Source organism: Zingiber officinale, chromosome 8A (assembly GCF_018446385.1).
Source record: "Zingiber officinale cultivar Zhangliang chromosome 8A, Zo_v1.1, whole genome shotgun sequence".
In the NCBI taxonomy this organism is placed as follows: Eukaryota; Viridiplantae; Streptophyta; class Magnoliopsida; order Zingiberales; family Zingiberaceae; genus Zingiber; species Zingiber officinale.
In genome coordinates this window covers 63,686,689-63,757,856 of record NC_056000.1, presented here as the reverse complement: position 1 = coordinate 63,757,856, position 71,168 = coordinate 63,686,689, and the positions used below count along the sequence as shown (strand labels likewise).

Sequence of the window (71,168 nt, the reverse complement as noted above, 5' to 3'; positions counted from 1 at the left end):
ATTCACTGACTACAACTGCTGGCACATAGCATGTCCTGTTAATGAGAATGTAAATAATTAAGAGGATTCTACAAAGCATGTGTTCAAGCACATGCAACTACTGGCATATTCATCTAGCAATCAAATGTGAAGCATTGTATTAGAAATTAATTAAATAAAAAAAATAGGTGGCCTCTTAACTCATAATGAAAAGAGCATATATGTATTCTTGTGCTCTTGTTTATGAGCAAACTTATTCAATTCAAGCTTCCAACAAATCATCTAGCAGTAGAAACCTTAAAATGTGAAGCACATGCAACTAAGATAGATATGAAGTCATCACAAATGCTTATGCAAAGTAATAATAGTTTGGCTTCCTCCACCTGAAACTATATCAAAAATTCAAAACATTGGCCTATGGAATCATTTTAGAAGTTCCTCTTACAAAACAAAAATGAAATATTCAATATCGTGCCTTCAGGGAAACTGGTCCGATTTTAGTACATGAAGTATTCCAATTTAGGACAGTAGCCCCAAACTGTGGATTCAATGAAGAAAATGTTGTAAGACTTGACACCAGATGGCAATAGGTTAGGAACAAGAGAAAGCACAAAAAGATGCTACATTATATATTAAGTTTTATATAATTTTCATGGTTGAGGCTACTAGCTACAAAGCATGTTAAGTAACAAAGTAGCAAATAATATATTTACATTACTATCACATTAGATTTTCAAATACTATTGAGAACATTCATCGAATTTACACCAATCATGGAACAATAACTTTTAAACAATGATGAAGATGAAGAAAATCTTTTCAACTTACAATCAACTTGCTGCATAAAAGTACACCAACTTCAAAATCAGTGAAAAACTGGTTGTATTAGATAACTACACCATAAATTTACACTTGCCTGAAAGTTTTGCCCATACAAGTTCACCAGGTTCAAGACCTTGACAATCATGAAAGTTAAGTGCCAAAGCCAGCAATTCATTGTAAATGATTCCTTTCTTCTCTATGTTAGGAAGACCACATTTCAAACTCAAATTCTCCATTTCTTCACAAGACAAATGAAACTTTATCTTTTCATTCAAGAGAATCAAATGCTCGACATCATCATCCATATATTTAACCTGCACTAAGTGGAGTTTGTTTAATTAAGTTAAAAGAGAAGGTATAATGTGCATGGACAAATGATCTATGAATACATTGGGAAATGCATATAAAGCATGAAGGGATCACTTTCAGCAATTTATCATGATCAGATTAAGAAGACAAATATATCATAACTGCAAGCAGATAAGCCCCCAAACTTCCAACAGGTATTGAAACACATCACAGGTTACTTATTTCACATGGAAAATGCCACAGAAAGAATTAAACACGAGATATGATGTACAACATGCAAAGATGAAGGTTCCAGACTGACTGTTTTGGGATAAGTTAGGAGGAGAATGGAAATTTCTACAGATAAAATTCAATACGTACTCTATGTTGCTTGCTGTCTGAATTGTACTCTGTAATGGAACCCTTATACCAATCATCGTCTATAGGCCAGAAAACCTGAAAAGGCCCAGTTAAAAGCTGAGATCCACAGAAAATCATTTGGTCGGCTACTCGGAGTCATGGGAATCACTTGCCTTGCATTCCAAACCAATCAATACGTGCGGGTCTACACCTTCAAGTTCCAACCTTCACAAGCAGCGGAATATCCCAAATACTTAGTGGCAATCAAAATCCAAACACCAATTCAAGTATTATAAAACACAATTCAGTATAAAACACAAATCAATAACTCACTCGATCCATTTTTTCACTTTGCTCAAGGCAGAAGAATCCTTCTGAGGACCACGAACGATCTTTCTTGCCACCGATAAATTGACTCGTTTATGGTCTTCATTTGATCGCAATCGCAACCCAGAGTTCTCGCTCATAGAACTGGAGCCCGAACCCAACCTAAGCAATTCGTACTTCATACTCGTCCTGGTCTTAACAATCTTCACCTCCCCCAGAGAATCAGCCACACTGTCAGGACTCCCCTTATCAACTCCCTCGCACAACTGCTCCGAGGCCGATTCCACCCGGGGCCTCTTCGCCCTCCTCTGGTAGACCAGCAACGGCTTCGCCGCGTCGCCATTGCACATTCCCACGGCTCTGGCATCCAAGGGTTTATCATTCCAGCCCGCCTCCTCGTCCCCCTCCTCTGCATCACCGATCTTTCGGGCCTTCACCTTCTTGGACACAAGTGTGGAGGCTCCGCTAGGACTGACGCATGCGGCGGAGTACACGCGGCCAAGCGGCAGATATCGCAGCGGGCGCTCGTCCTCCTCCTCCTCGTTGACGAACTCCTCCATGGCGAGCGCCATCCGCGACGGGCGCGAGGTAGAGCCGTAAGACGCCTAGGGTTTCCCCAGGAGCGAGCAACAGAGAGAGAGAGAGAGAGAGAGAGAGAGGCAGGTTGCTAATTTCGCCTTCGGGCGTCCCAAATTCTCCCAGTTCCCGCCGCGACTGTAATTGGGGGCATAAAGTCGTTTGAGTCCCGGCCTCCCGGGGTATTTATACACCGTCCCAAATTCTTTGCGCTGAAGGTTCGCAACCAATTCTTCAGCAAAACAAGAAATATCTATTAAAAAAAATAAATTAATTGTTCATAAATTTTATTTATTTCTTCAATTCTATCAGTAGATATTGATGGTTTTAAAAGGTTTAAAAAAAAACTCAATTATGGATACCGACAAATGCAGTTGCTCATTTGAATTAGGTGTTGGAATTCGTCTTTTTACAAGTGTGGAACAGAAAATATTGTCTGTGTCAGATGACAAGGGCGAAACGTATTGTTTAGCTTATCGGTTGGAGTTAAAATCACGAAAAGGGCATCCCTTTTGCCCAGTTAAAGACAACATTGCAGACTGATTCATGGAATAGTCGAGAGCTTTGTGCTTTGAACTTTGTCGATCGATCTTTGCACAAGAAGTGAAACATGAGTCTATACCTATTATTCATTGGGGGCACTTCCATTTTGAGTTTCTACGATGGCGCTTAGCAACTCCAGCACTTCATCAGTATCTTCGATGTAGTACTTGGCACTGCTTGGCTTTTGGCCTACTGTGCAGGCAAAGACCTCAGGGGGTGCGGCAAGCGATGGCCTTGCCACTGCATCATTAAGGCTCCGGAACATGTTTTTGTCGGACCGATCATCACCAATGCAGATAATAAGGTCTAGAAGTTTTCCATTTGCAGACAGTTGCTTCAGAATTTTTTCCACAGCCATCCCTTTGGCAACTCCCTGCAATGCGAGTCACGAGAAGGTTACGACTTACGATAGCATCCAGTTATGATCTAAACACTTTCACTTAACATAAAATTGAATTACTTGTTATGTTGTAAACACGATTTGTTTTGATAATGACGATGATGATGAGTACTTGTTATATGCTACACAATTAGGCTGCCAACTATAAAAGCTTAAGCGAAAGAGAACATATTGTCATATCTGGTCGGGTAAACATATTTATCGAGTGGATTCAAGAAAAGGAACATGTAAAACTTTGCAATTGTAAGACATACCTGAGGCTTAACCTCAACAATGTTTTGGCCCCTATGAACTAATACAGGAGCATCGATAAGGAGACTTTGCAGATGGTTGGAAAGCTCTTTAGCTTGACAGGAGCCAAACTCGACGTCAGCATACTGATGATTCCACACCAGTGCACTCTCCTTTGATTCAATATAGGCACCATCTGTGGCCTCAGTGTATGATTTCATCACAAGCTCTACGGTATTTTTCCACTTGAAGTTAATACCAAAAGGCGGAGAAGATTCCCAACTAGAATCTCTAGTCCATCTATGATTTGAAAGAAGAAACAATCAGAAAATTGTAGAATGACCAAAAAGTGCTTCAGATATTACATATCGACGAACCTGATGAAGTAACCATGCTCAGAAACAATTCCTAGATTTGTACAAGAACAAAACCACTCATCAAGAGTAGTCCTTCCTCTTCCACTGATGATGAATACTGTATTTCCAGGATTGGCACAGAGATCATTAAGAATGGAAACCAGTGCTGTGGATGGGACCTTACTTGCTGAAGAGACAGGAATTATGGTTCCATCATAATCCAAGAATATTGCTCGGTTGGTGGTTCTTTTGTAGATTGAGACCACTTCACTTATAGATAGTTTTCTGAAATTTGGAGAAAGAGAAACAACTCTGAAACTTAGACTGATACCAAGGCGATAGTATATTTGATTGGCATTGACTTTGCATGCTCTTTCTAGTTCCTTTGAGAAGCCTCGAGTCCAAAAAGTCACATCATGAGAGCTAATATATCGATAGTGTTTTTGGTGGTGTAGCTGTCTCTCATGTGAAGACATCCAACTTGCACGAGACAAGCCATCTGCAACATCCTGAATGCTCCAAGGATTGACCCTTATAGCTCCACTCAAAGAAGGAGAACAACCGATAAATTCAGAGAGAATCAGTGTGCTTGTGCGTTTGGGCACCTCATGAATGAGACAGTGCCTATCCATCTCCTCTGTCCCTTGCCTACAAACGACATATTCATAAGGTACTAAGTTCATACCATCCCTGAGAGCATTTATGATGCAGCAATCTGCCATCTCATAGTATGCAATCTTCTCGTGAGGGGAGATAGAATAATCTATAAAGACCACAGGCGTGTAGCCTGGACTACCATAGACATCGTTTATGCCCTTGACGAGTGAGATTACCTCCATTTTTGTTTCCATAACATTCTTCCCCATTGTCCTCGGAGGATTAGCAATTTGAATCAGGACTAAGCCTATCGTTCCTCTGCAACAGAACCTCAAAAGCTAAAAGCTTCATACTGATACCTTTGAAGATATCCATATCATCAACACCGAGGAATATTGTCTTCCCCTTAAATCCTTGTTCAATCTCTTGAATCTTGGCAAGGGTTGATGGGCAATTCAGAATTCTTTCAAGTCGACTAATGTGAATGCCAACAGGGGCAATATTAATAGTCACAATTCGGCCAAGATAATCGATTACTATATAACCCTGCTTGAATCTATAATCTAGGCCTAGGAGCCTGTTGCAACAAGAAAGAAAATGGCGCGCATATTCGAAAGTCTGAAAACCAATTAAATCTGCATTCAATAAGCCTTTGAGGAGTTGGTCTCTAACTGGAAGAACTTTATAGATTTCTGAGGATGGAAATGAGCTATGAAGAAAAAACCCGAGCTTGATATGTGTCAGTCGCTTCCTTAGGAGGGTTGGTAGAAGCATGAGATGATAGTCATGGATCCACACGTAGTCTTCATCTGAATTCATTGCCTCCATTACCTTATCTGCAAATATTCTGTTCGCAGAAATGTAGGCTCTGAAAAGGGTTTGGTCAAAGATCTGGCTTTGCCCAGAAGAGATTGGCAACATATAATGCAAAAGTGGCCAAAGGTGTCTCTTACAGAAGCCATTGTAGAAGCTTCTCTGAAGATGAGAACACAGAAAAGTAGCTACGCACCTAAATTCTTCTAAAAGCATTTGCGAAAGTTCTTCTTGTTCTTCTACATTGATATCAACTTTCAGACTACCCACATAAATGATTTCAGTTTTTGAAGGAAATCCGTCTTTCATTTGCAGGAGTAATGAATCTTCATCCCACTCAAAGTGCCATTCTCCACGTGTGTGATTTCGAACAGCATGCAGAGGAAGGAAATTTGCAACTATTATTAGCCTTGCAGGGAGTGGAATTAACAAACCATCTGAATCTTCATTGTCAGATGTAACCCCAAGAGAGCTTGAATCTATGGCATTGAAACTCATAATGGTAGAAAATGAGAATTCAGAAACCTGTCATTGAGGAAGGTATGAACATGTTTGCAAATCCATATTTCATGTATATTGGTACTAAAATGGGATTTGAGTGCAGGGTTTTAACCTTTGCAATTCCTTTGTTAACTCTCTTCTTTGCAGGTTTCTATTTAACATACAAGGTGTATTTCAAGTATAGACTCGAAGAAGCAATTCTCACCTGTGAAATGGAGCAGAATTTCTGTTGAATGAAATCATACATGCTAGAGTAATATCTCTACAAGTAGTTAAAGTTTGTGATAGCATGATCTTTGAGTAAGAACATGGATATATATATCTCATGCACTTGAACAAAAACAGTTTCAATGTATAATGCCAAGTTTTGACACCCTAATTTAGTCCCACAAGGCGAGTTGTGGTTTATCGATGGGAGTATAATCTTACATCCTTAATTATACACATTACCATATCAGTAACCAAATGGTTAAGTATGAAATTTGACTACAGACGTCTTAGGATATGGCATACCAATCTTTAAGTTTGTCTGTGCTTCTTGTCCTTTTTAGCAATAAAATAGATAGAATAATGTGGAAAAAAGCAAATTTTGGATTACTTGAAGTACAGAGAATATGCTGCTAAAGTGAAAAGGAGAAAAACTTTGATGCTAATTCTTCTAGGTTCCCTTTTCAAGTATAACCAAATTGATGTACACGAATTGCAAGCAAGATTTGCGTTACTCAAACTTGATGTGTTGGTGACTTGGTGTCTGATTCAAAGTGTCACAGTTGCAGTCTCAAGTATCTGACAAGTGTACAAAGGATAAGATGAAGAGTCTCAATAGCTGAGAGAGATTATTTCAACATATTTTCCTTATTATTTGAAGACATTTGTTACTGTTATCCAATAGATGCCAATGTATTCTTATAATCAACTTGTAAAACCTTAAATTACCTAAACATTCGTCTACTTAAAAATTACCTTACGTATCATACACATTGTCACATAATGACAAGATAAAAGATTAAATGGATATATCAAATTTTTAGTCATTTCACTGCGTTAACAACAACAAATTGATAACATATTCTAATCACATAAAAGATCAACACTAAACCTTATGTCTTTACTCAGACATGACATATTATTACTAAACATGACTAAATTACTCATCGGTGACAATCTGATAACATGTATCAAGCCTATGTTACTAGACTCGAGTACTTGGATCAAGGAATGGATTTAAGTGTTTTACACTAGTTCCTGAAAATTTATACAAGTAACAAACAAGAGTGCTAGGTGTCTACTACAAGTGTGAATGGCTGAGAGGAGATAAATAAAGAGTCCAACTACTAGAGTAGGAAACTATAATTGTTGATATAATAGGACAGTGGTTCCCTATTCCTTCTCATTAAAACAACACAAACAAAAATAGCTAGTAAAACTTTGACATTTAACATAGAATGCCTACTCATTTACTTGATAATCACAAACCAATAACATGAACAAATCTAGCATTTTTTAACATCAGACCTTATGCATTTACTAGGTAACATAAACTAACACAAATGAATCTACATCACCTTCTTAGCCGCGTAGTTAATGAATAACGACAAAAGTAACAATCCATAAAAGAGTTAAGCAAACATCAATTATTAGGCCATGAGTGAACTAACAATGTTTGTACTGAGCATAAAACGTGATGCATGCCTAGGCATCAACCATGCTCGAATGAAACTACCATGGTTAATACTCCTCGTAACTTATTGAGAAATTATTACCAAAACTACAAGTAATATCTTGGAAATTTCCCAAGTGTTTTATTTAGCATTTAATAAAAGGAGAAGGAATGATGGAGCTAGATAAGAGTATAAGAAACATTGAGTGCCATAGGTGTGTATCAATTCAATCAATTCAATATAAATAGAGATAATAAAAGTATTACAAATTCACCAAACTACTTATTTACTAACTTATTCTCGCTTTGAGCCCATCATGCATTGACGGAAACATTTAAACAAAATAAATAAATTGCCTTCAGCAAGATAAGAAGGGAAAAAGATTGCTTTCCTGACCCCAGAAAAGGGATTGCTCTTAAAACAGCAAACCTCAAAGATATTTGTTGAAGATTTTGCTGTTTCTGAAACTATCACACCCTTTATCATCAGTTTCATGAATTATTATCAAGGTCAATCAAAACAAAGATATAGTGAATCGCCTAGAAGATTTAGTTCCAAATGCAATGAACTAACGATCACATTGAATCCACTAGCAAATCCATCTTCGCTACGGCACAGAAAAAGGGGGAAAAAGACGAAACGCAGGGACACTAACCGAATGCGGGGGTAAGGTCGCAAAGGTGCAACCTTTCTTCGTCCCCATCGCCTCCCTTCTCTATCCTCCTCCCTGGACGCCACCTTCCGCAGTTGCGGAGAGCGAAGCCACCGACTGGAGAAATGGCAAGGGGAGGAGTGGACTGAGGAGGGGCTGGAGGATGACCGCTTGCGAAGCCTGCTTGTCGGAGCTCTTTGAACATTTTTCCACCTCGATCGCCGTGCGTTGGAACTGCGAGCGCCTTTGTGCCCCCATTTTTGACCCTCCGACTTCATCATTTTGTCGTCGTCCGCTGTCCTCTCTCTCCACTCTCGAGCGTTGTCGAATCAACAGGAGCTTTTGGTAAATTAAAATTCTCTTTCAACCCCAACTTTTATTAATTTGAAAATAATGCCTTAGAATTTGCAGTCGCAGACACGAAGATGTAATAAATTATGTTAACTAAATTTAAAAATTATATAAACTTATAAAAGTTATTAATATTTTTTGGATAAAAATTAAATATATTATTTTTATATCATTGAAAATTATGAAAAGAATATTTTATTCTTAAATTTCTTCTATAATTGACCTTAAATTTTTTTATATCTACTATTACTATTTTTTTACAATATTTTAAATAAATTAATTCATTATTACAGTGTCTTCAAATAAAACTTTAGTGTTTTACTAAAATAGACTGTAAAAAATAAAGATGAATTAAATTTGGTACTTATAATATCGAATATTACAATATTTACTGCCGTGTATAAATTTTTAGATGAATAACGAAGAGCGTTGATGATATTTTGGAGAGAGACGAAGGGTTTGTTCGGTGAAAAAGTGTGTTTGAGGGGTGGAAATAGAAAATTAGTACGAGGGAAAAGCGCAGCTGGCCACTCGATTCTGCCGTTGTTGTTGTCTGAACGCGGCGACCCGGCGCGGGTGGAGCCGCAGCACGCGACTCGAACTCGGACATATTTTACGTTTTCATCCTCGAAGTTCTTTTATTCCTTTGCAGAATATTTTCAATTTTCAGTTCACTCCTATCCGTTGAGAAATATTTATTTGCTGCCCTCAATTTTGCAAATCACTTCAATTGACTAGGTATGATTATAATTAGTTGAAATTATAGGGTGGGTGTTGTATAATAGAGTTACTAAAAATATCATTAATATTTGGGCAAAAATTAGTAGGGTGACCTATTTTTTCAATTATGGAAAGTCATCTCAAAAGTGTATGATCCTACTATTTAATCTTAATAGTATATAATTATCCAACTATCCTTTAATATTATTCAGTACTATTTCTATTATCATTTTCCACTTAAATTTAAAATCGATCAGACACATTATCAACTACAAAATTATAACGGTTAGAACGTAAATACTATGTGAGTCGGTTGAATCTACATTATAACAACTATAAAATCATAACTGTTACAATATGAATGATAAAGTAAATAAAGTTGAATCTACATTATAGCAGGTGCAAAACTATAACTGTTATAATGTAAATATTTTTAAACAAAGTAAATATGAATTGTAACAACTATAAAATCATAATTATTAGAACAGATCCAACTAGTTTAAGATTTAGATCAAAGGTTTAGGCGGAAAAAAAATGCAAATAATACTCAAAAGAGTTAAAGAACAATCTAGTCGAGTGAGATGCATTTTAATTAAAATAAAAAAAAAATCAAAGTGAGGTATTTTTTATGATTTGAAAGAAGAAAAAATCTTTCAATTTTGCCATTAATATTTTGTAAAAAAACATGTATTTATTTATCATCAAAATATCATAATTCAAATATTAACTTTTGAGCATAGTTTATAAAATCATGATCATAGATTGTTGGATTATGTGATCCTATAATTTAGAAGTAGAAATTGATTTTGAATTATACAAAATCAATTTTTACAGTGAAATTGTAGTAGGATCGGAACAGAATTAATAAAAGTTTTAAGAGACTATAATTTTTAATTCGGATTAAATCACAAAACCTATAAATATATCAAATTAAAGTTCATTTAGAGATATATAGTTAATAACAAGGTTTACTCTTAATTGTCCCATTTTAGATCAAAAAATATCTTTTAAATATTTTTGGAGGCTTGAAAGATTTTATTCTTTTATTATTACCTCTTTATTTTATTTTTTTATGGGTTAGAATTTTAAGATTATTTAAATATCTGTTTAATTATTTCTAAATTAATTTTTATCAATAATATTCTACTTTTCTTTTCCCCAAGTGACAACTTGAAGACTTTTTGAATGTTTACTGTTTAATATTCTATGAATTAATTGATCTTTATAAAATTATTTTCGGTATTTATATTTGAATCAAAGAATGCATAACTTTCTCTATATTATTTATTTTACCGACTTTTAAATTTGATTATCTCGTAAGTCAAGGAACACTCTTAAAGTTAACAATAATAATAATAATAATAATAATAATAATAATAATAAATTATTATTATTAAAAATTTATATTTTTTCACTGTGATATGAAAATATAAATATTATTAGAGTTCGGATCCTCTGTCTTGAATTCATGTGTCCTCAAGTTCTCTTGTCGATCGGACGGTTGTGACACCCTTAAGATGTGTGCAACATCCTTGTATTGTGCACGATATCCTTGAGATATGATGTAGCCCATCCGATCGACGAGCGAAATAAAAGGGACATGGAAGTTTAGAATAGAAGATCTAAACTCATATATTATCGAGTCTTATTATGTTGATAATAACATCATCTAATAAATATTGACAGTTGCATGTACATACAAAATTATTAATATATTTATATGTAAATAATTTTTTTAGATATTTTTTTTAATTATTAATCATATATCATAATTTTTTTTAAAAAAAAAAACTCAAATCGATTTTACTTAGTATGGTGATTCTATAAATTATGCTTTTGAGTTGATTATAAATAAAAAAATTAAAGAAAAATTGAGATTTATGATATACTTTAATTCTCATTTTAAAAAAATAACTAAATATGATGAATTAATTAAAATATGAAGGAAAATTCTATAAAAAATATAAATTTATGGAAGAGCTATAATTAAATCAATTTTTTTTCAACTAACAAGCTTATCTCAATTCCATCTAACCCAACCGATTAGATTTAGATAGACATTCATCCGGATTGACATACGAAAATAATAATTTAGTTTTGTTTGGAAGTAGAAAAAATGAAGATTATAACTTTGTATTTTGACGCATAATTTCTTTGCTTAACTTTCAATACATCGTGATCAACTTGAACTATATCTCAACTAGCTAAAAAGAAATGTCATTGACCGAACGTAAATAAACAAGCAACTATAAAAAAAACTCACAAAAGTTCTTTTCACATGAAATATATATATATATATATATATATATATATATATATATATATATATATATATATATATATATATCCTGCACAACGCGTAAGGGCGCCTCTCCATGTGAGAGGCGTCCACGGAGAACGTCCACAAGCATTGTGTAGGATAAAAGTCCTGTATATATATATATATAGAGAGAAAATTTAGCCTGCGGTGCTTTTTGTGCAGTTCTGTGCGGCACCAATTATTTGCGTCATCTGAGCTGGCAAAAAAACCTGCTGCACTTATACATCAACAATAGGTAAAAGAAAAAACAACTCTCCACAAACCCTAACTGAAGCAGCGTCGACTCCTCTCCTCATCGCTTCCTTCTCCTCCCTCTCCGAATCCCCTCATCCGACGACCCTCGGCTCCTCATCGCTTCCTTCTCCTCCCTCTCCGAATCCCCTCATCCGACGATCCTCGGTCGTGTCGTTACTCACTAGGACTTTCCATCCCTAGTCAGTAGATTTTTGTGTTCCCCAGGATTCAAACTCTATATCTCCAGATTAAATACTAGAGTTTATGAATCCTAGTCGCCAAGTGATATATATATATATATATATATATCAAATAACTAAACGATTATGTGTGTGAGGCCTTTCATGCGAAATGCAGTGAGAATAAAGAAACTTACATCAAATACTTAGCGCAGTTCAAATTCTGAGTATATCATCTACATTCTGCATTAAGGAAACATTCCATCGTGCTTCAGCATCTATGAACACATCAAGGATTCATTTCTCCTTAGTGCCTTGACAACATGACTCATCTCTGGGCGATGATCTTGGTCGAATTGCAAACACGCACTAGCGATGGTGGCCATCTGCTCCTCCGGAGAGCATGAAAAGAGAAAGAGAAAAGTGATCGAATATTTAACAACCCTAGTTTTAGGATAAAGCTTAACAATTAACTTCAAACATGACTATTGAATTCACAACACAAAACAAACGCTGAACCTTTTCGATATTGGAATCATTAAGAGATAAAAATAAGCACGCAATGAGATCGAAAACCATAAACCAATGTTTTGGCTTGGACAGCACAAACAATAGAATTTTGAAAACAAAACATCACCGAAAACATAAACTGGGACCACTGCAGGTAGTTCAGTTGTATCCTAGCTTGAAGAAGGCGAGGTGAACTATTTACCTTTCCTTCTTGTTCTCTTAGTATTAATATGCTCTGATCAAAATATAGTATGATCATTACAGGATTCTAATGGCGCGTGAGCTTGTGGTAAGTTCACAGAATAAAATTGCCAAGGAAATAGAAAACTATTCATAAGGAACGAAATTGACAAAGAATAGATATTAAGTTTACTTAAATGAAATAAGATAAATGCTTCAATTGATCCTATCTTTAGTTTGTAGTAATGTTTGTGTGTGTGGCTAACTATTCCTAGTGAACTCAATTAACGAAACTAACAAAGAATGAAATATTAATACATATGCTGAGTTTGGTTCGTGACGTAATACAAATGCTCTATTTGATCCTATATTTAGTTTGTCGGAATGTTAGTGCGCTAGTGTTGCAACTATATATATAGCAAGAATAAATATTCTCAGAATACCTATTCCTTATGATTAGGGAATCACAATTCTATAGAAACTAATATTTCAATCATGATTCTCTAAAAAATGATATTCCAACTTCATTTTGGAACTAAACATATGAATACATAGTTTATGAAAATTCACAGAGAATAGGATAACTATTCTTATGAAGTAAACAAACCATTATAGTATTAGTCATGTAATCTAATTGGAATCACACAGATGTCCAGTAAACTTGCTTCGTATTCATTAACTACCATCTATGGCACTAAAAGTCAATCAGTTGGCATAAGATAGAGCAAATATTACAAGAAAAAGTTGAAAATATTGGTTAGTAACAGGAGAAAAAAGGTGGAAAATAGAACAGAAAGTTGTCAATGATATATGCTAATCATAACGCAGGCAATAAGAATGAAAAAGCAGCATGGGAATTTGTAAGTTTTACCCATGCCACTGACTTGGGAGGGTATTTTCCTCTTAGCCTGTTATCTACAATTTCTCCCACCTTATCGTAAGTTAGCTTATCTGCTGTCTGCAAATGGTAGTTCAAAAAGATTGTATTTGTAGTAGTATAAGTTCAAGAATGAAGGTTGTGCACATTGTTTGTGAAGTGAAACAAGTAATAGACATACCCATACCACAAGACTCTGCTCTTGATGTGGTCTACTCCGATCGAGGGGCTTACGACCAGTCAAAAGCTCTAAAAGAACAACGCCAAAGCTGTAAACATCACTCTTGGAAGTTAGCTGTCCAATGGCAACAAACCTGCCATCCAAGAAACAAAGCTTCAGCATAAGGTCTTTGGTTCTATCCAGTATCCACAATATACTTCTGCTACTACAACAGATGCAGCTTGTCGAGGATATAATCAGTAATCACGTATGAGCTGGAGGAAGCCATAGCTTATTCTCTCCCACTAGTGCAAGCGTGTGCAGGGGGGAGCTCTCCCCTGCCATTTCCTTTCCTTAACCGAGCCAACAGTTAGAAATTGAGACGGGCAACCACACCCCCCTAATCAAACAATGGAAGATCGACATGTATCCTAACATACTCCCACGATGCCACTTGGACTTGGCATGCCTGCCACCTCACCCGATCTGTGGCCCAGTATGACGTCAACAGAGGTGGTCTGCTCAGCTTCCATGTCATGGTCCAGGTGTGCAACATGTTTTGGCAGTATAAACATCAATCATAAGGCCTATAAAACATGAAAACCACCTCTTTTTTGACAGTGTGCAGTAGTTGTCAAGAAGATGAACTTCGCCACAACCCCCACATCCAGCTATATTATCAAGCCAAAATCTTTCACCGAGCTTGGTGACCCTACAAAAACCTACTCCAATCGCCCATCTGGAAGGCCTAGTCATTTGTTAAAATCAACCTTAACAGAATGAAGGAAAGCAAAAGGCAATAAAGGAGGCTAAACACTTCGCCTGATCTTTCAAGACCTGCTGTGATTTTTGTTGTAGAAATCCCAATCAGCATGATTTCCCTACCCTTTTCGGTACAGTATAGGTACCAAGTGTAGGCTGTCGGTGTTAGCAAAAATATCATTTTGCTGATGCATGTTGGGGCAATCAATATGGCATATTGATTAACATCCAGAATAAAGGTCTGAAACCTGATTGATGGACATATGTAGTCTAAAAGAAAACAATAAAGATACCAACTCTGGTTTTCATCAAACAGTTCTTTTTTTGTTCACTCCTAAATGGAGTAAACAATTGTCATCGATTATCATATCGAAAGAAGGCATCAATCAAAGTGCAAGTTGAATCTATCAGTGAGTGGATTTCATGACTCCGAATTTGTGTTTTTAGTGCAACATTTCTATGATCACGGTTAGTGAAATAGTCATATAGGTCATATGTTTATAATCAATACCAATCATAAGTTGGTTTGGGGAGTTGAATTTTCTTGTTCTATCCTCTGGTATCCAAAGGAATAAATAAGGGAAGGAAATATTAAAAAACAAGAAAAAAGACATTATTTTTAGCATTAATAGCTTATTCACCATCGATTCAACAAGGACACTTGCTTCCTCATCTGATTTTCATTTGTTGGGTTTCTAATGCTTTGGATTTTCCTTTCTTTTCATAAGCTAAGAAAGAAATAAAATTTTACCAATTTCAATAAGCTTATCTTTAATTGGCAGTGATCTTGAACATTCATAATTGGACAACAGATCTTTTTTCTTTCAAATAATAGTAATTTCATTGCTCAAATCTAAGCTGAAACACCACACCCATTGCAAGTATTTGCTAACAGAAATTAAAGTAATGACAAGCTTTTTGATCTACTGAAAAAGAAAATTTAGACAAACTTACTCAGGAGCTTGATAAACAAAATTTCCAAGAGGCTGGGCAGACCAAAGACTCAATCCTGTGCCAGGAGCCTTAATGGAGAGATTAAACTCCCCTAATTTCACAACATCACCACTAAATAAAAGTATATTGCTGGATTTGACTGCACAATGGATAGCTGGAGATTTTGCTTTCTCATGTAAGTATTCAAGTCCTTTTGCAGCCCTTAGAGCAATTTTAACTCTTTGAGACCATGACAATAGGGGACCTGGGGATGCCCCTTCGACGCCTTTTTTTCCTGTATAGAATATGCAGTTTGTTAACAAAGCACAATGATCATCTGGAAATTAAAACTCAAAAATCAGTAACAATAAGACACCAAGGTTTGCCATTATTTTTTTACCGTCTAAGATAGCAAAGATATCTCCAAGAGACAAAGATTGTGCATTGGATGTGATCCTGATATAGGTTAGTGGTTAAATGACCATTTAAGGTATCTCTGTGCGGATCATACAAAGGAAATCTTTTTGATAAATATTATATCTAACGACTTTCATAGTGTAAAAATATTTTGTTCCTGATAAAAGAGTACCATACATGAAAAAAGAATTTTTTTTACCAGTCATGAAATGAGTTAATACATAGTTTCAATGAGTATTAAGGTCACAAGATGGAACCATTTTATACCATGCAAGATATCATGAAGGGATCCCATGTCAGCAAATTCGTAAGCAAGGAACCGGGTATTCCCAAAAAAACCATAACCAAGCAGTTTCACTATATTTTCATGCTGCAAGCTTTCTGTCATTGCTACCTGTGGGTTTCACTATAATAAAAATAAAGTTTGAACAAAATGATACAAGTGAGCAGCATTGGTCATACTTACCTGTGTGAGAAATTCTTGATCTGTTTTCCCAGAATCATCTAACATTTTTATGGCAGATTTTTGCCCATTTCTTAATGTATCACAGTAAACTCTTGTGTATAAACTCGATCCATCAGAAGTTACATTGCCCAATTTTTGCATAATGACCTTTATATCATCTGTGGGAATGGCAGGAACCTCAATCGGTAGGAGTCTAATAGGTTTTGCTTGAATTCTATTGTCTGAAAGCAACAGTGAAGGATGATCTACATCACTGTCTCCTGCATTTAGTTAAATAAAACTTAGTATTTAGTGGTTGTGAAGTATGTGAGTGGAAGAATCAATTTTTTAACATGTTATCATTTGAAAAGGAAGTTATTACCTTATGATGCTATAAGAAATAGAGTGTATCAGAAAGGGCTTATAATTTTTGAAGCACCTTCACCAGATGTTTCATGTGAAATTACAGAAAAAAAATTCTAAATAGATATGATTGAAATAACAATTATGATATCATAATATATATTTTTTAATCTAATTAACCCTAGCCATGTTGGGGCAGAACAAAAAAGCTGAATTTTTTGAATGATCAAGGTGCTAGCATAAATCTGATTTGATCAAACAAATAGAAACAAGCGAGATATCTCGTGGGCACAACCCAACCCAATCATGTAGCCTCTAACTAACTCATCATGAATGGGAAGACAAGAATGAAAACCGAAACCGGCAAATGCTACACTCTTCTGTGACCGGCATACAAATTAAGAGAAAACAAGGCATTTTAACAGCATTAAGTGGTACTTGGATTGCAAAGGCTGTTACGAAAAAAAACTGACAGCATTTCAACAAGAGTAATTCCCAAACAACAGTATGTATCAGTAATTATTAATCCAATCCTACAAAAGAAATTTTTAGTTCCTCTAAAGAAGGGTAAATAATATGTTCAGATGTTTACTCCTGATATTACCTTTTCCTTTTGTTGTCAGTTTATGAGGAGTTCGACGCCGAGGGCCAATATTTTTTATAATCAAGCACATGGTCCCTTTAATTTGAAGTGGCTGCCTCTATACTGAAATACCCACAACACCAAAAAAAGGAGGGCTTGAGATCAGCAATTTGCTTCCAACATTTAAACCATATAAACGTAAAAACGCAACTCTTCAGAACAACTATACATTTGAAAGAAAAATTGGAAAAGGCATTTAGCTTGGCAAGGATAGAAGACGGCCATGCAAGGGGATTAAAAACATATAAATTCTGCAAAAGTAAACATGATTTCGACCAAAAAAGTATGATCTGAACAACAAAATACAAGTTCTCACCAAAGTTTGATCACAGTGGACAACTGGCACTTCACTCGAAAGCTTGCATGTCATGAACAGACATAAGCGTCTAAGGGAAATACTCATCAAATTCCTCTCTTTTTTTTAAAAAAAGGAAAATTACAAAAATAAAAATAAAAACTGCAAGGATGTTTATTAGATTTGAAAGGGTAGAGTGCTTTTCGTCTTTCTCAATCTTGCTTAGCATCTGCTGTTTGGAAAATGTCTGTTACGGCATTCTCCTTTTTCTTCACCATTAGGAAGCAATCTATGGCAAAACAACGATGGATGAAGGAATGTTAGGTTCTATTATCAATTCATCGTAGCATCTTAAGTAGCATCATCGACTGGATGATTCAAGTCCAAACTAACTCCAAGTATCCGATCGCAGCACAAACTCATTCTGGTAACGATCGAGGTTTGACATACAAATAGGTACCTGGCGGACAAGCGGGGAGGTATATGGAAGCGCGCTAGATGCAGACGGCGGAGGAGGACTGGAGGAGACACCTCCGGCAGCAAAATGGTCAATAGAAGACTGGAAGCGGCGGCTTCTGCGTTCCAGTCACCTGCTCCTTCTAGTCACCTCCCTAATTTCATTTTGCAAAGTCGCCTCACGTTATAACTGCTCCGCGGTGGCCGGTGGGGATGGAGCGACAGGAAATAATAACGTCGAAAGGGTATTTTCGTCAATTTACTGTGGACGGATGGTAGGGGTTGTCCGATGACGCGGACGGGATCCTTGGACCATACTTCTAGTCTATTTTTAAATAAAGGTATAGTCGACATCCAAAGGATAGTAATCTTTAATACGTTCCTAGACCGAGAGTTATTAATAAGTAAAATTTTTGCATCTTATCTATATAATAAGTTGAGTTCATATGATCTCATCTATAAATGAGATGATTCATTTTTTAGATCGTATTTTACAATCTAGAAGATCAAGATCTAGATCTATTTATATAACAAGTAGAATTTAAAAAAATCCTACTAATAAATAAAGTGGTCTATTCCTTAGATCATAAAGTACTGTCCAAAGGATTGAGATAAGATTTCTTGGATCATTTTTTATAGTCCAGGGGATATAACATTCGTATTTACGGGTGGATCGTGGTCGCGATCCGATAGTAAATGGTTGCGATCCCTTCTTGGGTTCACCGTCCCCACCAGGTTATAATTTTTATTTGAAGTGGGCGGTCGGAGGCCGTCCAGAGAATAGCCTCGCTCCGCGCCCAGTAACTTGGCCACTTATCCATCACCGGAGGCCTCCGGCAGCTCTCTTTGAACAAAAACTATAATATGATGAGGACGGTGAACCTAGAAAAGGATCGCAACTATTTGTAGACGGATCACGGCCACGATCCGACCGCAAATACAAATGACATATCTCCTGGATCATAAAAAAGTGGTCTAAGAGATCTGTGCTCTAGAAGACCCGTCTTATCGTTGATACAGTAGGGATCCTCTGGTCTGTAAATTACAGACCAAGGGATGGTCCACTGATGAAGATCCTTGATTTAGATGGATCCATCTTTAAATAAGTGAGATCTATCTAAATCAAGGGGCCTCATATAGTGGATCATCCTTTGATCCGTAATTTGTGAATTAGAGAATGTGCTCTCCCATTGATGATTTGAAAACATGAAATGTCTTTTTCATTTTTACTCTATAATTTTTTTAAACATTTAGCATTCTCATCCCTCAATTACGTCATTTAAGATAATATAGAACGAAATCATGTAGATTAATGACGTAATTGAGGGAATAATTTTAGTCAATATTAAAATAATTTTAATTAATGGTATTTTAAGATAGTATAGTTGGGATAAAAATTACTTATAAACATTAATTAAACTTGTTCTGTATTCATGGTCTAATATATTTATAGTAGTATTTACTCAATTAGTTTTTCATTAATATTGTTTTCATATTTACATAGTGTCTTGGTCATTCTCTATAGAACTGGTCCAAGTAAATACGTTTCGATGGTGAACCCTGACGACACGTAGATGAGGTACGCCATTGTTAGGTTCCAATCAAATATGATTGTTGTATTTAAAAGATAAACATTAATGTGGCATCAATTTTTAAAAATTAACACCATTATAATACTGATAAACACCATTTTGTATTATTTTTTAAATACCTATACTATTTTGATACTACATAAACTTTAAAATTAACATGATAATTAACTTTAACCAATAACATTATTATAGTTAGCTGGACAGATAAAATCAGAATGTATCTTCTAAGAAATTTAAAAATTAGATATAGTTTTGAAAATTCTGCAAGTGTCCTTGTCGTGACTATAAATTTTTGAAAAAGAAAGAAAAATAATAATTTACCTCCACTACTTGTTTTTTTTTTTAAAATGACTATAAATTTTTAATATTTAACAAAATTTTATGTATGACAACTAAAATTTAATTATAGAACAGGTTAAACTATCAACTAATTACTCAGTCAATTTAAAAATATTTATAATTAATTATTTACTATATAATACTTTTAGCTAAGGTGATTAACACTTACAAAAAAATAAAATATAATTCTAATGAACCTCATCATTATTTTTAGATGATCGATTCGATCCTATAAAATTTTTTTATCGATCATCAAAATAAATCAGGAAGTGCATACGACAGTCAATTTAGGAATTCAATATCTTTTGATTACGCTTTTTATTTAAAAGAAATTTTTTTATAAATATGATATAGTTAGAGTTGGATGATAATATAAGACATTCAATTTCGAGCTTGATGTCCATCGAATATTTTTTTAATATAAATATTTATAAAAAATTAGTTCGGTAGAGGGAACTTCGGTCAATATAGAATTAAAAAAAAATCTATTAATTTAAATAACTAAAGTTTTTAAATTCATATTTAAAAAAGTAGTTACTGATTAATTGATAGATTAATGCCGCTCTTGCTCTTAATGGCGCAAAGCAGTCTAGGCCGTTAATGAATTTTTCGATTCGGTTAAAAAAAAAAATCATTTCATATTTAAAATTAGTAAATTCAAGTCAAATTTAAATTCATAATATTTTATTTGAATATTCATTAGTACTGAATTCTAATTATTTTTACATAATTTTAACTAAAATATATTTAAATAAAAATAAAAATAATTCTCAATATAATTTAAATTTAAGTCATTCCAATTATAATTTGAATATGCTTGAATATTTGAACCGTTCGGATTAAACTCGAACTTAAATTTTATTTAAATCAGCTCAAGTTAAAATTATTTATGTTTTCAAATTTAGAATATTATATATATTTTTCAAATTCTGACTTAAATATTAATATTTTTATATTATTTTATTCGATTCAATTCCTTTATATTCCTATTAAATTAATTACTAATATATAAAATATCTCATTGAATATTTAAACTTTTTCTTATTAAGAAGGGTCACATCTAAATATTTGATTTTTTTCTTATAAACTATCATTATGATAAAATATCTTTATAATTTATATATATATATATATATATCTTATCATAGCATTGATGATATTAAATTGTTAGATATACAATAGATGATTTCCATGCCCCCACCACTGCCACTGAGGGACGGACATTCAATGATGATTTAGGTGGTGATGTCTCAAATGGAAGAAAAAAAACAAGTGATTTATTAAGTAAAAAAATTAATGATACTATTATTATTATTATTATTATTAAGTAAATTGGGCAGATGTTATTTTGAGAATAGGTTAATAATTTAATAAAGTGATTTGAAAATTCTACATACTGTGCGCTAAGGGGCCGATCTAATCCCACAAAATGAACCAGGTCGTTCGGTCGAACCTAAACTACACCCGACCATTTCAGATTAACGAATCGGACCTTCCCCTCATTTCTCCATCGATTCCCTAACCCTAATTCTCCTGCTCGAGACCGAGATCGAGATCGAGATCGGGAGCGGAGAAGGGCGAGAAGAGCATAAGGAGATGAGGTTCGGATTCATGGTTGGGATCCTCGGAGGCTTCCTCCTTGCCCACGCTGGCTACGCGACCATCCAGTGTAAGAAGCAATTTTCTCCTTTCCCCCACTTAATTTTCTCGTCTCCGATCAGAGCGAATATGGCATCTTTGATCCTGTGGTTTGATTCATTCTTTTATCTTCGCTTCTCGATTTGCTCTGTAGACAGAGGGATGCTGAAGATCGTGGAGGAAGAGTTCTCTTGCCCTCCGATGAACGTAAGCTGCAATTTTCCCCGCATCTTTTTGGAATTATTGCAAAATCCACCCCTTCATTTGACGATTCATAATCAATTCTATGTGTTCTGGATTTTGAATCGGTCACTTCATGGCTTTTACTAGAAGCTGCTTATTCTGATTCATTTGGAACTTGTTTAGGTTGTGATTGGACTACTACTAGGGTTAGCTCTATGCATATGGGCAGCTCTTGCATCTCCGGCAAAGTTTAAATCAATACATCCGGATTCTGAAGAAAATAGGTATTTTACCACAATCATGAAATTGAAGAAAGTTTTGTCCCTGTTTTCTTATCATCTAAGATATCGTTGTTTTGGTCAGTTCCTCGAAAAATTATGCTCAAACAGCCTTGAAAATTTTGAGCTAACATTTTACTCTGAAAGTCATGGAACTAGCATGAGATCGGTGTTTTTCCTCAACTAGATTGCATGATGCTTCATGACCAGTAGAGACTTTTATGAACTAAATACCACGTAGTACAGAAATTGCCATAGAGAATTTGTTAAAACACATTATCTTGATAAAAATTATTTTCATAAAAGGTGGACATTCAACTTCATATTTTAGATGCAGTTTTCTTCATAATTAAAGGTGATTTAGACCCATAATTTTGATAGAATTAATCTCTGATATAGATATTGGGAATGAGTCCCATATTTCTGATATAGATATCTTATGTATGGACACCATGAAAGACTAATCAAGATATTAGATATCTATCCCTCTTTCCAAACCTATATTTGGGTTGGAGTTTTCTACTTCGATTTCCTTGCTCGAAGCTGCCTATCTTTGGGTTAGGGCTTTCTTCACCAATTTCCTTATTTGAAGCTGCTAATTAGATTGACAAACGTTACTAGCCATATGCCTCAAGTACCTATTGGTTTTCATTCCTTTCTGTGTATGTTGTTATTGCCCACAATCATTATCGTTGAGAAGTGACTTTGCCCTGACTACATGAAGCTGGCAACATGAATTGTATCCCTCTATTGAGCTTAATGCAAAGCTATATCCCTAGTTAACGTCGATAATTGCCTTCTCATCTACCCTCTTCACATTGTGTTAGATATCGATACTTGGACATTGACACTCCAAGTGGGCATCCAATATCCTTTTTGATCACGTGTATTTTCTTTCTAAAAAATAATTGTATCAAAGACGTATATCTGCTAGGTATCATATTCAAGTATGAGTAGCATAGTTACTATATTGTGCCTATGATGCTTATAATTTATTGTTTTGTAAAATGAATTGTAGGGTTGTATCCTTACCGGCCAACTTGGATTTCATGATCTTCAATCACCGTGGCAAAGTGTTCCCATCTAACGCAGAGTTCAAGTTGAAAAAGTAGGATTTTTTTTTTTCAAGGCTGTGCCGGATTGAATGGTTTTGGGTTCAAGTAATCTCGATTCAGTAAAAATCTCCTCCTGGAAACATGTACGACAATAGATAATTTTCCTTTCAAAATTGAGTTTTGAAAGCCAACATGTTTTGAATCTTGGTTAGACTTTTAGTTCTTTTTGGTTTTAAGTGTAGTTCTATCATCAATGTGTTATGAAACTGAATCCTGTGTCGAATATTAAATATGCTTTCAATGATTTGGTTTGGCTAGAATTTTTACAAGTATTTAAGCAAATATTTTGTTCGATTTTTATTTGATTTTGAAGATACATGAACTCTCACTCTAGTTTAAAGTGGAGGTATTTGCCTAGGGATAACATCAAGTTGGATTTCCACATTTTTGAGTAAACAAAATGCCCTGAAGTGTAGGGCTAGAATGCAATAAAGTAGGTGTGGTCACAATAATTTGGATGAAGATAACGAAACAGTTATATAAAAAATTAGATAATATTATAACAAAGTCATCAAAATGACACTACAAAGCAGTAGATAATAAAAGATTAATCCAAAGCCACCGACAAAGGAAGCATACTGAAGAACTAGAAAATCACCTGAACATACTTCAAATAGAGTTGTAAACAAATCTGAGTCAAATTTTGTATTGTTCAAACTTGGTTGCCAAGGTAGCTCAAATGATTATTCAAATTTGGGTTGTTTTTTTATGAGTTTGAGGTTAGTTCAGACTTGAGTTTAATTAGTTTAGATATTATTGAGTTTGTTTAATAATTTAAATTTTTTATATTTTTAAATTTATTTATTTTGATAGCTTTATAAGTTTGATGAGAGCTCTGTTGTTGTAGATGAACATAATTATTTATGAATATTATTAATGAATAATTCATAATTTTTATCCATAGGCATTAACTAATTGAATTTGATCGCTTAATTTAATAAGTTATTTAAATTTATTCATTTGGTCAAACATAAATAAATTTTTTTCTAGATGAATATTAAATTTATTCATTCATGAGCATTCGATAACCCACTTTCAATGGCCACTCATTAGCATCGCCACGCAAAATTGGAGAATTGTCGGGATGGAGCTGAGGGCGCACCAAACCCAAAGGGCAGCCCCAAGTGCAAGGGTTCAGACCGAGGCTTGGGCTGCAGAAGAAGTTACCTTAGTCTTGTAAGCCTTGGGTTCATCACGGAGGGTTATTCGAATGCACAACACAAAGGTCCGAGGGAAGCGAGAGCCAGCACGAACCTAGTGACCATAGTGTTGATTAGGTGTTCTAAGAAAAATTTAGTAAAGATCAGACAAAAGCTTCCGCCCACCGGTTTATATATATATATATATAAATTTTTTTATCTTAAATACTATAAGTCTTAATTGGTAGACTAAAAAAATAAAAAATATTTTTTTACCTTGAACATTATAATCCAACCTTAAAATAAAATTGAACATTATAATCCAACCTTAAAATAAAATTTAATTAACTTAACCTTGAAAGTAAAAGAATTAAAAAAAAAAACGTACCTAAACAATATACTTGATTGAATTGAGAAGTCTGGATTTAATCAGCGCCTCAACTTTATAACAAAAAAATTGACGAATGTACCTCGAGTAGAGGTGCATATGAATCATATATACCAGCATCAAGACTGGTTTAAAATCAATATCAACCAACATCATGTTAGTATTGGTCTTTAATGACTAGCACCAATGCTGGTGCTAGTTTCAAACAAGTGCAAACTCATTGGTGGGGTGAGCTAGACCCCACTTGTTTAACAGGTGGGGTATAGCCTACCCCACCAATGAATGAGCACGAGTCCAAGAATCCTGAACCAGAGGATCTCTACCAACATTAGTTTCAAATCAGCATCAACCAGTACCACATTGGTGTTCGTCTTTACATATATTTATATAAAAGAATGATACTGTGCAAAACTTATCTTGCATAATGATGAACGACAGTAGACGTGGATCATTTGACGTGGCTAAAATTCATTTGTTTTATTTCCCTCTCTCATCTGCATACAATACTTTTCTCTCTCCTGCATGCAAGGCGGTGAAGACCAGCACCAGCGTTGGTGCTGGTCTTTAAAGATCAACGTCATGTTGGCTAGTGCTAGTTGCAAACTAGTGATGGCCAACATCACCTTGCATGAAGAAGAGAGAAAAGAGTTGTTTGTAGGTAGGAGAGAAAAGTGTTACATGTAGATGAGAGAAGGAAATAAAAAAAATAGTCATGTCATATCATCCATGAACCTGTTCGAAAGTAAAAGAGACGATGCTGGAGACGTGACGCTCTTGCTGACCTCCGATGGACTTCGCTTCTGCCTGCAACACAAGGAACGTCAGTGCCGAGCCATTGAAAAGGTTATCGGCGATGACCCTCCGACGAAGCAAGAGCTGTAGCGCAATAGTAGAAATGGCAAGAAAAGCATATTTCCGCCGATGCTTGGACCCCCTTTATATAGAGCACTGGGAGCGCACGTGCATGCCTCCCAAGGCGAGCACGTCTTTCAAAGCTTTCTCTGAAAAGACGTGTCAGTAAAGTGCCCCTGACATAGTACCTTAACGAACCGAACATATCTCTGAAGTGATAGTAGAAACTTCCGCCATACGATTCTCTTTCTGACCATGCCGCCTGTCAGCAGCACTAGCTCCCAAAGGGATGCCAAGGGATACCCTATTGCGTCTGTTGCTTGGCCGAGCGGAATGGTCGCTCGACCGAAATTCTGCTATCCTCGCGCTGTCTGTTGTCCTGCTGAGCGGGATAGCCGCTCGGTTGAAAGTCCGTTGTCCAAGTGTCGCCCGTTGCCGAGGCGAGTGGGATGGCCGCTCGGACGTAAGCCCACTGTCCATATTCTCGATTGATGGACCGAACGCGATAGCCGCTCGATGGATAGTTCACTGTCTGCGTGCTCAGCTGATGTCGAATCTGCTGCTAGGCCAAGCGGAGGAGCCGCTCGGCTCGGCTTCTGCGCGTCCCTTGAGCGTCGATTTAATTATTCCGTGCCGGAGAAGGTGGGTTAGTGCTCAACTCGTGGTCGAAATATGCCTCGCCCGACCGGCTAACACCGCCCACCCGTTGACCCTCTTGACTTTGACCTCCACCGTAGCAACAGGGTGGGGCCTCTCCTCTAATCACCGCATCACAAACATTCCCTTCAAGTCTAGTCGAAGGAAGCTGCAGTCCGACTGACTGGACCATTGTGTGAGCAGACTCCCTCAGATCATGATAAGCCCGATCCTCGCCGATCGGCCTTTTGTAGCTAGTTGCTCGATTAGAAGCACGCTCCCTCGATCCGATCAGACGGATATAGGTTTCTACTTTGTGGAACTTTTTTTTCCTCATGCTGTCTCGAGCGAGCGCGGACTAGGCTAACGTCACCCACATTTCTTGGGAATCGTGCAAATCTCCGCTCATTAAGGTTGAACATGTTCCCACGTCTTCATTAATTGTCGACGTGTGATGGTGTGCCACATGTCATGCATGCAACCACCGCACGCCTAACGCGACAGACGTGATGTGACGTTTGACGGTTTCTATTCAACAGTAAGATCATGGCCTGAGTTTCCACGACCTAAATCGGACGGTTTCGGTCGGTTGAGCCCAGGCCTTATAATTCCGTTGCGCCGCTTCCTTCGCACACTCCACGTGCAAATTCTCCAGTGACCATCTGCGTCCTACGTGCTTCACTCTCCGGAGACGCTCCGTGCTTCTCTGACAACCTCCGCTTGTCCCACAATCTTTTTCTTGTAAGCCGTCTCCCTATTGCGTCTGTCTCTGATTCTTTTTTAGGTTTTCTCCTTGTTCTGGCGACATTTCAGTGACCTTTCCCTATCTTTTTGATCGTATTTCTTCCTTTTCGCATCTATTTTTGCGATGGCCGCTCGGCCGGAAGCCCACTGTCCATATGCTCGATTGATGGCCCGAGCGGGATAACCGCTCGGTGGGTAGTTCACTGTCTGCGTGCTCAGCTGATGTCGAATCTGTTGCTAGGCCGAGCGGAGAAGCTGCTCGGTTCGGCTTCTTCGCGTCCCTTGAGCGTCGGTTTGATTACTCCGTGTCGGAGACCCACTGGTGCTCAACTCGTGGTCGGAATATGCCTCGCCCGACCGGCCAACACCGCCCACTCGTTGACCCTCTTGACTTTGACCTCCACCGTGACAACAGGGTGGGGTCTCTCTTCCTAATCACCGCATCACAAACATTACCTTCAAGTCTAATCGAAGGAGGTTGCAGTCCGACTAACTTGACCATTGTGTGAGCAGACTCCCTCAGATCATGATAAGCCTGATCCTCGCCGATCGACCTTTTATAGCTAGTTGCTTGACTAGAAGCACGCTCCCTCGATTCGATCAGACGGATACAGGTTTGCACTTTGTGGTACTTTTTTCCTCATGCTGTCTCGAGCGAGTGCGGAATAGGCTGACGTCACCCACATTTCTTGGGAATCGTGCAAATCCCCGCTCATTAAGGCTGAGCATGTTCTCACATCTTCATTAATTGCCGACCTGTGATAGTGTGCCATGTGTCACGCACGCAACCATTGCACGCCCGACGCGACAAGCGTGATGTGACGTTTGACGGTTTGAATTCAACGGTGAGATCGTGGCCTGAGTTTCCGTGACCTAAATCGGACGGTTTCGGTCGGCTGAGCCCAGGCCTTATAATCCCGCTGCGCCACTTCCTTCGCACACTCCACGTGCAAATTCTCCAGTGACCATCTGCATTCTTGCGTGCTTTACTCTCCGGCGACGCTCCGTGCTTCTCCGACAACCTCCGCTTGTCCGGCGATCTTTCTCTTGTAAGCCCTCTCCCCATTGCGTCTGTCTCTGATTCTTTTTCAGTTTTTCTCCTTGTTCTGGTGACATTCCAATGACCTTTCCCTATTTTTTTGATTGTATTTCTTCCTTTTCGCATATGTTTTTGCGATGGCTGCTCGATCGAAAGCCCACTGTCCATATGGTCGATTGATGGGCCGAGCGCGATAGCCGCTCGGTGAGTAGTCCACTGTCTGCGTGCTTAGCTGATCTCGAATTTGCTGCTAGGCCGAGCGGAGGAGCCGCTCGGCTCGGCTTCTGCGTGTCTCTTGAGCATCAGTTTGATTACTCTATGTCGGAGACGGTGGATCAGTGCTCAACCCGTGGTCAAAATATGCCTCGCCCGACTGGCCAACACCACCCACTCGTTGACCCTCTTGACTTTGACCTCCACCGTGATAACAGGGTGGAGCCTCTCCTCCTAATCACCGCATCAATCCACGTCGGATGTCACATACCGCTGTACAAGGTATCATTCTCATATATATATATATATATATATACACACACACATACACACACACACAAACTCCCTAGACAATAAGAGTTCAAATCTCACCTATGATACATTGCAATTGGGGAGTTTGAAAAACTTATGACGTTGAGCCGTCCACCAGTTAAGACCTATCTGTGCTTTTCGATTTTTCCTGATATTGGATAGAAAACTTATATAGGACCGGACTAATTACCTCTAGAATTAATCATATCGTCAGAACGGGATATTAATTATAAAAAAAAAACTATATATATATCCACACAAACACATAGATAAAGATTAGGGTTCTAATTGAGCTCTCCATGTAGGGTTTAGGGTCCCCCCAAGCAGACCCTCAGTGAGTCAACCTTGTTATTTTGTTAAGACATGCAAGAATGAAGAATTAGACATGCATCCTCTGAGTTAGAGTCGTCGAACTTCATCAGTTCCCGCATTTGATGCAAGACTTCAAGAATATCAGAGCCTCGAGCATGAAAGCTCGCTCCATCCATCAAGAACTCATGAACGATGCCATCCGATTCGATCCAACTACAACCTGCAATCTTTTTCACCTGCAAATCATTCATCTGCATCCTCACTTTACTTGCATCTCCGGCTCGACCGGCATCCTTGTAGATGCTAGATATCATAGTGTAGAATCCACTGTCTTGAGGACCACCCAATTCAATTACTTTTGACCATACATGATCAGCCATGCCTACATTCTTGTGAATTCTACAAGCATTGATCAGTGTCTTCCAAATAACCGAGTTCGGTTTCATTGGCATCGATTCCACAAACTCTAAAGCCTCTTTCAGATACCCGCCGCGCGCCAGAAGATCAACCATGCATCCAAAATGTCTTATGTTGGGTTTCAACTTGTAATGTTCCGTAAAGAGAGAAAACATTCTGCGTCCCTCCTCTGTTAGACCCGTATGCCTGCAAGCAGTAAGCACAGCTGTAAATGTGATTTCGTTCGGAAGCATTTCGAAGTCGTTCTGCATCGTGTAAAAGACGCGGAGTGCATCCGCTCCGCGACCATGAGCTGCAAGACCAGAGATGACAGAATTCCAAGCTGATAACTCCTTGTGATTAAGGTTCTTAAACACAACAAGAGCTTCCTCAAGGCAGCCACAATTGGAGTACATGTCCACTAGAGCAGAACCAAGAACTGAATCGATTTCTATGTCCATCTTGTACAAGCAAGCATGGATCGACCGGCCATGACTCAGAGCGCCGAGCTCGGTGATCGCGGGAAGAATGCTCACAATTGTGACTTTGTTGGGCACCACTCCTGCAACTTGCATTTGGTGGAAAACTTCCAGTGCCTCCTTATACTGTGAATTCTGCACATGGCCTGAAACCATTGCTGTCCAAGTGACAACCCCCAGTCGATCCCTTATGCGATCGAAGATCGCTCGGGCGGCCTCCACGCGACCGTGTCTTAAGTAGCCAGAAATCAAGGAATTCCAGGAGAACTGGTTTCTCACAGGCATTGCGTCGAACAGATCCTGGGCAAGATCCAACAGGCCATTCCTGGCGTAGCCATCCACCATAAGGCTCCAAGAAACCACATTTTTCTCTTCCATCACGTCAAAAATCACTCGCGCAGCCTCCAGATCGCCGCTTCTGCACAAGCCGAGGATCAAATCGTTGCAAGAAACGAGGTCCGGATGGCAGCATCGGTCGAACAGTTTGAGGGCGTCGTCGACGGAGAGGAGCTTGGCGTACGTACGAAGGAGAGATCGCCGGACCAGGACGGAGGAAGCAGCGAAGCCTCTTTTGACGGCCAGTGCGTGAATCTGCCGGCCTTCCTCGGCAGCGTGGCGGTCGCGGCAGGATTCTAAGAGGGAGGATAAGGTGAGATCGTCGGGATCGAGGTCGCCCGACGAGAGTAGCCGGTGGAAGGCGAGGAGTGGCACGGGAAGTGAAGGGGTAACGCTTCCGTGGATACTTCTCGCCGGAGGTCTTCGGTGTCGCTGCTGCTGAGGAAAGGAAGGGAAAGAGGGACGAAGCGGAGACGGAGAAGCCAACATAACTGCGATCTCAAGGCAAAGATAGAGAAGACGATCGTTTTTTCTTAGTTTACTCCATATTTTTTTTACTTAAAAAATTATTTATAAATTTAAGTTATAAATTGTATTTATTCAGTTAATTATGCAAATATGAAAAATTTATACCTGATAAAAAAAAAAATAAAACTTTCTTCCAAAACTGAATCCTCAAACTTGTGATCTTACAAATAAGTAGAGCATCCTAACGTTACACATTGCTTAGATCACAGCCTTGACCACTCTGAAGGAATCCATGACCCGCCGGAGATCGTTCTCCTCCTCCGTGAACACATTCTCGGGAGTTTGCAGCCTCAGCTCATACAACCGGTTGTTCTCGACACCAAGAACTGACAAGTAATGCCTGTCCCATTCGAGCTGCTGTTGTCTGTCTTGTGGCATCACAGCCAACTCATTATAACTCGCATAAGATTTAATGTTTACCTACAACAAGAACTCAAGCTAAGTATGAGGATCATGATTACGATGAGAGAAACAAATGATGTTAGTTGCATGGCAGCCAACTCAATGTTGATGAGAAATGCTTCGGAAAAACCTCAAGCTAAGTATGGGGACCATGAAAATGATGAGAGAAATATATTAAGAAAGCTAAGAGTGATTGCGTTAGAATGTGGCCATCTTCTGATCTATGAAATTGGAGCAATGATCAAAGGCGAGATAAAGGTCAACTGAACCATGAAGAATTTGATGCTTATAAACTTTTTCATTGCTACCAGCCATTTCAATCCAATCACTATGGTGAAGTTGTTTGAGCATTCAACAAGAACACTAAAATGGAGGAATGCTAGACTGCAGCAAGTATGCAACAAGATCATTTATGCAGCAAAAGAAACAAAGCACAATCCCATCTAAGTTTGGATCGTCGTTAATTGCATCGGAGATTATAATGGTGACACAAGGAGGTACTAAATTCTTGTTGATGTTAGCACCAACAAATGGAGTAAATGGGAAAAGAATTGCATTTGTATGGGACATAATGTGGGTGGAAACTCACTTGTTCTATCATACATATGCAATGTAGGATACATCCGACGCGAGCAATCGATGATCTGAGGAGCAAAGTTGATCCAACAAAGGGAAGACAAGCATCCAAGCTCAGAAACCTTTTCCTTCATCTCGGTCATGGGTGACTAAAAGTGATCTTAACCCAACCCACAAGGAAGCCCAAGCTAGTTCAACTTCAATCAAACCTAGTGAAATTTTTGTCCCATTTGTCCAGCCTCAGCCAAACTAAATTTAGTTTTGGTAAGTTTCTCTGATCCAACTAAAACCTAGTGATTTGTTTTCCTAATTTGAGATTATCTAAGCCCATTCTCCCAACTGAGGTCTAATCCAACTGATGAGTTTGGCAGATACTTAGAACAAAATTTGACATTCATATAAATTATCAACATGAAATCTGTTAACTCCATCCATTTACTACAAATACACTGAAGGTCAGAAAATTTACCTCAACTTGATAATAGAGCCTTCCGTCGTCGGCAATCCTTGATGATGCAGATAAAATGTTTGATTCTCGCCGGACTCCTAGTCGTGTCGACATGAATTCAGTCAAGTATTGCTTCAAAACCTTTGTGGCAGCTACATCTGGTGTCCCCAAATCTTCCACACTTTTGTACTTCGATGAAGAAGGGGAAGACAATTCGACAGATAAATTCTCGTCTAAAACAAAAGGATCTCTGAAGAATATATCGGCACCGGCTCCTCGAACTTGGATCCAACTCTTTGGGTAAAGAAATGTATAGCCATCAAAAGTATCTATGTACTCCCTGAAAGCAACTGAGGGCTGAGCAAAAGCATCATCCCGCGATCCCAATTGTGAGAATATGAAACTTGACAGCATAGCAGACATGGCATTCCTCCTGGGAACTGTGTACACTTTAGTCGATATGAACAAGGTGCGTAGAAAACAAATCAATTTCAGGCGCAGATCGATCGCCAAAGCATGTCAAATCGAGTGAGCAAGTTCGCAATGCATTTCATTTAACGCCAGCGACGTATCCATAGAGATCTAGAGTAGGAATTGATCGGAAGGGGGACGAACCGACAATGGGCGACGAGACGGCGCGAACGCGTCGGTGCGAAGGGGAAAGGCTACCCGACACGCTCCTCGGGCCCGTTGAGGGAGGAACGGCGGGCCGCGGGTGGCGGAGATGGAGCGGAGGGGGCGGCGAGGTCGAGCCCGTCGCGACGGCGATCGATGCGGCCATCGGCGAGAGCAGGAGCGAAGAGGAGAAGTGGGATCTTAACGGATAGGCTTCGGATTCGCCTGGCGGTCTGGATAAGAACCTGTATACATAATGAACCGGATTACGGGCCAATTGTGAACAGGTTGGGTTCAGCCCACAGATCGTGTGCTTGGCCTAGGTTTCTATCGTACCTGACACAGTCCTTTATCGGGTCATGCTTGTTTCAATCTTCGACCGAGTTGGTCTACTTAGCTCGAGCAGTGGAGATACATGTTAGTTTATAACACATAATTGTAATTAAGAATTTGTGTTATTGAATGTAGAATCTATTAATCGGTTCCGTTATTAATAATAGACTGATAATAGAATTAGTTTCATTGCTATATATCTAAAATATGATCCTCATAGGATTAAGTAATTTTCGCAATCTTTATGCTATCCAATGATGAGGAGAGTACGATATCGTCGCTCAAATACCTATAGAAGATCTGTGCTTATTGTTTCTTTGCGTGATAGCCCAAGATTCATTGTATTTAGCTTCATCGTATATTTTTATTTATTTATTTTTTTTGCTATAATTTCGATGTTAGTAGATCTTTTCTTTATTGAATTCATATAATTTAGAATTCATGATTTAAAAAACACCCTTCGTCATAGTCCGAAAATGATTTAACTAACTTGATTGTCGCCACTAGCTGCGATGACAAATTTATACTTACAAGACAAATTGAGATACTTCAGGGTTTGGCACACCTCACAGATTTATACAAGATTACATTAAATTCGAAAACTGATATTTCATCATCAATAGTTTTTCTTATAATGTACAAGCAAGCAAACGTCGTTTGGTTGAACACGAATTCATCAATTCGATAAGGAAGAGGTGGAGTTGGCTTTGCTGCAAGGAAGAGCAATATCTGACCTTCCCACAAACCTACAAGGGTGTCAGGGAGGACTTACCTTTCAAGGTAAAAATGCCTTGTTTTAAAATATGACGCGGTGTGGAAAGAATGTTAATAATAGTCATATTGTAACGGGAAATTGCCTTTATAGTATAAAATTGGACAAGAGGCGTAATAGCTAACACCTACGCGGCTACGCCCACTAACCGCCACGTGCAACGGATGCAATTTGTTTGTTTCTATATTTTTCTATAAAAGGAAACTCGAAATAATTTAAAACAAGAGGCGTAGCCGCTTTCGGTCTCTCGTAACCGCCTCGCCTCCTCGGTTCCGCAGGCCAAATCGCAGAGCGGGATCTCGTCACTCGCCGGTACTTTTTATCTTTCCCTCAAGTTACCCAGAACATTCCGCTTCTCCTTGCGGGCGCATGCGGATTCCGCCGGTAACTTCATCTCCACGTTCACTCGCTGGTTTCAGATTGATCGCTCCTTGTTCCTCCGCCCTTCTTGCGCTATAAGTATCCTTTGACGCTGGCAGAGAGGGAGAAAGAGGACGATGGAGATCTGGAACATGGGGTGGAGAGGGACGATGGTGAGGCGTTGGCTAGGTTTCGTCACGGCCGTGTGGGTGCAGTGCATCTCCGGTAACAACTATACCTTCTCAAATTACTCCGGCGCACTCAAGACGCTCATGGGCCTTACCCAGCTCCAACTCAACAATCTTTCCGTCGCCAAGGACATCGGCAAGGCCTTCGGAATCGTCGCCGGCCTCGCCTCTGACCGTCTTCCCACCCCGATCATCCTCCTCATCGGCTCTCTTGAAGGCCTCGTCGGCTACGGCGCGCAGTGGCTCGTCGTCCGCCAATCGATCCGCCCTCTCCCCTATTGGCAGGTACTTCCGTTATTACATTTCCGAGGAACCTTTTGTCGAACATGTCGAGAGCGCTTTGCTGTATGCTTCCTTCCTCCGCTTGTTCGCAGATGTGCATCTTCTTATGCATGGGCGGAAACAGCTCGACTTGGATGAACACGGCGGTGCTCGTCACTTGCATCCGCAACTTCCGCCAAAATCGAGGGCCGGTGTCGGGAATTTTGAAGGGCTACGTGGGACTCAGCACCGCCATCTTTACTGACATCTGCTGCGCGCTCTTTTCCAGCGATCCCGCCTCGTTCATCTTCCTGTTGGCAGTCGTCCCCGCGGCGGTTTGCACCATGGCGATGCTCTTCCTCCGTGAGTCACCGCCGGAGGACGTGGAGGCGGAAGATGACGGCGACGGATCACAGTATTTCGCGGTGATCAACGCGATGGCAGTGGCCATCGCGGTATACCTGCTGATCTTTGATCTCACAGGTAAGCATGAGGCGCTTGTGTCCAGAGCCTTCGCGGTGGTGTTGCTCCTCCTGCTGGCGGCGCCGGTGGCTGTGCCGATCCACATAGCGTTGAAGGCGATTCACAGATCGGGAGGGTACAGGGAAGCCGATGCAGAGGACGGAGGAGTAAGTGAGCCATTGCTTGCAGAAGAGACAGAGAAGACGGAGGCAGAGGTGGCGAATAGCGGTGAAACCAGTGGTGATAGTGCAGCGGCTGAAGAGGTGGTGGTGGAGGAAAAGGTTGAGAGGGGGAGGCGGCAGCGGCCGGAGATCGGTGAGGACCATACGATAGTGGAAGCGGTGAAGACGATCGACTTTTGGGTGCTGTTCTTTTCGTTTCTATGCGGGGTGGGTACAGGGATGACCGTGATGAACAACATGGGGCAGATGGGTACGGCCATGGGCTATACGGATGTCTCCATATTCGTTTCTATGTTGAGCATCTGGGGTTTCTTCGGCCGGATCTCGTCCGGAAGTATCTCAGAATACTTCATCAAGTACGTATTTTTTTCATTAATTACTTGATCAGTTCTTTCTTCTCTTCAGTATGTTTAATTCATTTAATCGTTTTTGCATCATTAATAAGTAATTTCCTATTTTAACTAATCTTTTTTTGTCCTTTTTGATCAGTAGGTATATTTGATTATGGAATCCTGGAGTAGGCTTAGAATCATGATCTGGTGGATTAGTTCCACGGATCAAATTAACTCTTAGGATTTAGGAGAACCAGGGTTTTCAAACTGGACTAGATAAACTAGGAACCGGATGGTAGTTCATCCTGCCTGATAGAAAGAATTGATACTACAAAATCTGTCGAGTAAAAAAACAAAATCAGAGATTAAAGCGGAAATCGGTACGCCTTGGCACTTGTCAGGAGTTGGTTTTTCTTCCGAATTTTTATATTATACTTATAATGATCTATGATTTGAGTTCTTTTTTTCATAAAAATAACTCTTTCTTTTTTTTTAAAATTTATTTATAATAAAAACATCATAGCTTAAAGCAATTTTTAATATTTATTTTAAAGTGAGCTAATGGATATAGATCATTTTACATTTTTGAGTTAATTAATTGGGTTTTTAAGGTGTCAAATTCTCTACATTGAAAAAAATATGCTGACAAATTTTAAATTCCAAAGGTGTATGCCCCATGTTGTCTAAAATGGTCATAGCTTTAGAGCTTCCATATCTGTTTATATATTTAAAATAAATTATCTATCTTATTAAATTTAGATAATTAATTTTCATTACATAATGATAATTATTTTTCACTACATATTTTTTTTTTCATCTTCCACTTTTTTTTTAATTTTCTCTCTCTTCTTGGATACTTGCATTTTCCAAATTATTCTTCTGTTTATTTTTCTCTCTCTCCTAAATTAAATAATATTTTAATATTTATTTTAAAAATTTAGATAAATATTATTCATAAAATTTAAATTTAAGAAATAGAAATATCTGTATCCAAATGTCATATGCTTTTTATAGTTTATTATTTTTATTTATAAATATTATACATATATTTAAAATAAATAATTAAATATTTAAATTATTATTTTAACATGTGGGTTCGAGTTGACACTGGCTCGGTTAGCCTGTGCCCGTCCTCTGGAAATTGTTTGAACGCGCTGAGCATGATTCTTTTCAAGTCAGGCATGCATGACCAGGACCTGTGCTCTTGTCAGGCCGAATAACAAGCCACGCTGAATACAACTGGACCCAATTAGACACGACCTAGAAAAAATTGGCATATCAAGTCCCTGCAGGCTGCAGGCTCCTGCATGGTTGGTTTACACCATGGCACAAGTAGTCATTACCTGGTGCTCGAATTACGTTATTGCAGTACACGCTGCAAAAAAGACCATTGTGTTATGTCTCTATCTGCTCTCGTTTTCAAAGGCTCGTAGCTTTGGCAAATTGGCTATGGATTAGTGTTTCCATGCTCACTTGCATGTGTTAGTCCGGTTCAGTTTTCACAAATATTAATTGTTGATTACTTTACTTTACAGTTGCATGTGTCAGTTCAATCCATTATGCAAATTGACTTGGTTTCCTTTGAATGTTTTTGTTGGCCAATTTTTTATATTCTTGCTACGTGTCAAAAATAAATTCGATCGACCCAATCGAATCGATTTGAAAAAATCAGATTCGAATTTTGTATTTTCGGGTTCAGGTTAATCCGAACTAAATAAAGTGATTTAGTTGGAAAATAAAATATTCAAAGTAAAATTTTAATTTGTTTTGGCTCGATTTTTTTATTTGAAGCAGATTTTTAATTTAGACTTTTTTTTTTCTTTTTAAAACATATTCTTTCCATAATTGTCATTCTTGGAAAGTGATTTCTCAGCTGCCTTGCGATGGTACATTTTTCATCTGGCCATCGTTTTTCTCTTCACCTTACTTAACAATGGTTCGCAATATTGGATTTGCATGTCCATATTTTTGGAGGATAAGCTTATGGTTCTGAAAATTTAGAGGATCAATTTATACTGGGATCTGACAAATTTTCAGGAAGCACGCGACACCGAGACCCGTATGGAACGCTGCCTCTCAAATATTAATGACCGCTGGATACGTGGTGATGGCCATAGGCATGCCGGGCGCCCTCTTCATCGGTTCCGTAATCGTGGGCTTGTCCTACGGTGTCCGTCTCGCTGTCTCTGTGCCGACGGCGTCAGAACTCTTCGGCCTCAAGTACTACGGACTCATCTACAACATCCTCATTCTCAACCTCCCACTTGGCTCCTTTCTCTTCTCTGGCCTGCTTGCCGGCGTCCTCTATGACGCAGAGGCCACCAACACAGAGGGCGGAGGGAACACCTGCGTTGGGGCACACTGTTACCGAATGGTACTCGTGGTGTTGGCCTTAGTATGCCTCGTTGGGATCGGGTTGGACGTGCTGCTGGCGTACAGGACCAAACAGCTCTACGGGAAGATCCATTTGAACAAGAGAGCAAGGGGCACGAATGCTGCTGCACCTGATAGCCACTGATATTTTATTCTTTTTCACGGTATTTATATACCTTTTTTCTATTTTGTTCATGACATTATCGTGTGCCTTTTTTCGTTGCTGCGATTTTTGTGTACACCATCAATAATGGCAAAGAAATGGATGCATTTTCATTTTAAATGATGATAGTTTTCATTAAATTCGTACCCATTCTACATGTATACGCAAAGCAATTATTGAACAGTGTTAACACATTAAGCACAATCGAAACAGCGGAAGCATCTTAGAAAAAAACAGAAATAAAAAATGATACCTTTTTAATTATTTTGTCCGTAGTTATTATGCGAATCAAAGTCGCCAATTTCAACAATGGAAAAAAAATTGAAACGGTATATCCTAAAGATTTTATATTTATATATTTTTAAACAATAAATCCGCTAAATTCATGTTTAAAATAAATATATGATAGAATTAGGATTCGTGGAGTTGGTATTTAAATGAATAGTTCGCTAGGTAGATCTTTGTTTTAAAATATTGGGGGGTTGACAATAAAAAATGATATTCTATATAAACACAATTTAGAAAATCATTTTTAAACTAAATATATAATAAAATTAGAGCTCGTGGTCTTTTGCCACGTGTGCATTAAGAAATCAAAGTAGTTGCTATGTAAGGGTACCCATGCAGCAAGCTTGCTTCAGAATGTTGTTCGTGTGGGTGAGAACTGGTTGAATGGTAGCAACTTCCAGCCCTGTAAAGCCAAATCCAATGTTGAAAGTGAATATAGATCTGAACAGGCAACCAAATTACTAGAGACCAACCGGCAATGCAAAAGGTGATCAATCCTTAACATGGCATATTTGGGAGTCATATTTGTGAGTGACGAACTAGTTAGTACTAACAACGAGAATTCTGAATTCTGAACAGTCAGTGCTAAAAAAATTATTTAAGTGTAGTTCCAACTGAATTATCATGCAAATGACTAAACTACGATAAAATGAAAGGATAAAATCTGAAGAGACACTTCTCAAAGTGTTTATAAATAAGGACTTGAAATGTTGTGCCAAAGAACATGGGAAGCTTTATCAATATATGAAATCAAGGATTCACCGCACGGACCTTTTCAGATAGTCTGAGACCTTTATCCACTTTGCCAGGGGCACCTTAGATGACAATGTTAGTAATGACACAAGTCAGCTGACGAGTCGGAGCAACCAAAAGAGGGGAACCATGTCATCAGATATTGGAATCATTTTGAATGGAATAATTTGAATATCAGCCATACCACGTATCAGTATTAAGATCAGACGAAGCCTTTGGATCATGCTGATCTATCCCCGACACACAGTCTACCTTCAAGGCAGCATATGATGAAGCAGATTGCATTAGCAATAGCCACTAAACCATGAATGAATGACATTTGTTGCTTACTTTAGTCTCCCATAATTTTTCTGCAAACCATTCTGGAACATTTTCAGAGAGAAGACTGGTGTACAATTCCATGGCAACGTCTGGATTCATGTTCCCCAATCTTTGCCAAGCATGCCTAGCACAACAAAGAAAGAGCATTCAGCTAACTAATAAAGATGACCAACATTCTGAAACAAAAATTAGAAGAGTGCAAGAGTTATCTTGCATCCACATCTTTGTTAAGACGAAAGCAAAACCCAAGAAAAAGAGAAAGAGAGAGTGTGATAACACGAGCCTTAAGAAAGGAAGAAGCAGAGAAAGAAAGCCCGCTAGAATAGGATGAAACGATTTCTATAAAGGAAAAGGGGTATTCACTTGACTTAGACACGGTTTGAAAGCATGGCTGATTTTGATCTGAAACAGCTTCTTGAAATAATAAAATTTTGACGGAAAATAACCCAAAAATATTTACAAAAGCATCTGAGGGGCACACTGAGAAATAAGCTGAAATCGGGCAGCAAAATCAAGTGATGTAAAGGACTTTGGAAAAATGTACAGGAAAGGTTATGTGAATAATATTAGTTGCAGGAAGTGGTCAAGTACTGAGAAAAAAAAATACAAAAAAAAAAAATACATGCCTGTAGTAGCAACATGAGTTAGATAGTGGGGTTTGAGATGGATTAAGATTCAAGAGAGAGAACATGGCATGGATACTTGGATAAGAGTTTATTAATATGTTTTGGTAATAAATAACTGTTCAAGATTCAATAGTTATTTTACATTAAATCATACTTGCATATTGAGTTATTAACTTGAAATAACACATTTGCATTAGAGATTACCATGTATCAGAATAACAATTATTAGTTTTAATTACGAGCTTTAGCAACTAGAGGTAGGGATGAGTATTCCGTTAATTTTGTCCATAAATTAACTGAATTAATTGAAAATTGATTTAATATTGACTAACCGAATCGAATCAATATTTTATTAAAATCGAATTAACCGAATCAAATTAAAAATCAATTATTTCGATTAACACCAAATTAATCGAATTTATTTAAAAAATAATAAAAAGAATTTATATAAAATTAATATTAAATTAATTGAATTAACTGAATGCTCACTCCTAAAGTCCTATACTGTTATAAAGTTTTGAGTATTGAGATACCTAAAAATATTTAATTTAATTTAACAACATTATACAAATGGACGGTCTCTTGCACCTCAAAATGTGCTTCCGAACAATAATAAAGAACATATTGGTTTCGAGATGAATAAATTTGAACGATTCAATCTAAGTCATATATTGAAAAGATTTAAAAAAGATTATGGATTTAAAAACATATAAGATATCTTCATTGGCACGAGACCTTTTGGGTAGAGTCCAAGAGCAAAGTCATGAAGGCCTAGGCCCAAAGTGGACAATATCATACTATTTTGAAAAAATGTGAACATCCTTTGGTCGCAAGAAATGGTATTAGAGTCATGATCCAGACCAAATGCCATGTGGGGTGACCTTGAACGAAGTTAAGGGTAGGCTTGGAGTAGATCAAATTGATCGGATGCTTGCAGGAGGCCCCGGAGCAGGTCAAGGTGATCGGATGCTCGCGGAGACGCCCGAAGCAGATCAAGAGTGATCGGACACGGATACTTGTGGGAAGGCCCAAAGCTGGCCACAGTGACCGGATGCTCGCTGGGAGGCCGGGCGCAGGTCAGGGTGAGCAGATGTTCACGGAGAGGCCCAGAAAAGGTCAAGATGACTGGATGCTCGCGGGGAGGCTCGGAGAAGATCAAGGTGACCGGATGCTCGCAAGAATGTCCGGAGTGGGTCAGGGTGACCGAATGCTTTTGTTGGGGGGCTTGGAGCAGAGTGATCAGATGCTTGCGGAAAGGCCTAGACTATGAGAGTAATTTTGGTCCTTCGTTTAAGAGGAGGATTGTTGGGATTCAATCTAAGTATCACATTAGAAAGATTTGGAAAAGATTATGAGTTTAAAAGGATGTAGGATATCTCCATTGACATGAGACCTTTGGGTGGAGCCCACGAGCAAAGTCATAAAGGTTAAGGCCCAAAGTGGACAATATCATATCATTGTGGAAATATGTGAATATCCTTTGAGCACAACATGCCAATTTTATATTGACCGAATCAAACAGTTATAAAGGTTTCCTCAGCCACTATCTAGACTTAGTTCTTTATATGATCGTTAAAGATTTTGATTTCCCAATTTCATGTTGAGCCAATTAAATCATTAATGCAAGAGAAATGTTTAGCAGACAAAATTCTATTCAGGTTCTTCCTCTTAAGTTAATTGAATCATTAGAGAAACATAATGTTGTTATTTTTTCCAGCGTCTTAAACAAATCTACAATTTCATACATTCCATTTATTATTTGTTCTAGTAATTTTCAGATTTACACTCAAATGATCACAACTAACAGAAGGCCAAATAAAAAAGGAACTCCCTAGTTGGTGAAAATTCTTTAACGCAGAGATGATGATTCCAAATATGTGTATGACAACATCCATGCTCATACTAAAATCTAACATATCTTCATTGTCTAAAACCACGGTAGAGTTATCACCTTGTGAAATCAGTTAATTTCTAACTTCGCTGGACTATTGATCGCACCCTGTGAGAGATTAAAGTTCTACTAAGTCCCCGTTACTATTAGGCTAGAGGTAAGGCAACAGGCAAGCAAAAAACACACACAGAAATCAAACATAAAAGCTTGTAGATCTTCATCAGAAAAATAAAGTCAAGTGAAACTGTTTGACTTAAAAAGGGATGGTAAAAAGCATACCATTTGGAGCGAGAAGAAACCTTGAAAGCCATGGGTTGTGGCTCATAGCAAGGACCTTCGGTCGCAACCTTTCGGAGTCCATACAGCTGCATCTGCAACTCGCTACTCAGTTTCGACACTGCTTCCGCGCCCTTCTTTCCATCAACAAACTGGGTCGCAATTCTGAACACTTTCTGCACATCGCTCAACTCGATCCCTTCCCATTCATCGTCGCAGTGTAGCAAGGATTCTCTCGTCTCCTCACTCAATGCCCTAGCATCTCTCTTTCTTTCCAAATCTCCCTCATCCAGATCCACAGCCATCTCGCCCTCTTTCTCCGCATCCACTTCATCTTTGACGAAATCATCATTACCTCTACCAATCTCCACCCTGTTGTCTTTTTTCCTTCCACGAAGTTCTCGAGAGCTAGGAACACCCACTTTACCCTCGGCGATTTCCTTCTCGAGTTCAACCTCAACGATCTCTCGGATGATTGCCCTCTGTCCAGCGAGATCGGGTGGCGAGGGAACACCACTAGACGCGCTAGCCTCACCCAGAGACTTAGCGCCACCCCGTATCGTCCTAATCGGTCGATCGGCCCCTGCAACGGAGGTGGAAGCGGCCGGAGGCACCGGCGGTCGGAGCCCTAGATCGCCGGGAGCCGGTTCCTGGTTTTTCGCCCGCCGCCTCCTCCGCGGCCGATCCGATCGCGGCGGCGACGACGAGGTAAGAACTGAGGTTGCAGGCACAGGAGGCTTACCGATCTCTGCTGAGCGCGGAGGGCCGACCGGCTCGTCGTGCTTGTAAGCGAGGTATACAACGACGATAGGCAATAAGACGCTGACAAAGAAGAGGAAGGCGATGAACCAAGGATCCGCCATGGCCTTCTCCTCCGATCACCTCCTCCTCGTTGGCTTGCGCTCCAAGGCAGTGAGAAGAAAAACATTGGTATTTATAGACGAAGAGAGAGAAGGTCGGTGGTTGAACTTTCAAATTCGGCAGAAGAGGAGAGGAGAGACTAGAAGAGAAGCGAAAGAGGAGAAGATGAGCGCCAAAGAATATTCCTAACTTCGGTGCCAGCTAAATTAATAGATCCTTCTCTCACCTATTATTGTCTCCTCAATCGTACCTTCAAATTATATTCCTGGGCCAAGTAGAGCCCACGGTTGTAGTTCCTAACACCGTTGAGGTAGCTATAACGGGCAGGTAGTGCCTTATCACGCCGCTGTATTAGCAATGATATAATCGCTGCTTCAACACGTTTGACGAACGGCGAATGGGAGGAAACGTTACCTCGCCGGAGACAGGTATGTGGGAAAAATTAAAAGAGGCTTCCTCATTTGATAAAACGTGAGACGCCCCTTTTCTTATTTAAAATAAACTCCTTCGAATATGGATCAATTTTAAAATTTAAAACAGCTAAGTACATACTCCTGGCCTCTCTGCCCTCTATAACAATTTATAATTAGTTTGTATAACGTTTAGGAACTGATTATTAGCTTCTACCATAATATTATTATTTTATATTAATTATTTACTGGAGAATAATAGCTGGATTAAAATAATGTTTTAATAAATAAAATAAATAAAAAGTAATTCATAATACCACTATATTTTAAATAAAATCATGATAGACTATATAGAAGTTAACAAATAATTACAATGCATAGCAACTAGTAGTTAGCTTTATAATAATACTATCTTATATTAATTTTATTTATTAAAAATTAATAACTTGATTAAAATAATATTGATGACTTCTATCGTAATATCATTATTTTATGTTTTTTTATTTATTAAAGAATGATAATCGGGTTACAATAAATTTTAATAAGCAAAATAAATTAAGGAGATTATACCCACTACTTTTTAAATGAATATTATTTATCATGATCGATTATGTAGAAACTAGGAGGTAGTTGCTACAAATATATATGTTGCACAAAAAGGAGACAATACTTTTCAACATCTAATGTGAAAGAAGAGGAAGAGAGAAAGAGATCATGCGAAGTAATGAGACAAAGACATACAAAATGAGCAAATACAAGGAAGGAGAAGAAGAGAAAAAAGAAGAATTACCGTGGTTCGACATCGTGCTTACTCCACGAAAACGATCGAAATTTTATTAGAATTCTCTCTACACAAGATAATCATATTCAGTGATTATTGTGATTATACAATATATAAGTTTATAATGATCCCTATAAATAGTGCCTAAACCCAGATCCGATAAAATCATAACAAATTTCTGTTATGAAAAATCGCAACAAAATTTTATTATAAAAAATTATAACAAAATTTTATTACGAAAAATCTTAATAGATTTTTCTTCCATGACATCCCTTGCATTGACCTTCAACCAAATATGAGCCACCCGTCAACAATCTCCACATTGGCGAATATTCACTCCTTCAAAGAACATGAGTATCTGAACAAAACTCTACCTGGATCTCTGGGTTTGGACTTCCCTCCTCTAGCATCTAGATATATAGATGTGGATCAAGTTCAAGTAATGCTTGAACTTCTCTGTAGTCACTAGCTTTGTCAAGATATCTGCAACATTGTCTGTAGTATGAACCTTTTTAAGTTGAATTTCTCCAAAAATAATCAGCTCTCTGATCTTGTGAAACCTTACATCAATGTGCTTAGTTCTCGCATGATACATCTGATTGTTCGCCAAATATATAGCACTCTGACTATCGTATAACAACTTGACTCTACCTTGCCGAATGCCCAATTCTCTGACCAACCCTATAGACCATAAAGCTTCCTTCGCCGCTTCAGCTACTGTCATGTACTCCGACTCCTCCATAGTAGACAATGCAACAATGGACTGTATCATAGATTTCCAACATATAGGTTCTCTTGCCACAGTGAACATGTATCCTGTAGTAGACCTCTGTCACCTAATTTCTTGCATAATCTGTATCTATGTACCCAACAATTGAAGGATCTTCCGGTTGTCTATTGAATATGATATCATAATTAGTTGTATTTCTCAAATATCTAAAAATCCACTTCACTGCATCCCAATATGGTCGATCAGGATTTGAGAGAAACTTGCTCACCATACTAACTGCTTGCACCAAATCTGGACTCGTGCAAACCATGGCATATATCAGACAACCAACTGCACTGACATAAGAAACCTTTGACATCTCTTGGATCTCGTTATCCGTCTTTGGACACTGTGTACTGGATAACTTGAAGTGATGCGCCAAGAGTGTGCTCACCGACTTTGCATTCTTCATGTTGAACTTATCCAACATCTTCTCCACAGCTACGTTGAGATAATTATAATCTCACTACAGCTCTATCCTTATGAATCTTCATCCCAAGAATCTTCTTGGCCTCTCCCAAATCTTTCATATCAAATTCCTTGCTCAGTAGTGTCTTCAATTTATCTACTTCTTTCATCTTCTTTGCAACAATGAGCATATCATCTACATATAGTAGTAACAAAATTAATGATTCATTTTCAAGGCTCTTCACATATATGCAACAATCATACTCATCCTATATCTGTTTTGAATCATGTATGAATTAAAATGTTTATACAATTGCCTAGGAGATTGTTTCAATCCATAGAACGATTTCTTTAACTTGCAAACCAACCGCTCTTGTCCGGGTTGACTAAGTCCCTGAAGTTGTGATATAAAAATCTGATCCTTCAAATTTTCATGAAGAAATATCATTTTCATATTCATTTGCTCCAGTTGCAAATCGTGATGTGCCACCAAAGTCAACATCACTCTAATTGACGTATATCTTGTTGGTGCGGGAAGCATCCGACGATCGAACTCGTGTTTTGATAACGGCAAAGGATTCAAAGTTAAGGTGTTTTGTGATCTAACAAGTCTGCTTGAGTATTTCAGGAAGTCCTAGCTGCGGTTAGGCAAAGGGAAAACCCTAGGGGGTGGTAACCTTAGGTCATAGGGGGTGGTAACCCTATGCGGAAAGTCTTGGCAGGTTGATGGCTTCAGGCAAAAGTCCTAGGGGGTGGTAACCCTAGGTGGAAAGTCCTGGTGTCGCGAACCAGGTGAAAGACTGGACTAGCCGGGAAGCGGATGTCCAGCAGAAAGTCCAGAAGCGTCGAGTGCTGAGCAAAAGTCCAGTCGATTTGGAGGATCGCACTGGCAACAGGTAAATCTCCTGAGTGGAGTAGGTGAGGACGTGTTCCCCGTAGAGGGAACAGTAGGCGTCGGGTCAACCTAGGGTTTCTGGTTGGAAATCCGAAGTCAGACCCGGACAGTCCGGAGACTGTCACAATATTCTTTATCATATTCATACTGTTGTTTTATGCTAACTTTGTGCTGCAGGGTGTTTTTGTGATTAACATATCTTGCAGGGACCAAAGTGCACAATTACCCTCGGATGAACAGTGTCCGAGGCGCCTCCATGGAGTTTGGAGGCGCCTCGGGTGCAAAACCTGATCTGGCTACGAAACCAGCTTGGAGGCGCCTTAGAGGAAGCCAAGACGCCTTGGACAGAAGCCTGAAGGTGCCTTGAAGGGCGTTGAAGGCGCCTTCAGGTCGCAGCAGTCAAAGGCTTATCGCAGCGAACTGATCGGGATAGAATTCAGCTTCAAGGCGCCTTGGAGCTTGTTTGAGGCGCCTTGAACATTGTTTAAAAGCAGGGTTCGAGCAGCACCTCAAATCAACAATTCACAAGCTTTCCTTCTGCTGTGTGCTGCTCAAGAGTCGATTCTAAAGTGCTGCTACTCGTGCCCGACGACCCAGAGCTTCGAGATTTCATTTTCCTTCATTGGTATAGATTTATTTATTGCACTTATTGTAATACTTAGTTTGTAATAATCGTGCTTATAGTTGTTGCCCACCGAAAACGATCAAGGATCGAGGGCCTTCGAGTAGGAGTCGATCTAGGCTCCGAACGAAGTAAACGATCATGTTCTTGTGTGTTTGTTTTTTATTTCGCTGCTTTAATTACTCAACGAACGTTTTACGATTCCGATAATCGAACGAAATAGCCGCGAGCGCTATTCACCCCCCTCTAGCGCTTCTCGATCCAATAATTGGTATCAGAGCGGGGTAGCGTTGATCTGGTGCAACCACCAATCACGTAATTTTTCGCGGTGTTTTTAATTTTTTGGAGTCAACTGAAATTAGTATTCTTACTATATTCCAGTTTCTTTTCGGTCATATCAATCTCGCTCGAAGTTGGTGCAACACCACTCGAGTTAGTTTTTGTTATATACTTTACTCCCGCACTACTAATCCAAGACATAGTCTTAGGACATATTTTTCTTTTTCTTTTTTGCATATTCTCTCAATGGCCCATCAAGAGGGTTTCAGTATTGTCCGTCCCCCACTTTTCTCTGGAGAAGACTTCGGATATTGGAAGGGGCGAATGGAAACCTTCTTGAAGATGCAATTTAATACATGGATGATAATCAAGACCGGTCTACTACTCTCATCCGACGAAGATGGCAAGGCGACACCCTGCGAAAAATGGGAATCTACCACAATCAAGAAGGTGGAAGCTGATGCCAAAGCAACCTGCATCCTCCAGTGTGGGCTGACCAAGGAGGATCTCAATAGAGCTGGTCCATTCTCATCAGCAAAGGAGCTTTGGGAAAAGCTGATCGAACTCCACGAGGGCACCTCGGAAACCAAGATAAGTAAGCGTGACCTGTTATTTAATAAACTGTACAATCTAAAAATGCAGGAAGGAGAGACGGCGAGTTCGCTCCACACTCGGATTCAAGACATCCTCAACTCTCTTCATGCGATCGGGCAGAAAGTCGAGAATCGGGACGTCATAAGGTATGCTCTAAACTCATTTCCGAGGAGTACATTGTGGGCATCAATGGTAGATGCCTACAAAGTCTCCAAGGACTTGTCTTGTTTAAAATTAGATGAATTATTTTCTGAGTTTGAACTCCACGAGCAGACTAATGCACAGCCAACCGAAAGGGGGTTGCTTTGGTTGCAGGTACCAGTCGAACACGGGAACCAAGATTACGACGAAAAACTGAACCAGAATCAGAAAACGAACCCGACTCAGAAGATGAAGAAGATGAACTGACCAGCGAACTCGTGAACCTCGTTAAGAAGCTCTACAAGAAGAAGAAGGGCTTCAACAAGAAAGACCTGAAGAAGGCGGTACAATCCAAGGAGGCCCAACCGAGTTCTAAGGTAAAATTTGAAGTTACCTGCTACGGGTGCAACTAGAAAGGGCACATCAAGGCCAACTGCCCCAACCAAAAGGAAGCGAAAAAGCAAAGAAGGAAGAAGGCCCTAAAAGCAACGTGGGACGAATCTTCTTCGGAGGACGATGACGACGAACTCGATCAGACGAGTTTACTCGCGTTGATGGCCCGGGACCAGATTGTCGAATCCGAGAGCGAGAGCGAGTCAGAGGCCGAGTCCGAGCGAAGCCACGGATCCGCATCCGTTTCCGAAGGGCCAGACTCCGCTGTAAGTATTCCTAGACTTAATAATTTAGTCAATTATTTATTACGCAAGTTAGCTAAGTCAAACCTTAAGATAAAATCACTTCTAAAGGAAGTAGTTGTCCTTAAAGATATAACTAACTCTAAATCTTTACCTGATCAAGTTCAGACTGAAAATTCTACTTATGTTCAAAAACTTGAGGAAGAAAATTCAAGTTTAAAAAATCAGGTCAAGGATTTAAAAAATACCTTAGAATGGTTTTCTTTAGGCTCCAAGAATCTTGACCTAATTCTTGGAACACAAAGAGCTGTTTACAATAGAACTGAGCTAGGATATAAAACTAAAAAGAAATATAAATCTTATTTATCCTTAATAAACAAACCAAATAGAAAGGTAATCCAAGCATGGGTCCCCAAGTCCAAATTGGTCAATCAAGTTGGACTTGGCCAATACTGGGTCCTGAAGGATCAAATACATTACCTCGATAGACCATATCGAGGCTATGATCCAGGGGGAGTAAACACGAAAAACAATTCAAATTTTAAATCAAAATTCGAAATTAAATTAAAATTCAAAATTCAAATTACAAAATCAAAATTCGAAATTAAATTAAAATTAAAAAAATTCAAAATTCAAATTACAAAATCAAAAATCAAAATTAAATTAAAATTCAAAATTCAAAATTCAAATTACAAAATCAAAATTCGAAATTAAATTAAAATTCAAAAATTCAAAATTCAAATTACAAACTCAAAATTCGAAATTAAATTAAAATTCAAAAATTCAAAATTCAAATTACAAACTCAAAATTCGAAATTAAATTAAAATTCAAAAATCGAAATTAAATCAAAATTCAAAAATTAGAAATTCAAACTTAAATTAAAAATTCACTTAAAAATTCAAAATAATTCGAATTCAAATCAAATAAAATATAGATGGAGGATCCCGAATAGCTGGTACCCCTAACTGAACTACTCGACTGGGTAACTGAACTTAATCTACCCGAAATGGGTAAAACAAGAGTAGATTACCCGGCAGGGTAATTAAGGTTAGATTAAAATGGGCTAGGTTTAACTTGACCCACAGTACTGGTGAAGTTTTTGGATGATAGTACATTAGGGAAGCTTGGGCATCGCATGTTTAGGAAGATATGGCTTCGACCTGGTGCATTTGGCCAAGTGAACCTGACCGAAGCTACCCTTAAATGGATCCTGACTAGTTAGACCAAGGTTTAGTATTAAGTTCAATGGGTAGAAATATTTGGGAAACCTCGAAGGCATGGTTACTTTAATGAGTTCCTTGTGACTCACTATAGCCCAGAAGTTTATCCAAAGAATGCTTACTTGTTGAACCCAAAACTAAACCTGAATCTAACACAAAGTTAAACCAAATCCTAAAATTCAACCATAATTCATCTCACAACAATTATAGGGTTCCCTGATTGAAAATTTATATCGGGTGAGATGACTAAGAAATTAAAACTAAAATTGACTTAAACTTAAATTAAGTTAATTCAACTAAATTATTTTCAAAAATAATTAACTTAAAATTATTTTCAAACTTAATTTCCAAGTGATTTTAAAACTTAATTTCAAAATTATTTTAAAACTTAATTTCAAAATGATTTTAAAACTTAATTTTAAAATTATTTTAAAACTTAATCCTTTTAAAACTTAATTTCAAAATGTTATTTAAAACCTTCTCCAAAACTTTTTCAAAACGGTAGTTTAATTAAAAACAACCATAGGATTAATTGCTTGCTAACTTAGATTGGGTGAGATAGAAAAACTAAGGAATCTACTTCAATTAAGCTATCTTTAAATCCATTAAAAAGAAACCAATTCAATTACTTCATGTGTAGGAATTGGATAAATGGATGTTGGATAGTGGATGCTCCAGACACATGACTGGAGATAAGTTAAAGTTTACTAAACTCAAGTACAAGAATTTAGGATCGGTTGCATTCGGCAACGACGGCAAACTTAAAGTAATCGGAAAAGGTAATATTGAACTTAGTTCCAATTTCATTATTCGAAATATTTTATTGATTGAAAATTTTAACTTTAATTTACTAAGTATAAGTCAATTGTGTGATAATGGATATCTAGTCAATTTTGATAAATCTGGGTGTCTAGTTAAAAACATCGAAAACCCTGAAATTAGACTTAAAGGACTTAGGAAGAATAACATCTACACAATTGACCTATCAATATCCTCAATAAAGTGTCTCTTGACACAACAAGAGGAAACTCAACTGTGACACAGAAGACTGGGTCATACTCACACTAGACTCATTTCAAAAATGAGTCAAAATGGCCTAGTTAGAGGTTTGCCCAAATTAAAATTTATTGAAAACTCAATCTGTGATGCGTGTCAAAAAGGAAAACAAACCAAGTCAACCCACAAGTCAACCAACCTAGAAAGAACTAACTTCTTACTTAAGTTCCTTCACCTTGACCTATTTGATTCACATGGAGCCAAATCACTAAGCAAGAACCAATATTGCTTAGTGATAATTGATGACTACTCTAGGTACACATGGGTAACATTCCTAAAAACAAAAGATGAAACCTATGAAATATTTAGTAATTTTTGCAAATTAACGGAGAATGAAAAAGATACTAAAATTAAAAGAATAAGAAGTGATCACAGGGGGGGGGGGGGGGAGATTTGAAAATCATAGGTTTACCCAATTTTGTAAAATAAATAGATACCAACATGAATTTTCATGTCCTAGAACCCCCCAACAAAATGGTCTAGTGGAACGTAAAAATAGAACACTACAAGAAGCTGCTAGGACTATGTTAAACGAATATAATTTAAATCATCAATTTTGAGCTGAAGCAATAAATACTGCAAATTATATTCAAAACAGAATTTTAATTAACAAACCTTACAATAAAACACCTTATGAACTTTACTACCATAAAATTCCCAACCTAAACTATTTAAAAGTATTTGGTTGTAAAGTTCACATTTTAAATACTAAAGATTACTTAGGAAAATTTACACCCAAGTCTAACCAAGGAATATTTTTAGGATACTCCTCAACCAGTAGGGCCTTTAGAGTATATAATCAAAATACCTTGAAAGTTGAAGAAACAATTAATGTAATCTTTGATGAAGAAAACAACCTACCTAATATAAATGAAAATATTGACATCAATCCAAGAGCTATAGAAGATGATGAAATCCAACCTAACCTTAATGAATCAGAAGAACCAGTTTTTGACCCACAGATAAGACTAACTAGAGTAAGTACTTCTCACCCACCTGACCAAATTTTGGGTGACCCAAACCTAGGAGTCAGAACTAGATCCTCCTATAGAAACCTTAGTTAGATTGCCCTTATTTCTAAAATTGAACCTAAGACTATAGAAGAAGCCCTACCTGATCCAGACTGGATCATTACAATGCAGGAAGAATTAGCACAATTTGAAAGAAACCAAGTCTGGGACCTTGTACCTAAACCCATAGATAAATCAATAATAGACACCAAATGAGTTTTTAGAAACAAGTTGGATGATCAGGGTGATATAATAAGAAACAAAGCTAGACTAGTAGCCAAAGGGTTTAGTCAAGTTAAAGGCTTAGTGTCACGCCCCGGAGGAGTCCCTGTCCGAAGAAATTTCGACAGCATTTCCCCTGTACGGCGAACAATCTGAAACTTTACTACATCACCATATACCTCAGCCACATGCGACTGGAATAATAACAATAATAATAAGCAAACAAGCACATCATCCACGCAGTTTATATAAATTTTCTGCTGTCTAGGGAGACATGTAGTAAAACAAATCCGAATGAAAGTCATCGACTAAATAAAGCAATCCATACAGGATCTAAAGTATTCAAAACATAACAAGTTCAAAACATAGTCTAGCACATAAAGCCAAAAGATAAATAAACAGCCTCGTGACTGCAGGGGACTAGCAACTGGAACTCTCTCCTGACAGCATCAACCTGAAATAGCAATGGAGGAGGGTGTGAGTCCAACACTCAGCAGGTACAACTGATATGCATAATAAAGAATATAACAACTAGCACTAATCATGCGAACAGTCTCCTGATATAAGAAAGATAAATGCAACTGAGGAATACAAGAGAAAACTGTACTAACCAGGACCAAGGTATAAGTACAATAGGTCGTCAGACCGAGAGTGTCATAAATCCTGTATGCATGTCAATCATATGCATCCATATAAATGCAGCAAGTAAATGCAGTAAACACGAGCAATAAATGCATCATGCATATGATGCAAATGTCATGGTCACCCTTGACGCCAGTCAGCCATCTCACACATAATGGTGAGACCGAGTGGGTAGGGCTGTGACAACCGTGCACTCTGACATCACTACCCCTGATGAGTGACCGAGTGGACAGGATGCTGTCAGAGTACGCCTATCCTCCTACCCCAAATCATAAGTGGGGGAGCGCAATGCTCTCATCTCCCGGTATACGATGACGAGGAGGTATCTCTGTCGGCTACCACACTGCATCACACTACCCATGAGCGGACCAACGGAGCCAAACAGAGTCCAACTGCCTGCCGGCTACCACGCTGCTACACTAAACCAGCGGAGCCAAACAGAGCAGAACTGTCTGCCGACTACTACGCGAGTCACCAGACCAACGGAGCCAAACAGCAGAACTGTCACACACCTGTCGGATCTACCACTAACCCATGAGTGGTGGTGTGTACGGATACATGTAACTGGCGATGTGCTCGACAATAATGGAGCAGACTATCGCACAACATGCAATCATGCGAATGGTGCATGATACTAAGCATGACAAAATACTGAGCAGCATAGCAATAATCCATATACATGAAAAATGTGTATCATCGGGAAGTGAATCAAATCAAAGTACACAGACTAGATAAGGTATCAAAAACCCTAGGTCCTGAACATGATAAATAACATGGTTGTGTCACTACCTCTATAAATAGGCATAATCAGATATATACTAATATGATGTGCATAAAAACAAACAAACAAACATGCAATAGATCGGGTAGTGATCAACCGAAGCAAATGAGAAACATAATCATTGCTATATGTTAAAAACATTATTATGCATATCAAAAGACATAAGTCAAAGTACCCGCCTCCAATTGAAAAGGTCCAATCTGATAATCGAGATACTCGTCTCGCGTCAAACTCCTATGTTATTAAACAAAGGTCTAGTTTAGCTAATTCTATCATACAATAATTAACCAAACTAAATTCTAATCCAATTAAGAAGTTCTAAATTGGATCCAACTAATCAACCCAACACAATTAATGAACTCTAATTAAATAAAATCAGTGGATCCACTAGAGTTAGTTCCTTAACCCTAATCATCCTAGCATAAGGATTAACCTAACAAACGGAATATCACTTACCTGAGTTGAATGCCTCAGCCGATAACTCACTGCTGGAGATGTTGCTACCAAAAGCTTTCCAACCAACACCACCCAGAACCCACTCAAATTCCGACCGACCACAGCTATCCACCGGTGGCTAGAGCACAGAAAGGAATCGACAACAAGGCAATGACGAGAGTGTTGGTGCAACCTTAGGTCAAGGTTGACCTGGTTGACCAGACTTGAGTTGACTTGACTCGAGTTGTGTTTTGATGTTTGACGAGTTATGTTTGACAATGTTTGACGTGAACAGAAAAGTTGTATCTTGATGTTTTACAAGGATACAAGCTTGGGAGATTGTGGGTGCAACCCGTGGTCAAGGTTGACCTGTTTGACCCGAGGTGAGTTGACCTGACTCGGAAAAGTCCAAGCAGGGAGCTTGGCATGGGAAAAGTCCAAACAGGGAGTTTGGCATGGTGAAAAGTCCAAGCAGGGAGTTTGGCATGGTGAAAAGTCCAAGCAGGGAGCTTGGCATGGGAAAAGTCCAAGTATGGAGACTTGGCACGGAGAAGTCCAAGTATGGAAGCTTGGCACATGGGAAGTCGGAGAGGGCTCGGTAGCTCGTTCTCCGGACTATGGTCAGAGAGGGCTCGGTAGCTCGTTCTCTGGACCGGATGGTGAAAGTCCTGGTGAGTGAAGCCAGGCAGTGGGAAAGTCCTGGTGAGTGAAGCCAGGCAGTTGGAAAGTCCTGGTGAGTGAAGCCGGGCAGATTGGAAATCCTGGTGAGTGAAGCCAGGCAGTTGGAAAGTCCTGGTGAGTGAAGCCGGGCAAGGGAAAATCCAGATGGATCAAGGGTGATCGGACATCTGGTGTTGAGAAGGTCAAGTAGGTCAAGGGAGTGACCGGATACTTGGCACGAAGAGAAAAGTCCAAGTGGGTCAAAGGGATTGACCGGACACTTGGTGGGGAGCCTTAGCAGGTTAAGGGAGTGATCGGATGTTAAGCATGATGTACCAACAGGTCAAGGTTGACCGGATGTTGGTTTCGAGAAACTTGGGACTTGGTGTTGAGGAAAACCAAGCTCTGGATCGATCAGTGGATCGATCCAGTGATACGGCTGATCGGTCTGCAGACCGATCAGTAACCACATAGTGAGCTTCTGTGTGTTATCTGATCGGACTGAAGACCGATCAGGAGGCCGATCAGAAGAAGGCAACAGAGCTGGGAAAGGACAGCTGATCGGTCTAGGGACCGATCAGCATAGAGCCTGATCGGTCCCCATGACCGATCAGCAGCACCCTGGACCGATCAGGGTGAAGCCTGATCGGTCCAGGCCTAGCCGTTGTGACTCAACGGCTAGGCTATTTCGGGCTTCTGTGTTCTGGCCTTTTTGCCTTGCAGGTTCGTAGGTTGGCTCAGGATATCAGAGGTTATAAAAGGATCGAGAGGCACTACAGAAAAACTCTCCTTCTTCCTCTTCTTCCTACTGACTGCTGAAGTATTTTTGCTTGAGCTTTGTTGAGCTCTTCTTCACTGAAGCTTCGCGTGAGCTTCCCTCGGCTGGGACTTCAACTGGACAGTTGGTGCTGTGGTTGGATTCCCGTGAAGTTGTTGCTTCATCCAGTCGACAAGAAGGCAAGCTAGGGTTATTACATTTTTGTATTGTACTTAGTTTCCTGCTGTATTCTTGTACTCCTGTTTATCTTGCTGTTGCAAGACATTGTGGCCAGGTTTCTCCACCCAGAAGGAGTGATTATTAGCCGGGTTTCCGGGGTCTCATCCACCGACGGATTGATAGGCTTCGTCCACCTTACGGACACGCCGAGGAGTAGGAGTATATCTCCGAACCTCGTTACATCGACGCATGTTGAGGTTTGATTTCTCCGCTTTCGTTTCTATTATTTTTATTTCCGCTGCGCTAACCTTGATTTGTAGAACGAAACGAACGTTTTGGGGGCGACTATTCACACCCCCCCTCTCTAGCCGAGTACGACGATCCTAACAGAGAGATCGTCGTTGGAGCAGAAAGCTCAACTGAAGTAAGGCTAAAACTAGGGCACAGAATGTACCACTGGGCGGCAATCTAAGGCAGAGACGACAGCCAGAAATCGGGCGGCGTCGACTCTTTATAGTCGGAGTCGATTGTTGGGGGTCAGCGACAACACGGAGGAGAGGAGAAAGGGGAAATCGGCCCGGCCGATTAGGGCACGACTTGCGGTCGGCGAGGAAGGAGGATCGATTCAGAAGCGTTCTGTGTTCTCACGATCGCGCGAGAACTCCCCTGCCCAATCGATCGACCAATCGATTGGGCAACTCCCAATCGATCACTTGATCGATTGGGAAAGCTTCTATGCTCGCGATTTTACATCCCTATCAATCGACCGATCGATTGGGCCTTCCTACAATCGCAGCACATACCAATCAATCGACTGATCTATTAGACCCTGGTTCAATCGATCTCCCGATCGATTGACCAGCCTGGACTTGACTCAAACTCAAGTCCAAAGCCTCCAACCCAACTCCCGGTCAACCGTGACCTGTTAGGTCTCCGTGCTCAGTATTTGGCCACACCCAACCAACCTCAAACTAGCCTTCTATCCTCCTCCATCAGCCTTGCGCCCCTCGGATATCTCCCATCCTTCACGCCTTGCTTTCAGGAGCTTCCTTCAGCCTCATCCTAGTTGTCGGATTATACCACCACACTCGACTAACCTCGAACTAGCCTTCTAGCCTCCTCCATCAGCCTTGCGTCCCTCGGATATCTCTTCATCCTTTACGCCTTGCCTTTGAGAGCTTCCTTCGACCTCATCCTAGTTATCGAGTTCTCCTTGCCAAGTCACACTAGGACTTACCTTGCCAAGACCACATGCTTGGACTTACAACTTGTGCCAAGATCACACTTGGACTTTCCAATTGCCTGGCTCATCACCAGGACTTTCTCACTTGCCAAGATCACACTTGGACTTTCCACCCTTTGCCAAGATCACACTTGGACTTTCGAATTGCCTAACTTCTCGCCAGGACTTTCTCCTTTACCAAGATCACACTTGGACTTTCCACCTTTTGCTAAGATCGCACTTGGACTTTCCAATTGTCTGGCTTCTCACTAGGACTTTCTCCTTTTCCAAGATCACACTTGGACTTTCCACTCTTTGCCAAGATCACACTTAGACTTTCCAATTGCCTGGCTTCTCACCAGGACTTTCTCCTTTGCCAAGATCACACTTGGACTTTCCAATTTGCCTAACCTCCAGTTAGGACTTCCACCACTGCCTAAACTCCAGTTAGGACTTCCACCACTGCCTAGACTCCAGTTAGGACTTCCACCATTGCCTAAACTCCAATTAGGACTTCCACCACTGCCTAAACTCCAGTTAGGACTTCCATACGCCTAACCTCTAGTTAGAACTTTCCCAGTCAAGTCTCGTGTCAATCTTGACTTACTTGACTTGTATTCTCATCAACCTGGTTAACCCTTTGATCATCTCCATAACCGGACAATTGCCCTAGCAGTCTCCATATATTGTCAAACATCAAAACTCAAACCCCGACTCAAGCTTGACTCAACTCAAGCTTAGTCAAACTGGTCAACCTTGACCAAGGGAAATTACCCCAACAGTTAGTCCAGATAACTATAATATGTTTATCCTACAAAACAAAGTTAGCACAATAAGGTAGTAGTCTTAATTAAATTCTATCTCCTCGAGACCATGATCTAATCACGGTCTTAGCTTAGATTTTCTAAATGGACCTAAGTTGGACCGACGTCTAATGTTCCCTCAACCGGGAATGCGTTCTCACTGGATCTCTCCTCTAGGGACTTACCTTACTTGACATTTACAAACATCCCTGATGTCAGGTCTCTTGACCCACCAGGGCTTCCTGCCAAATTTCAACCAATCTGGACTTCCTCCTGCCATATCTCAATCGATCTGGACTTCATGCTAGCTGTCAACCTAGTTGGACTTCCTTCTGCCAGATCTCAACCAATCCGGACTTCGTGCTAGCTATTAACCTAGCTGGACTTTAGACTGATTTTATGGTCTTCTAGACCCATCAAATCTTACACACTTGGTAGAAAGGTCAGACAAACAACACATCTAACTTTAACCAATTTATTATACATCAAAATCCGATTATTGGTGCAACTGCACCAACATGATTTGCCTCATGGAAGGCGCCTTCAATAGTTTGGAAGGTGCCTCGCATAAATAGTGTGAAGGCACCTTCAACAGGCTGGAAGGCACCTTCACACTATTCATGTGAGGTCCCTTCCAACCTGTTAAAGGCGCCTTTAATAGACGTTCACTGAAGATGAAGTTTTATTTTCAACGGTTAAAACTTATCATGTTGGACACACCTTGGACCTCCTTGGAGGTACCTTCGAGCCACAGATAAGATTTCCAAGGGTCATAAAAAAAATCCCTTGATGTAGGAAATGAAGAACAACTTTAATATTTATTTTTTAATATCTTTCTGAGCTATCAAAGAATGTAAGAGGCTTCTCCACCTTCAACGAAGAAGATTTTTCTAGTGCTTTCATCTACCTTGGATTAACAACTACTTAGGTTATAACCAAGTAAACTTCAGCCTTCTTACTTATTCTTTTTAAGTTGTTATTATTTTTCATTTATGTTAATTCTCTATGGTTGCTTAATCTAATTGTGTATCATTGCTATGTAAAATCAAAAGATTATTTTATTCCAACTTTGATCGTAGACTATTCACCCCCTCTGTCTGTTGCATTGGGATCAACAGTTTATACTGTAAAGGATAGAGAATATCCTACAGACAAATTAAAAGCTTCTAACCTATCAAATCACAGATACATTTAAGGAAATGTGTCAGAAGAATTTTATGGCATATCCTTTCTTAGGAACACTTTGGGAAGTGTGCAAGTACTTTGAGATGTATGCATAGATATTATAGTGACAATATAAAAAGGGTTCTCCATCTATAGACGGAGGTATGCGATACTCTATATTTTCACACGCTCGTTGCTATAGTTTCTTCCACTATTTTCCTCATCACTCGAACACTGACTTAAACATCAGAGAGTCAACGTCGAGGACCCTTTCCCTGGCCCGACATTAACGCTACTTGTGTTACGCAGGACCGTGCGGAGTCTTCATTTGGTCAATGGCAGAGCCACGCCTCAGCTCATCGCCTTGATTGCTTTTGAACATAATGAATATACTTATTGTATTTATTGCAAGAATAGATTGTAGGAGGTTTCTTTACCTCTGTAAAGTATCCAAGAATACAAATATTTAGTGATGATAGATTGCTACGACTAATGCATAGATTCATCACCTTAAGAAACGAATACTAAGTAAAATAGAAATATTGTGCATGTGATTTTAAATTTAATTCAAATATTCGTCTACATACTCAAATGACAAGCCTGCAATCAAAATAAAATGATCAAATTATTCACCTTCCTCTATTTCGCTGAGATTCTGAACGCCTACTTGTCCTAGAAATGGATGTCCTTTTCGGCTGATTTGTTCATCGGTTAAATCTGGAAGCAACCGACACCCATCTTTTTGAGATTCAATCACGTTGGGTAATGACCCCTCGCTGAGAATTGACCCCCTGAATGCTCTGTTTGCGTTGCCAAGTGTTGCTACTGCGTTGTGCCAAGAGGCTGCATGAAATAGTTTGAAGTTTAGTGAAAGTGGTGAATAGATGAAAATATGAACTCATGATTTTGTGAGACTTATTTTCAGTATCGCTCATTTAGCTAAAGATAATTTATCCTTGTAAAATTATTAATAAAACGTAATTTACTATAAATTCATACAAAAGAAGCTAACAGAGATTAAAAGAAAGATTAGCAAGTAAAAAATATTTATTATTTTGAAGGATGCATCTCGATGGTTGAACGTGATTACAAGTGAATAGGCTCCCGCGGGCTGGATCAATCAGTTAAGGCGTGACATCCTTGTATAATGAGTTGTAGGATCAAAGGTCCATGGACGTGCACTGGATGAATAATCTGGGCCGGCTGTGTCAAATTCCGGAGACACCACGTTTTACCCGGGCCAGCATTCACCGTTGATTTACTTCTTCCTAGGATTCCTGTGGGACCAGGCCTAGGGGGCCATTGGGCGGCGGGACCCGTCTTTTTGCACAGTGATTACAAGTGAATAGACTGTTAATATCAATTTAATCCAATTGTATATATTACTTGTATAGAAAAATTTGCCCCCACTAGTATAACGTAGTTGGTATTCCGATGATAGATATCTTCATGGTAAAAAATATAAAAATAAAAAACCATATTTTAGAAGGAAGAGTATAGTAAAAGCTATGTTTCAACAAAGTACACTAAAGTGTGAATCAAAAACCTCTATTAGAATCAAGACAGAGTTAGGATATTAGTGGATATTAGTTCAGTCTAGGCTATGCTTAAACAAAGCTTTTGTAATTTATGGTCTCAAATACAATTTTGTCGGTTACATGAGCCACTTGTTAGGACATTCCGGCGAGCTAGAGAGGGGAAGGGGATGATTAATTTCAATCACTTCATTGATGATTTATTGTAGCAGAAAATTAGAAGCAAATGCTAACACCCTTGATTTGACTTGATATCCACTTCCTTGAGGTGACTAATCCAACGCTCTACTCTCCTCACTCACAGTACACTATAAAATCCTCCTTCTATGAATCAAAGAAGCCTCATACAAGTAAATACACAAGCAAATACGAGATACAACAAAAAATACAATAAGAACAAGGAAATAGATACAATAATAAAGGACATTTGCTCTTGATCTTTTGTTGTTGTGGATTGTCTCTTGATGCTTGAAAATGTAATAGCACTTTGCTCCAAGAATCTTCCAGAACTAGCAGAAAGAATCAGATAAGAGAAGTTGCATTTGAATCTTCATCGTCGCCTTTATATCCTACGGATTAGGGCTCCCAATCAATTGGTCTTACCCCCAATCGATTTCCACGTCAGATCTGAGTGCATCCAACCGTCCAAGCCTCGCAACAGTTCTTTTCTTCGTTGCTTAATCGATTAGCCAATCGATTACGAGCCTTCTTAATCGACCACCCAATGGATTATGAAACCCTTTGTTCACTTGCGAGCTTCTCCCAATCGATTAAGCAGCTTCAATTGATCATCTAATCGATTCAGAAACTCTCTATTTGCTCGCGACCAAGCTTAATCAATTAGCTAATCGATTAAGCTTCCCGCGATATCCTCAATTGATTAAAATTCTTCCTAATCGATTCAGTAAAGTGCAATACACTGTGCTTTATAAAAAACAGCTTCCAATCAATCACTTGATCTATTGGGTTCGGGGTGAATCAATCACCTAATCGATTTATAATTCACTTCGTGAAGAGATGTGCTCAATTGATCAGCTGATCGATTGTCACAAGTCTCAATCGATCATCTGATCAATTACCCAACTCTAACTTACTTAACTAAAGTCTAGGGTTCCCTTGCCCAATATCCTGTCAACCATGACCTGTTGGGACTTCTTCACCAAGTGTCCAGCCAACCTTTTAATCCACTTAGACTTTTCCAACTTTCCATTGGACTTCTGATCACCAAGTGTGGTCCTCCTTGACCTACTTAGATTTTTCTCTTGCCTAACTGCAGTTAGGACTTTACCTTGCCAACATGCAGTCCTCGTTGACCCACTTGAACTTTCCTTTGCCTAATCGTAGTTACAACTTTTCTTTGTCAGCATGCGATCCTCCTTGATCCACTTCAACTTTGCTTGCTTAATCGCAGTTAGGACATTCCTTGCCAACGTGTTGTCCTCATTGATCTACTTGGACTTTTCTTTGCCTAACTACAATTAGAACTTTCCTTGCCAATGTGAGGTCCACCCTAACACACTTGAACTTTCTAATTGTCTAACCCTCGAGTTAGGACTTGCCTTGTCTAAACTCTAGTTAAGACTTTACCAATTAAGTATCAGTTCTCCTTGATCCACTTGGACTTTGCTTACCATACCAAACTTAGGACTTTTTTTGCCAACGTGCAGTTCTCCTTGATCTACTTGGATTTTCCTTTACCTAACCCTCGAGTTAGGACTTGCCTTGCCTAACCTCTAATTAGGACTTTACTAGTCAAATATCAATCCTCCTTGACCTACTTGACCTTTCTCACATATTATCCAACAACATATTATCCAAATATGTTGTCGACAATATATTGTCCAAATATCAAAACTCAATTTCGAATCCACTCGATCTTAGTCAAACTGGTCAACCTTGACCCAGGAAACGATTGCACCAATAATCTACCAATAATCTATTCCCTTTGATATTTGACAATATGTTTAAGTTATGCTAACCCATATGAGCTCAACTCCAACTTCATCCCATGCTCGAAGCATGAATGTGGATTTCTAACTTAAACCCTACATTTTCTCCCCCTTTGACATACATAAAAAATTCTTTCCCTCAAGAGTCAATTTTGTCAAAGGAACACAATGAAAGTCCTATACCTTTTATTGTATCCTTTGCTCACCCTTGAGCATATATCGCTTGCTTAACCTTGAGCCTATATCATATGTTCATCCTAAAGCACCTATACATTTACAATAAAGATTTCCAATCTTCCATTGTTTCCAATATTCATCCTTGATCACTCATAACAATAAAGGTTCTCAACCTTCCATTGTTTCTTTATCTCAAAACTAAAGTTAAATCATGTTTTTAAGGAAGAACTCCTCCTTAAAACATGCACCAAACTTCTATCATTGCACCAACAATGACTTAGAGTTCCTAAACCTTTAGGAAATCTAAAATTTGAAGTTTAAAATTCTACTTTGAAACTAAACGTCCTCCTAAACTCTAAGTTAGTCTTCTTTAACCATTCCATTCTTATTTTCATTAAGAAAACTTCCCTTAAATAGTTATAAATGCATTTTATAGGGTTAGGAATGGTTAAGATAGCTAAATGTGACTTGATAGACTGAAATCAGACCATTTAAACCAAAATCAGTCTTCCTAATCAATTAGTTTCAACTACAAATCGATTATAGTCTCTTTGAATTGATTGGATTTGGGATTCAATCAATTACAACCACCTTAATTGATTCAGGTGGTGCTTAATCGATCACTTGATCGATTTCGCGAGCCTCTGTACTCGCAGAAACTCACTTCAATCGATCGGCTAATCAATTCCGCGTGGGCTAATCGATCGCATGATCGATTCTGCGAGCCTCTGTGCTCGAGGAAATGACCTTTAATTGATTGACCAATCAATTCATGCCTGGGTGAATCGATTGCTTGATTGATTGGCATTTCTGAATTTTTATGATTTCATTTTCAAACCAAAATTCAGAAATCCCTAAATAATTTTATGATTTTCCAAGAATCATAAAATTTTACGTAGACATTATTTATGTTATATACTATTAGAGAAAAATAGTTTTTTTATAAAAATAATCCCTATTTTCAGAGATTGATACAAAATTGGAAACCATTGAAAAACTTTAATGTTCACTCTACTTTATGTCCAACTAATCAAGGATGACCCCTATCAAAAGATAGACTTTACTAAGGTTTTCCAAAGTGATTTTGAAATAATTTTCAAAACATAATTTTCAACCATATTCCTTGAGCTAAATGCATATGACTTGTACACTAATTGGACTTCTCATAATCTATTGTTAAGATAAAACTTAAACTCAAAAATATGTATTAAATTAACATCTTGAGTTTTGTTCATCCTCCTAATATTTCACTTGTATCTAGTGTGTCTCAAAAATACATACAAGTCAAGTCTATGGTTCTTGTAAGATGTACACTAGGTTTTCCCTAAAACTAAGAGATTATGCATATCTAACTAAGTATTTAAACTTTGATCATCCAACGTAGGATGTTAATTGATGTTATTATCCTTAATTATAAAGAATTTTAAAATAATACATGAAAATAATTATGACATACATCAAATGTATATTTTTTAAAAGAAAAATTATCATGAATAATGATGTATGTATGACATGACATATGACTTTTTTAATAAACTATATGAATGCTAAATATGATGTCATGACATATGATGAGAACACAATCATGACAATTTTAGCATAAAGGAAATACTTAGATTATCTAAGTATCACTAACTAATCTCTAAATTTAAAAATAATCCTTAGTTGCCCTATCTCCCAAAGAAATTGCTAAAATCCCAACTTGACATATCTTTAACTTCTAACCTAATTATGTCAATTAAATTAGGTCTAAATCTTTAAATTTTGGCACATTTTACTCTTCCAAAGAGTAAACATTAATCTTTCATTTTCAAGGTGTAGAAATACCTTAAAAATGGCCAAAAATATCAACTTCACCAAGGTTGGATTAAGTATCCTTTCACTTAGAGTTGACACTCTCTAAACCCATATAGGGTGTAGAGAACATGTTGGTTGATACTCGGAATATCGTACTAGTTCCCCTATACAAAAATTTTGTACAAGTCCTGAACCATTCCTAACAACCTATTGTGTTATTTAGAAATTAAATTAGGAATCGCAAACGGAACTTAACATTATTGATTCTAAATTTAACTTATCTGTTCTTAATGGTTTAGACTTGGATCGCAAACGATGCTTAACATTATTGATCCAAATCTACCCATGTTACAAATTCAATTACAAATTAATTTTAGAGATCGGCTTCCATGTTAAACATGACAAGACACTAGACCTTCTTGGATATGGGAGCAACCACCACTTCCTAGACAAAGCCTTTCAACAAAATTTAACTTATCTGTTCTTAATGGTTTAGACTTGGATCGCAAACGATGCTTAACATTATTGATCCAAATCTACCCATGTTACAAATTCAATTACAAATTAATTTTAGAGATCGGCTTCCATGTTAAACATGACAAGACACTAGACCTTCTTGGATATGGGAGCAACCACCACTTCCTAGACAAAGCCTTTCAACAAAATTTAATATTTAATTTCCTTATAGTAACTCTAGGTTTAACCAAAAAGAACAATCGAATCACAAGATCGAAAAACAAAGAAAACACAAATTCAAAACAAATCTGAAACCTAGAATCATATGCCTCTTGTGTTTGGAATTCATACAAGAAAATTAGTATGATGCGTACTAGTTATACCATTCTTTATAAGCAACAACCTCTTGATCTTCTATCGTATTTCTCTTCTTATTTCGGTCGTTGTGTGGGCAACGATCTACCGAGATGAGAATCCACCAAGCCTCCTTCTTCCTTCTTCCAAGTTTCAGCCAAGCAACCTTCTCCAAGAGATAGCAAGTCTCGGCCACCAACCAAGCTCCAAGGAAAACTAGGAAACAAAGTTTTCTTTCTCTCCTTCTTCACCAAGCAAATCTGGCCACTAAAACAAGCTCCAAGAGGATGATAGGTTTGACCACTAGAAGAAGAGAGGAAGAGATGATAGGGCCGGCCACCACCAAGGAAGAAAAGAAAGAGGAATAGAAGAGTTGTTATATGGTAAGACACCTCTACCATTTCTTTTATATTCCTTGGTCTTGACAAATAAGGAAATTTAATTATAATTAAAATTCCCTTATTCATCTTGCCATTGGTTAATAAGGAAAATTTAATTAAAATCTCCTTATTAAACCTCTAATGGCCGACCCCTTCAATTGCTCTAAATAAAGCAAGTTTTAAGCACAAAATTAAAATTTCTTATTTGTTTCCGGAAATTTTTAAAATAAAAATTTCTCTATTAATTTTCCCTTCATGGTTGGTTATAAAGGAAAATTTTATAAATTAAAATTTATCTATTAAAACATGTGGATGATTTCCAAAAAGAAAAGTTTTCTTTAAAAATAAAATCTTCCTCTCAATTTACAAATAAGGAAAGATATCAAATCTTTTCTTAATCTTTTGTAGAAACTATAATAGGAAAGATTTAATTTTAAAACTCTCTTTTAAATCATTAAGATGGTTACAAAAAGGGAAAGTTTTATCAAAAATTAAAATCTTTCTTTTAACTACAAATAAGTAAATATATTAAATCTTCACTTAATCTTTTGTAGAAAGCTATAAAAGGAAAGATTTAAATTTTAAACTCTCTTCTAAAACCATGGCTTCCACATTAGGAAACATTTTAAATAAAATCCCTTTTATTTTTTATATGGCCGGCCACACCAAGCTTGGGCTCCAAGCTAGGGTCGGCCACCTATACTTGGCTCAACCTATGGCTTGGCCGGCCCAAGCTTGGACCCCAAGCTTGCTTGGCCGACCACCTAAGGTTGGGTAAGAAAGTGAGTATAGGTGAGTATAACACTTTATAAATAAGAGACTACGATAAGGACCGAGAGGAGGAATTGATTTTGGTCTCCCGATGAAATTAAGATTTTCCTGTTCGCTCCGAACACCTAACTTAATTTCATCAATAATAATTCATACCACTAAAAAATTATTATTGAACTACCGCACCAATCCCAAATTACATTTTGGGCTCCTTCTTATTATGAGTGTGTTAATCTCCCTGTGTTTAAGATGTCGGATGTCCACTAATTAATTGAGTTACTGACAGCTCACTTTAATTAATATCTTAGTCCAAGAGTAGTACCACTCAACCTTATTGTCGTGTCGGACTAAATCCACCTGCAGGGTTTAATATGACAATCCTTATGAGCTCCTCTTGGAGACATTATCAACCTAGATTACTAGGACACTGTTTCCTTCTATAATCAACAACACACACTATAAGTAATATCATTTCCCAACTGATCGAGCCTATTGATTTATCGAGCTAAATCTCACCCTTTGATAAGTCAAAGAAATAAATACTAAATATATGTGCTTGTTATTATATTAGGATTAAGAGCCCATACTTTCATAATAACTAAGATCTTGTTCTTTTATTAAGTCAGTACAAAAAGAACTTACCTTAAATGGTCCTGCTCAATACACTCAGAGTGTACTAGTGTAATTTTATAGTTAAGATAAACTAATACTAAATTACACTATGACTATTCCAATGGTTTGTTCCTATCCATCTTAGTCGTGAGCTACTGTTTATAATTTATAAAGAACCGATAACATGATTTTCTGTGTGTGACACCACACACCATGTTATCTACAATATAAATTAATTGAACAACTACACTTAGCTTATAAATGTAGATATTTGACCAATATGATTCTTATTTTTAAGTAAATGTTTATACAAAAAGGTAGGCTTTTAATATACATTCCAACAATCTCCCACTTATACTAAAAGACTATGCTGCCATATACACTGTCATACATATGATTCCCAACCGTTCAACATGGCCATCAAAAGCTCTTGCCTTAAGGGCCTTAGTGAAAGGATCTCCCAAATTATCACCTGATGCAATCTAGGCGGCAACAACTTTTCCTAGTTATACGATGTCTCGTATTGGGTGGTACTTGCGCTCTATTGTATTTACTTGTCTTATGTACTTATGGTTTCTTCAAGTTTGCTACTGCACCACTATTATTACAATAAATTGTAATAATTTTTGGGCAAACCAGAAATCATGTCTAAGTCCATCATGAAGTTTCTGAGTCATTCAGCTTCTATGGCTTCCTCAGAGGCTGCCATATTCTTAGCTTCCATAGTGGAGTCTGAAAAAACACCAATGCTTAACACTCCTCCATAGTTATGATTTCACTTCCTAAAGTAAACACAAAACCCCGAGGTCGACTTACTATTGTCCCTATCTGATTAGAAGTCAGAATCCGTGTAACCCACATGAATCAAATCATCTGCTTGGTAAACTAGCATATAATCTCTAGTCCCTCTAAGATACTTCAATATATGCTTTACAGCAGTCCAATATCCCTGTCCAGAGTTACCTTGATATCTGCTATCCATGCCTACGATAAAATAGATATCCGGTCTCATACACAGCATAGCATACATTAGGCTTCCGACAGTCGAAGCATAAGAAACTACCTTCATGTCTTCTATCTCCTTTGATGTTTTCGGAGACATCTCTTTTGATAAAGCTACTCCATGTCTGAAAGGTAGAAAGCCTTTCTTGGAGTCTTGCATGCTAAAACGAGCTAGGATAGTGTCGATATATGAAGCTCGGGATAAGCACAACATTCTTTTCTTGTGATCCCTTTGATTCTGAGAATATATGCGCATTCTCCCAAGTCCTTCATATCGAATTGCTTGGACAACTATACCCTTACTTCCGATAACACTTTGATATTATTTCCAACTATAAAAATTGTCATTTACGTATAGTACAAGAAATACCACCACATTTCCATCACACTTCTTGTATACACAAGACTCATCCGTACACTGAATAAATCCATAGGTTTGGATTACTTCATTAAACTGGATGTTCCAAGACCTTGAAGCTTTGTTTCAGTCCATAAATAGACCGATTGAGCTTACATACTAGATGCTCTTTGCCCTTTGCAATGAACCCCTCTGGTTGCTTTATATAGATGCTTTCTTCAAGACTTCCATTAAGGAAAGCTGTCTTGACATCCACTTACCAAATCTCATAATCAATATGAGCAACAATAGATACAAGAATCCGAATAGACTTAAGCATGACTACTGGTAAAAAGTTTCCCTTTTTCAACAAGTCTTGCTTTGAAAGTTTTCACCTTCCCGTCTGTCCCTATTTTTCTATTGTAGACTTATTTTCACCTAATGGCTTTTACACCATTTGGTAGTTCTATAAGCTCCCAGACTCTATTAGAATACATAGATTCTATTTTAGTATTCATTGCTCATTGCCAAGATGCTGTATCTTTATCTTGGAGTGCTTCATCATATGTTCGGGGATCAGGTTCATGTTCACCAGGGATCAAGTCCAAAGACTCTCCCAAAACATGAATCTTTCAGGTTACCTAACAACCCTCCCACTACGATGAGGCACTTTGTGCAATTGTGTATCATTTGTGATACGTGTTGCAGTTTCTTGTGATATTTTATCTTGTACAGTTGGTACTAGATTAGACATGTCCTTTATTATTTCCTTAAGAACAAATTTATTTATGGGCTTGTGGTTCATTACATAGTCATCTTCTAAAAATCGAGCATTGGTGCTTACAATGACCTTATGATTTTTAGGATTATAAGCCTCCTTTCATTTCTCTAGGATAACCCACAAACAAGTGAACTCTTGTCCAACTTATCAGTGTCTCCCTTTAGTACATGTGCTGGACTACCCTAAATCTGAATATGCTTCAGACTAGGCTTACACCTATTCTACAATTCTATGGGAGTAAAGGGTTCTAACTTTAGAAGGTACTATGTTCACTTTCGTTTCCAAAGTATATCCTCAAAATGAATTTGGTAATTCTGAGTAACTCATCATTGATATAACTATTTCCATAAGAGTTTTATTCCTTCGTTCTACTACAACATTCTGTTGGGGTATACCAGGTGTAGTCAGTTGGGATTGAATCCCGACTTCTAATAAGTGACTCCTTAACTCTCCTAAGAGGTACTCACCACTATGATTTCACCGTAGTGTCTTGATACTTTTACCTTGACGTTTCTCCACATCAGCCTTGTACTCTTTGAACTTATCAAAGCACTTAGACTTGCGGCGCATCAAGTAAATATACCCGTATTTCGAATAGTCATCTATAAAAGACACGAAATATTCGAAACCACCTTTTGCCTGGATAGTCATAGGTCCACACAAATTAGAACGAACCAATTCCAACACTTCTTTGGCTCTATTCCCCTTAGACTTAAAAAGCCTCTTGGTTATTTTTCCTTCCAAGTAAGACTCGCAGGTTGGAAAGTTTTCCACCACCAATGAACCCAAAAGTTCATTGGTTATTATCCTTTGAATGCTACTCAAGTCAATATGACCTAGCCTTAGATACCAAAGATATGATTGGTTCATTTTCGAAGGTTACTTTCTCTTATTAGAGTTAGAAGATATGTTATTAATTTCCATTTGTTGCATCGTGGGAGTTATTGGATTATAAATTGCCAACCAATATACCAGAACAGATAACTTCCCTATTATTCTTGATAACAACTTTGTTATCAAAAGAGACAGAATATCAAGTTCTTTGATAGTTTAGAAATTGAAATCAAGTTATTTCTAAACTTGGTACGTAAAGATAATTTCTCAAAATCCATATTTTATTCCTATCAGAGGATAAACATCTCCCACTGCAACAGCTGCTACTTTTGCAGTAGTGCCCATGTAGACAGTGTTTTCCCTTTCATATAGTTGTCGGGTTTCCTGGAACCCTGTAATGAATTACAGACATGATCAGTGACTCCTGTATCTACACACCAGGTACCAGTAGATAACACCACTAAACATGTTTCTACAACTAATGAATAAAATACACCTATATTGTTCTTAGTTCTGAGAGGACAGTCCACCTTAATGTCCAAGTTTTGTTTCAGTCATTATAATTGGGGCAGCTAAGTCTATTCTATAGTATAACAGCTAGGGATTGAAAACCTAAGAATCACAAAACATTTGGTCAAAGACTTTAGAATTTAAAATAATATTGACTCCTCAAACAATATCATTTAAATTCACCAACACCTCAAACACCGTGAATTTTGTATGCCACGATAGTGTGGACGTATACAAATTCAAACATTTGTAAGAGGAGGGTTTTACCCATTAATAACCTTGTCAACTTATTTTTATGACAAATAAAATTACCTCAAACACCGTGAATTTTGTATGCCACGATAGTGTGGACGTATACAAATCCAAATATTTGTAAGAGGGATTTTATCTATTAATTTTATTATTTTGTCAACTTAACAAATAAAATTAGCTCAAATACCGTGAATTTTGTATGCCACGATAGTGTGGACGTATACAAATCTAAATATTTATAAGAGAGGTTTTACCCATTAATTTTATTATCTTGTCAACTTGACAAATAAAATTACCTCAAATACTGTGAATTTTATATGCCACGATAGTATGGACGTATACAAAATCTCAATATTTGTAAGAGGGGGTTTTAATTTTATTATCTTGTCAACCTATCTTTATGACAAATTAATAGTTGGTTTTCCTTCGGTCACACAAATAATAGCAGTGACTCCGATGGGGAGGATACTATTAAATGTGGCTAAGTGTATACCATTACTTGATACTTAGTCCATTAAATAAGATTGTGCCCCTTTCGATGGGGAAGATCACACACTCTTAATTAATTTCCTATGATCATCCAAAATGGAAGTTTGATCTAGTGATCCGTAAACAAACTCTTCTGATATGGAGGAAGACACTCAGAGCTAACGCGCAAGTTTGTTTGCATCACCTACAAACCAGTAATGGAGATCGTGGAATTTATTTTAAAAATTCCTCTCCTACTTAGTTATTTAAGATGAGGAATTTTAACCTAGCAAGCACACATCACATACATCAC

At 38.3% G+C, this 71,168-nt stretch overlaps 6 protein-coding genes and 1 pseudogene across 11 annotated transcripts in view; 2 read left to right on the top strand and 5 right to left on the bottom strand.

Annotated features, from left to right (window-relative positions):
* Positions 1 to 2,574, bottom strand: part of LOC122009288 (histone-lysine N-methyltransferase TRX1-like) — a 3,601-nt gene extending 1,027 nt beyond the window's left edge. The window contains exons 1-4 of the mRNA XM_042565396.1: positions 1,783 to 2,574; positions 1,623 to 1,674; positions 1,471 to 1,545; positions 896 to 1,115 (exon numbers count right to left, since the gene is read on the bottom strand). Coding sequence (XP_042421330.1) covers positions 896 to 1,115; positions 1,471 to 1,545; positions 1,623 to 1,674; positions 1,783 to 2,348 — 913 coding nt within the window. The 5' untranslated portion in view covers positions 2,349 to 2,574. The remainder of the gene's footprint in view (positions 1 to 895; positions 1,116 to 1,470; positions 1,546 to 1,622; positions 1,675 to 1,782) is intronic.
* A 160-nt stretch (positions 2,575 to 2,734) lies between these two features.
* On the bottom strand, positions 2,735 to 8,379 carry LOC122009285 (annotated as a pseudogene).
* Positions 8,380 to 12,094: 3,715 nt separating this feature from the next.
* LOC122009283 (probable receptor-like protein kinase At2g47060) lies at positions 12,095 to 18,153 on the bottom strand. Of its 3 annotated transcripts, XM_042565388.1 has the most exons (9): positions 17,956 to 18,153; positions 17,517 to 17,784; positions 17,162 to 17,263; positions 16,216 to 16,475; positions 16,017 to 16,143; positions 15,354 to 15,627; positions 13,659 to 13,791; positions 13,472 to 13,558; positions 12,095 to 12,296 (listed from the first exon to the last, which is right to left on the bottom strand). In XM_042565388.1, the coding sequence occupies exons 3-9, from the start codon at positions 17,229 to 17,231 to the stop codon at positions 12,189 to 12,191; spliced, it is 1,059 nt and encodes a 352-aa protein (XP_042421322.1). In that variant the 5' UTR covers positions 17,232 to 17,263; positions 17,517 to 17,784; positions 17,956 to 18,153; the 3' UTR covers positions 12,095 to 12,188. The 3 variants fall into 3 exon arrangements, with proteins under 3 accessions (XP_042421322.1, XP_042421321.1, XP_042421323.1); XM_042565387.1 differs by lacking the exon at positions 17,517 to 17,784; XM_042565389.1 differs by lacking the exon at positions 17,517 to 17,784 and having other exon boundaries at positions 13,665 to 13,791.
* A 3,189-nt stretch (positions 18,154 to 21,342) lies between these two features.
* Positions 21,343 to 23,356, top strand: LOC122009282 (membrane magnesium transporter-like). The gene is made up of 4 exons (XM_042565386.1): positions 21,343 to 21,551; positions 21,675 to 21,727; positions 21,887 to 21,987; positions 23,000 to 23,356. Exons 1-4 carry the CDS (start codon positions 21,479 to 21,481, stop codon positions 23,091 to 23,093), a joined length of 321 nt encoding a protein of 106 aa, XP_042421320.1. The 5' UTR covers positions 21,343 to 21,478; the 3' UTR covers positions 23,094 to 23,356.
* Positions 23,357 to 28,510: 5,154 nt separating this feature from the next.
* On the bottom strand, positions 28,511 to 32,732 carry LOC122009281 (psbP domain-containing protein 1, chloroplastic-like). 3 transcript variants are annotated; one of them, XM_042565383.1, is made up of 3 exons: positions 32,512 to 32,730; positions 31,918 to 32,336; positions 28,511 to 30,890 (listed from the first exon to the last, which is right to left on the bottom strand). In XM_042565383.1, exon 3 carries the CDS (start codon positions 30,429 to 30,431, stop codon positions 28,776 to 28,778), a length of 1,656 nt encoding a protein of 551 aa, XP_042421317.1. In that variant the 5' UTR covers positions 30,432 to 30,890; positions 31,918 to 32,336; positions 32,512 to 32,730; the 3' UTR covers positions 28,511 to 28,775. The 3 variants fall into 3 exon arrangements, with proteins under 3 accessions (XP_042421317.1, XP_042421318.1, XP_042421319.1); XM_042565384.1 differs by having other exon boundaries at positions 30,580 to 30,890; positions 32,512 to 32,732; XM_042565385.1 differs by having other exon boundaries at positions 30,580 to 30,890; positions 31,918 to 32,329; positions 32,512 to 32,652.
* A 1,381-nt stretch (positions 32,733 to 34,113) lies between these two features.
* On the top strand, positions 34,114 to 37,919 carry LOC122010911 (protein NUCLEAR FUSION DEFECTIVE 4-like). The gene is made up of 3 exons (XM_042567378.1): positions 34,114 to 34,449; positions 34,539 to 35,425; positions 37,439 to 37,919. Exons 1-3 carry the CDS (start codon positions 34,114 to 34,116, stop codon positions 37,917 to 37,919), a joined length of 1,704 nt encoding a protein of 567 aa, XP_042423312.1.
* Positions 37,920 to 38,426: 507 nt separating this feature from the next.
* LOC122009279 (acyl-CoA-binding domain-containing protein 3-like) lies at positions 38,427 to 43,123 on the bottom strand. Of its 2 annotated transcripts, none has more exons than XR_006119519.1 (5): positions 42,096 to 43,121; positions 39,309 to 39,423; positions 39,163 to 39,230; positions 38,997 to 39,074; positions 38,427 to 38,628 (listed from the first exon to the last, which is right to left on the bottom strand). XR_006119519.1 is itself a non-coding variant. In XM_042565382.1 (5 exons), exons 1-4 carry the CDS (start codon positions 42,953 to 42,955, stop codon positions 39,019 to 39,021), a joined length of 1,065 nt encoding a protein of 354 aa, XP_042421316.1. In that variant the 5' UTR covers positions 42,956 to 43,123; the 3' UTR covers positions 38,427 to 38,628; positions 38,997 to 39,018. The 2 variants fall into 2 exon arrangements, 1 of the variants encoding a protein (XP_042421316.1); XM_042565382.1 differs by having other exon boundaries at positions 38,997 to 39,040; positions 42,096 to 43,123.
* Positions 43,124 to 71,168: the final 28,045 nt, after the last annotated feature.

Excerpts from the sequence above, each read along its gene's own strand:
- LOC122009283 (XM_042565388.1), bottom strand. The coding sequence starts at position 17,231 with ATGTGCTTGATTATAAAAAATATTGGCCCTCGGCGTCGAACTCCTCAT. Across the intron at positions 13,559-13,658 it reads AGCAGAGTCTTGTGGTATGG|ACAGCAGATAAGCTAACTTA; the intron begins GTATGTCTATTA and ends TACCATTTGCAG. Across the intron at positions 12,297-13,471 it reads CTCCCAAGTCAGTGGCATGG|ATGGCCACCATCGCTAGTGC; the intron begins GTAAAACTTACA and ends CCGGAGGAGCAG.
- LOC122009282 (XM_042565386.1), top strand. The coding sequence starts at position 21,479 with ATGAGGTTCGGATTCATGGTTGGGATCCTCGGAGGCTTCCTCCTTGCC. Across the intron at positions 21,552-21,674 it reads TGGCTACGCGACCATCCAGT|ACAGAGGGATGCTGAAGATC; the intron begins GTAAGAAGCAAT and ends TTTGCTCTGTAG. Across the intron at positions 21,988-22,999 it reads CCGGATTCTGAAGAAAATAG|GGTTGTATCCTTACCGGCCA; the intron begins GTATTTTACCAC and ends AATGAATTGTAG.
- LOC122009281 (XM_042565383.1), bottom strand. The coding sequence starts at position 30,431 with ATGTTGGCTTCTCCGTCTCCGCTTCGTCCCTCTTTCCCTTCCTTTCCT.
- LOC122010911 (XM_042567378.1), top strand. The coding sequence starts at position 34,114 with ATGGAGATCTGGAACATGGGGTGGAGAGGGACGATGGTGAGGCGTTGG. Across the intron at positions 34,450-34,538 it reads GCCCTCTCCCCTATTGGCAG|ATGTGCATCTTCTTATGCAT; the intron begins GTACTTCCGTTA and ends GCTTGTTCGCAG. Across the intron at positions 35,426-37,438 it reads ATCTCAGAATACTTCATCAA|GAAGCACGCGACACCGAGAC; the intron begins GTACGTATTTTT and ends ACAAATTTTCAG.
- LOC122009279 (XM_042565382.1), bottom strand. The coding sequence starts at position 42,955 with ATGGCGGATCCTTGGTTCATCGCCTTCCTCTTCTTTGTCAGCGTCTTA. Across the intron at positions 39,231-39,308 it reads AAAAATTATGGGAGACTAAA|GTAGACTGTGTGTCGGGGAT; the intron begins GTAAGCAACAAA and ends GCTGCCTTGAAG. Across the intron at positions 39,041-39,162 it reads GATCTTAATACTGATACGTG|GTGCCCCTGGCAAAGTGGAT; the intron begins GTATGGCTGATA and ends TTGTCATCTAAG.